The sequence below is a fragment of the Cylas formicarius genome, unplaced genomic scaffold, assembly GCF_029955315.1.
Source record: "Cylas formicarius isolate icCylForm1 unplaced genomic scaffold, icCylForm1.1 PGA_scaffold_6__28_contigs__length_40554024, whole genome shotgun sequence".
Taxonomy (NCBI): Eukaryota; Metazoa; Arthropoda; class Insecta; order Coleoptera; family Brentidae; genus Cylas; species Cylas formicarius.
In genome coordinates this window covers 19,766,999-19,839,087 of record NW_026844347.1, presented here as the reverse complement: position 1 = coordinate 19,839,087, position 72,089 = coordinate 19,766,999, and the positions used below count along the sequence as shown (strand labels likewise).

The 72,089-nt window shown below is 37.1% G+C and overlaps 1 protein-coding gene and 1 long non-coding RNA gene across 2 annotated transcripts; one reads left to right on the top strand and one right to left on the bottom strand.

Moving 5' to 3' along the window:
• Positions 1–22,994: 22,994 nt before the first annotated feature.
• On the bottom strand, positions 22,995–24,379 carry LOC132703397 (uncharacterized). Its single transcript, XR_009619072.1, has 3 exons — positions 24,290–24,379; positions 24,166–24,229; positions 22,995–24,108 (listed from the first exon to the last, which is right to left on the bottom strand). It is a non-coding gene; the product is annotated as an uncharacterized LOC132703397 (long non-coding RNA).
• Positions 24,380–24,749: 370 nt separating this feature from the next.
• LOC132703396 (uncharacterized) lies at positions 24,750–25,874 on the top strand. The gene is made up of 2 exons (XM_060672635.1): positions 24,750–24,888; positions 25,522–25,874. Exons 1-2 carry the CDS (start codon positions 24,843–24,845, stop codon positions 25,872–25,874), a joined length of 399 nt encoding a protein of 132 aa, XP_060528618.1. The 5' UTR covers positions 24,750–24,842.
• Positions 25,875–72,089: the final 46,215 nt, after the last annotated feature.

Sequence of the window (72,089 nt, the reverse complement as noted above, 5' to 3'; positions counted from 1 at the left end):
CTGAAGAAACAAAAAAACTCCCAATAAAGCTACCCAGAAGGGCTCTATACGACGTCGATTTAATATCTCTGGCGCGCAAATTAAAAATTCCTCACTTCAGGGGTGTTTTTATGCGAGATAGTTTACCCCGTCGAATCAGATCGCAAGAATGCGGAATCGTAAATTTGGATGTTCGTCGAAATAGAGGAACCCACTGGGTAGCATACAAAAAGAGGAAGGGAAACGATGTTGAGTATTTTGACAGTTTCGGTAACCTTAAACCACCCGCGGAACTTGTTAAATATTTCGGCAACAGCGCCAATATCTACTATAATCACGATAGATATCAAAAGTTTACGCAATACAATTGCGGTCATTTGTGTTTGCAATTTCTCTATAAAAAGGACTGAAATCGCGGACCTATAAGCAGTCAACATGTCGATCATATTTACGTTAAAAGGGAACACGTCGACATTATCCATCGACTTTGTCAATCCGCTGCAGTTGGATGAAGATGTAGAGTACGGTTTAGCGCTGATTGGATTCCACTCTTACAACAACATTCCCAACATAGATAAGGGTTCGAATAAATTTTACTACTTCGATGGTAACAATAAAGAAAACGTAATTGAAATTCCGACCGGGTCCTATGAAATTAGCGACATTGAAACCTACATTAACGAACATCTGCCAAAAAATAAGGAAGAGAAGAATACGATCCCAAAGTTAATAGAGGAGATATCAATCAAACCCAACAATAATACCATAAAGTGTGAAATCTACAGCCCCGTATACGGGGTAAACTTTAAACAACACTCGGACAGTATCGGAAAATTATTGGGGTTTTCACAGAAAATTTTGGAGCCCAATATTATGCATTCCTCAGATTTACCCGTGGATATAATAAAAGTGCGAACGATACATGTAGATAGTAACATAACGTCTGGAGCGTTCTACAACGACAGACCTTCGCACACAATTTACGAGTTTGCCTTGTCCGTCGATCCGGGGTACGCCATCGACGAAACTCCTAAATATCTAACGTACTTGCCAGTAAACAAACGACAAATCTACAACATTACCCTACAGGTTCTGGATCAAAACTTTGAGTTGGTTAATTTCCGAGGTGAAGAAATCATCATTAGATTGGAACTTAAAAAATTAACGTAATGTTGATTTTCAACTCAATCGGAGACGCTGGTGAATATAAAAAAGCGAACATCCAAACGGTAGGGTTAGTAACAAAACCGAGGCGTATCCGTAAAGGTCGTCTTACATTGAGCAACAAACAATTTCTCCGATCACTGGGCTACGATGTTATCGAATCAAATATTCGACATACACAGAAAGCCAAAATTTGATGAATCTATCCAGCGCGTGGAGACCCGCACCTATCATCCCTTTGTGAAATCTTTTTTGAACAACGACACCATTGAGATCACGATCAATCAAGGAGATGCCTGGCTGCTTATGTACGACGCTGCTATTTGCATTAAGGGATCGCTGAAACGTCTCACGGGAACCGACCAAGTGCAATTTGCAAACAATGCAGGAGCATTTTTTTTTGAAACTATATCGTACGAGCTGAATGGGAAAGAAGTGGATAGCGTGCGTGATCCGGGTATAGTTAGTACGATTAGAGGTTATCTATGTTACTCGAAAGATGACTCATCGCATCTAGATATTTCCGGCTGGAATTTCCCTGAAAATGCGATTCACGATACAGAAAATGGACATTTTAGCATGCGAATCCCGTTACGACACTTTTTAAACATATTTAATGATTATAATATGATAACTTGTGGAAAACAAACCATAAGATTGGTAAGAGCCAGACATGACAAAAATTGTATGATAATTAAACCAATGGGCGGTGTTGCGGCCAGTGCAATTAAAACAACGGCGGAATTAAAAATTGATAGTGTCGATCTTAGGGTCAAGCACATATTTCCAAACGACGAAATCAAATTGGCTCTGCTGAAATCGATTAGATTAGATCAACCCATATTGATACCCTATAGACGATGGGAACTTCATGAATATCCTGCCCTAACCGCGGGCTCTACCAAAGAAATTTGGTCTGTCAAGACGTGCGCGGCTATCGAAAGCCCCCGATACGTAATAGTCGCTTTTCAAACAAATCGCAAAGACAACGAAGCGAAAAATGCGACGCTTTTCGATCACGTCGACGTAACGGATATAAGATTAACACTAAACGGAGAATATTACCCTCACGAACGTTTACGATTAGATTTTGAAAAGAATGACTTCGTGGAAGCGCATCACAATTACACGGATTTCTACCCCAGTTATAAGGGATGTGAGGAAAAAACTGCGTTGCTTGACTATATGGCTTTCAAAAACTGCGCGATTTTCGTCATTGACTGTTCTCGAAGAAACGACAGTGTAAAATCCAGCACTGTCGACGTAAAGTTAGACATCGAAGCAAAAAAGGGATTTCCCGCGAATACACGTGCCTATTGCATCATCATTCACGATTGTATCGTGGAACAACTACCGCTCAGCGAGATTGTTCGAAATCTAACATAAATACCGCCGGAGGAACCTAATCTTAACCAGTCATATTAAAAATGCGCATCGTTGCGGTAGATATTCAAGGCTTCCAGTTAGAAGATGGATTTGTCGTTAAAGAAATGGCTGTCTACAATGGATGTCAAATTAGTCATTACGTTTTGAAACCGCCGCGTGAATATTGCACGTTGACCGGTGCAGAAAAAAGAACGGTACGCTGGCTCGAACAATATCATCACGGTCTCAAATACAGTTCTGGTTTTGTTCAATATTCCGACATTGATACGTTGATCGGACTACTGATAGAAAATGCTGACTTGATATACGTGAGAGGAAGATCAAAAATGGAATTTTTAATGTCGAAAATGGATCAGGAGGATGTCGCATGCAGAGTCATTAACGTGGAGAAATTCGATGATGATAATTGGTTGAATCCGCCGAAATTTCAACCGGATCACGCCCATTGCATGTTTCACTCCGGAGGAAGACTGCGCATGTGCGCGTTGAGAAATTCTGCCCTTTTATATAATTGGTTGTATTCAAGGATCCCTGTATGAAATAAAACTTTCTTTATTTAAATAAGACTTTTTATTTCAATCCAAAAAAATTAATAATACATTTACACGTAAAAATAAAGCACGCTAATGCTATGATATGAATACAAACTGCGAAACTGTAATCTATTGAAGTATAATTCTTTTTTCGTTCCATTTCTCGAGTAATATTCTGCGTCATCTCACGCAAAATAGCGACTAAAAGCGTTTGGTTCATCACTTCTCTTTGTTATTTTACCTATAAAAGATTAGCTAGGAACCGAATACATTTTAGTATTTTACTGACCTTGAACGAGATGAGAGTCTTGTTGCTATGCTACGCTGTCTTTACTACCTGTTCGGACGTGTCGACGATAGTCGCCGCGCTGCCCGAGGAAGGTGTGATTGAATATTTACAAAAATTCGGATTCCTTTCACCTAACGACAACGAATCTTTAACGCAGATCAATGCGTCGAGTTTGCAACGTGCCCTAATGGATTTTCAGGATTTCTATAATTTACCGGTGGATGGTACTCTTAATAACGAAACCGTCGAACTAATAAATAAACCCCGATGTGGTGTAATAGAAAATGCCTTCACGACTGTTTCGCGATGGCAGAAAACGGATTTAAATTGGTATATTCAAGTACCGCCCAGTCACTATCAAGAGTTAAAAGTGCTGGCAACCGAGGTTTTTAAAATATGGAGTGATTAATCAAATTTAAATTTTTTCTTAAATTACTCAGAGCCGGATATAATGATTTTGATGTCTGACAAATATACTACCCACAGACAAAGCATAAGATGTAAAGGGAACGAATCCTGTCCTTTTGCTTTTGACGGAAGGGGTAACATATTAGGACATGCATTTTTTCCAAATCAACAACAAGAGTGCGTGGAAGTTCATTTGGATAAATCCGAAGATTGGTACTACGGTTTAGAAGTGCCTGCGCCCGGAGGAAAAACGAGCTTGTTTACTGTGTTGTTCCACGAAATTGGACATACGTCGGGTTTGGCGCACAGTAACGATCGCAATGCCATTATGTACCCTTGGTATAGCTTAAATTCTAAGACATTGTCATACGACGATGTTGCAGGTCTTCAACGTTTATATGGTAAAAAAACCACAACCACCGCCCGCGTAACAACTCCGACCACAACAACATCAACTACCACTACTACCACAACTACGAAACCTCCGATAGGGAAAAACGAAACAAAAGTACCAGATTTGTGTCACTTAAATCCATCCATATTTTTGGTTACGTCTAACCATCATATGTATCTATTTTACGACAAATGGGTTTGGATAATAAGATTAGGTGATAAAGTCTACATGGAACCTAAAATGATATCAGATTATGTCCCTATTTACGCTCCTATTTCGCATATCTACCAGAGACCCAACGGACAACTTTTGGTAGTCACCGGTGATTCGTTTTATTTACTTCACTTCCCGAGTTTCACGGTAGTGGGCGACCGACAAAGCGTCCAGCGACTGGGTGTGCCTGCGGGTAAAACAGTGAACGCTATTTTTAATACGTATGGCGGTCGAACGTATATATTTTACGGTAAACGCTACTATGCAGAAATAGACGAGTGTTCTTTGAGTGCGAGTGAACACGGTTTTACTACGGAACTGTTTCCGGGTCTGCCCGACGATTTGTCGGGCGCGTTTCGATACACCAACGGACATTTGTATTTTTTCAAAGAGAAAACGTATTACGAATACAACGAATTTTTGAATAAATTAACGAGAGTCGGTGAAATAGACTTGAGTCTTGTCGCAATTAATTGTCCCACAGAGAGTGTCTTTAAACAAATTAGAGATTTGTTAAGAGAGTTATCGATCTTTCACAACAATGAATAAGAAGTTAGTTTTCTTCGACGATTTTAGAAGCTTGGATACCGATCAACTTGAATTGATTCCTGTGCAACATTTCTTGGAGCATGTGAGACCGCACGATTTGTTAAATATGTGGCATAAGTTACCAGTACGACATCGCAACAATTTTGAATTGCAAACTCATTTGCCCTGCTTTGTTCACTATAACAGACCGGACAGCAAAATGCATATCGACGGCCCGGCACCTCCCCAGAATAAATGTCATTATTGTTTGAGTGTTAAAGCAGTTACCGAGATCTAGGATAGATTCATTCGGGCTAGAAACATGGTTTTGTTAAGTGCTCACTTTGTTTTGTTGTCGGCTGTGGTACAAAACGTTTTCTATATACATAAACCTAAGGATGTGATTGTAGCGTTCGTTTGTTTCAAAAATCATAATAATCGGTGCATTTGGCCCGATACGTGGACGCGTATGCAACTCGCTCAGGTCAACGGAATCGACAAGCTACAAACTTTTAGCGTGACATTGTCGAATAACACTACCGCAGATAAGCCGTATTTAAATTACAAGGTACGTTTCGTTTACGCGAAGCGGAGCTACGAAGACCACGGCGAATGGCAAACGATCGCTATCAAGAATTCCAATAACACCAGCGGCGGCGTTAACGACAATTGCGGTAACGAATACAACATCTCGGCAGATCGAAAAACTATTTTAATCCCGCTATATGTAACTACGTGCGCTTGTTTGCTTCTTTTGGCAAAATGCTTATTCAAATTGACTAAATGTAAATATCTCTCTTAATTACACCGATAGTGGGGGGTTGTTGATATATAAGTACATTTGAATTTGATACCGAAGTCAGTCTGTTTGTCACAATGTGTAACAAAGTGGTCACTATCGATGAAAACACGATTTTCGAAATAAAGAATTCAGGTGTCCGTTTCATCTTCAAGAACAAGCACATAGATTTTCAAGTCCAGGATTTTTGGGATTTTTTGTTCTTTCTGGAGGACGAGGTGGGAGAAATCATGTTCTGGAACGACATAACAGTCTACATCGGGAGCAGTATCGAGGTGACCTATTCGAACGAAGAAGAGAGCTGTGAGTTGATACTGAAACGGGATCATGGCGACGAAATTATCCTCGACCGCGATGAAGTAGAAAATCTCATGGACCAGAAACACCGCTTGTACGAAGCATTACGTTGTCTACATATGAGCTAATAAATATTTACTATTGTATCTATAGTTTTTCTTTTATTAAACCGTGATTATTGAGACACTCTGTATAAGTCACTCGACTTGTTTACCGACGACCCGATCACCCGCGTCACCGCGCCACACCGTCTCCGCGCCGCACCGTCACCGCCCTCTACCGGGGGGGCCTACGACGGTCGGAGCGCGCGACATCTAGCAGCGACGGGCGGAACCGGGGCAAAACAGGACGCTACACAAGCTGGCGACACAAGCGCGCGACATCTAGCAGCGACGGGCGGAACCGGGGCAAAACAGGACGCTACACAAGCTGGGTGGGGGGCGGAGCGCACTCTGGTAGACAGGGGGGACACTAGGACGCCACGCGCGGGGGGCCCCCGCTGCGGGGGGGTTAGGAAATTGAGGTTATGTACGGTTTTTGTTGCTTATATCGGCACTATACATCTACTTGCTTGAAATATATATTTTTTAATTAACAGCTAAGCCCAGAAACTTTTCGCAAATATGGGGATTGACTACATAAATTTAAAAAAATATAATGGCCTTATATTTCAACGCATGGCACATCAACAGAAGTAGTTCTACTTTCAAACAGATTTAGCCCTGGTCTGTCGGTTAAGGCGTCTGAATAGAATTCAGATTCTCTATGGCAGCGTAAGTTCGAAACCTACCTACTGCAAACGGCCATTATTTTGCTTGAAACATATATTTTTTAATTAACAGCTAAGCCCAGAAACTTTTCGCAAATATGGGGATTGACTACATAAATTTAAAACAATATAATGGCCTTATATTTCAACGCATGGCACATCACCAGAAGTAGTTTGACTTTCAAACAGATTTAGCCTTGGTCTGTCGGTTAAGGCGTCTGACTAGAAATCAGATTTTCTATCAGCATAGGTTCGCTACTGCAAACGACCATTGCTTTGCTTGAAATATAATTTTCGTAAATAGCAGCTTATCCCAGAAAATTTTGTCAATTATGGGGATTGAGTTCATAAATTTAAAACAATATAATGCCCTTATATTTCAAATGGCACATCACCGGAAATAGTTCTACTTTCAAACAGATTTACCCCTGGTCTGTCGGTTAAGACGTCTGGCTAGAAATCAGATTCTCTATGGCAGCGTATGTTCGAAACCTACCTACTGCAAACGGCAATTGTTTTGCTTGAAATATATATTTTTTAATTAACAGCTCAGCCCAGAAACTTTTCTCAAATATGGGGATTGACAACATAAATTTAAAACAATATAATGGCCTTATATTTCAACGCATGACACATCACCAGAAATAGTTCGACTTTCAAACAGATTTAGCCTTGGTCTGTCGGTTAAGGCGTCTGACTAGAAATCAGATTCTCTATCAGCATAGGTTCGCTACTGCAAACGACCATTGTTTTGCGTGAAATATAATTTTCGTAAATAGCAGCTTATCCCAGAAAATTTTGTCAATTATGGGGATTGAGTTCTTAAATTTAAAACAATATAATGCCCTTATATTTCAAATGGCACATCACCAGAAGTAGTTCTACTTTCAAACAGATTTAGCCCTGGTCTGTCGGTTAAGGCGTCTGAATAGAATTCAGATTCTCTATGGCAGCGTAAGTTCGAAACCTAACTACTGCAAACGGCCATTATTTTGCTTGAAATATATATTTTTTAATTAACAGCTAAGCCCAGAAACTTTTTGCAAATATGGGGATTGACTACATAAATTAAAAAAAATATAATGGCCTTATATTTCAACGCATGGCACATCACCAGAAGTAGTTCTACTTTCAAACAGATTTAGCCCTGGTGTGTCGGTTAAGACGTCTGGCTAGAAATCAGATTCTCTATGGCAGCGTATGTTCGAAACCTACCTACTGCAAACGGCAATTGTTTTGCTTGAAATATATATTTTTTAATTAACAGCTAAGCCCAGAAACTTTTCGCAAATATGGGGATTGACTACATAAATTAAAAAAAAAAATAATGGCCTTATATTTCAACGCATGGCACAAGTAGATGTATAGTGCCGATATAAGCAACAGAAACCGTACATAACCTCAATTTCCTAACCCCCCCGCAGCGGGGGCCCCCCGCGCGTGGCGTCCTAGTGTCCCCCCTGTCTACCAGAGTGCGCTCCGCCCCCCACCCAGCTTGTGTAGCGTCCTGTTTTGCCCCGGTTCCGCCCGTCGCTGCTAGATGTCGCGCGCTTGTGTAGCGTCCTGTTTTGCCCCGGTTCCGCCCGTCGCTGCTAGATGTCGCGCGCTCCGACCGTCGTAGGCCCCCCCGGTAGAGGGCGGTGACGGTGCGGCACGGCGACGGTGTCGCGCGGTGACGCGGGTGATCGGGTCGTCGGTAAACAAGTCGAGTGACTTATACAGAGTGTCTCAATAATCACGGTTTAATAAAAGAAAAACTATAGATACAATAGTAAATATTTATTAGCTCATATGTAGACAACGTAATGCTTCGTACAAGCGGTGTTTCTGGTCCATGAGATTTTCTACTTCATCGCGGTCGAGGATAATTTCGTCGCCATGATCCCGTTTCAGTATCAACTCACAGCTCTCTTCTTCGTTCGAATAGGTCACCTCGATACTGCTCCCGATGTAGACTGTTATGTCGTTCCAGAACATGATTTCTCCCACCTCGTCCTCCAGAAAGAACAAAAAATCCCAAAAATCCTGGACTTGAAAATCTATGTGCTTGTTCTTGAAGATGAAACGGACACCTGAATTCTTTATTTCGAAAATCGTGTTTTCATCGATAGTGACCACTTTGTTACACATTGTGACAAACAGACTGACTTCGGTATCAAATTCAAATGTACTTATATATCAACAACCCCCCACTATCGGTGTAATTAAGAGAGATATTTACATTTAGTCAATTTGAATAAGCATTTTGCCAAAAGAAGCAAACAAGCGCACGTAGTTACATATAGCGGGATTAAAATAGTTTTTCGATCTGCCGAGATGTTGTATTCGTTACCGCAAATGTCGTTAACGCCGCCGCTGGTGTTATTGGAATTCTTGATAGCGATCGTTTGCCATTCGCCGTGGTCTTCGTAGCTCCGGTTCGCGAAAACGAAACGTACCTTGTAATTTAAATACGGCTTATCTGCGGTAGTGTTATTCGACAATGTCACGCTAAAAGTTTGTAGCTTGTCGATTCCGTTGACCTGAGCGAGTTGCATACGCGTCCACGTATCGGGCCAAATGCACCGATTATTATGATTTTTGAAACAAACGAACGCTTCAATCACATCCTTAGGTTTATGTATATAGAAAACGTTTTGTACCACAGCCGACAACAAAACAAAGTGAGCACTTAACAAAACCATGTTTCTAGCCCGAATGAATCTATCCTAGATCTCGGTAACTGCTTTTATAACACTCAAACAATAATGACATTTATTCTGGGGAGGTGCCGGGCCGTCGATATGCATTTTGCTGTCCGGTCTGTTATAGTGAACAAAGCAGGGCAAATGAGTTTGCAATTCAAAATTGTTGCGATGTCGTACTGGTAACTTATGCCACATATTTAACAAATCGTGCGGTCTCACATGCTCCAAGAAATGTTGCACAGGAATCAATTCAAGTTGATCGGTATCCAAGCTTCTAAAATCGTCGAAGAAAACTAACTTCTTATTCATTGTTGTGAAAGATCGATAACTTTCTTAACAAATCCCTAATTTGTTTAAAGACACTCTCTGTGGGACAATTAATTCCGACAAGACTCAAGTCTATTTCACCGACTCTCGTTAATTTATTCAAAAATTCGTTGTATTCGTAATACGTTTTCTCTTTGAAAAAATACAAATGTCCGTTGGTGTATCGAAACGCGCCCGACAAATCGTCGGGCAGACCCGGAAACAGTTCCGTAGTAAAACCGTGTTCACTCGCACTCAAAGAACACTCGTCTATTTCTGCATAGTAGCGTTTACCGTAAAATATATACGTTCGACCGCCATACGTATTAAAAATAGCGTTCACTGTTTTACCCGCAGGCACACCCAGTCGCTGGACGCTTTGTCGGTCGCCCACTACCGTGAAACTCGGGAAGTGAAGTAAATAAAACGAATCACCGGTGACTACCAAAAGTTGTCCGTTGGGTCTCTGGTAGATATGCGAAATAGGAGCGTAAATAGGGACATAATCTGATATCATTTTAGGTTCCATGTAGACTTTATCACCTAATCTTATTATCCAAACCCATTTGTCGTAAAATAGATACATATGATGGTTAGACGTAACCAAAAATATGGATGGATTTACGTGACACAAATCTGGTACTTTTGTTTCGTTTTTCCCTATCGGAGGTTTCGTAGTTGTGGTAGTAGTGGTAGTTGATGTTGTTGTGGTCGGAGTTGTTACGCGGGCGGTGGTTGTGGTTTTTTTACCATATAAACGTTGAAGACCTGCAACATCGTCGTATGACAATGTCTTAGAATTTAAGCTATACCAAGGGTACATAATGGCATTGCGATCGTTACTGTGCGCCAAACCCAACGTATGTCCAATTTCGTGGAACAACACAGTAAACAAGCTCGTTTTTCCTCCGGGCGCAGGCACTTCTAAACCGTAGTACCAATCTTCGGATTTATCCAAATGAACTTCCACGCACTCTTGTTGTTGATTTGGAAAAAATGCATGTCCTAATATGTTACCCCTTCCGTCAAAAGCAAAAGGACAGGATTCGTTCCCTTTACATCTTATGCTTTGTCTGTGGGTAGTATATTTGTCAGACATCAAAATCATTATATCCGGCTCTGAGTAATTTAAGAAAAAATTTTAAAAACCTCGGTTGCCAGCACTTTTAACTCTTGATAGTGACTGGGCGGTACTTGAATATACCAATTTAAATCCGTTTTCTGCCATCGCGAAACAGTCGTGAAGGCATTTTCTATTACACCACATCGGGGTTTATTTATTAGTTCGACGGTTTCGTTATTAAGAGTACCATCCACCGGTAAATTATAGAAATCCTGAAAATCCATTAGGGCACGTTGCAAACTCGACGCATTGATCTGCGTTAAAGATTCGTTGTCGTTAGGTGAAAGGAATCCGAATTTTTGTAAATATTCAATCACACCTTCCTCGGGCAGCGCGGCGACTATCGTCGACACGTCCGAACAGGTAGTAAAGACAGCGTAGCATAGCAACAAGACTCTCATCTCGTTCAAGGTCAGTAAAATACTAAAATGTATTCGGTTCCTAGCTAATCTTTTATAGGTAAAATAACAAAGAGAAGTGATGAACCAAACGCTTTTAGTCGCTATTTTGCGTGAGATGACGCAGAATATTACTCGAGAAATGGAACGAAAAAAGAATTATACTTCAATAGATTACAGTTTCGCAGTTTGTATTCATATCATAGCATTAGCGTGCTTTATTTTTACGTGTAAATGTATTATTAATTTTTTTGGATTGAAATAAAAAGTCTTATTTAAATAAAGAAAGTTTTATTTCATACAGGGATCCTTGAATACAACCAATTATATAAAAGGGCAGAATTTCTCAACGCGCACATGCGCAGTCTTCCTCCGGAGTGAAACATGCAATGGGCGTGATCCGGTTGAAATTTCGGCGGATTCAACCAATTATCATCATCGAATTTCTCCACGTTAATGACTCTGCATGCGACATCCTCCTGATCCATTTTCGACATTAAAAATTCCATTTTTGATCTTCCTCTCACGTATATCAAGTCAGCATTTTCTATCAGTAGTCCGATCAACGTATCAATGTCGGAATATTGAACAAAACCAGAACTGTATTTGAGACCGTGATGATATTGTTCGAGCCAGCGTACCGTTCTTTTTTCTGCACCGGTCAACGTGCAATATTCACGCGGCGGTTTCAAAACGTAATGACTAATTTGACATCCATTGTAGACAGCCATTTCTTTAACGACAAATCCATCTTCTAACTGGAAGCCTTGAATATCTACCGCAACGATGCGCATTTTTAATATGACTGGTTAAGATTAGGTTCCTCCGGCGGTATTTATGTTAGATTTCGAACAATCTCGCTGAGCGGTAGTTGTTCCACGATACAATCGTGAATGATGATGCAATAGGCACGTGTATTCGCGGGAAATCCCTTTTTTGCTTCGATGTCTAACTTTACGTCGACAGTGCTGGATTTTACACTGTCGTTTCTTCGAGAACAGTCAATGACGAAAATCGCGCAGTTTTTGAAAGCCATATAGTCAAGCAACGCAGTTTTTTCCTCACATCCCTTATAACTGGGGTAGAAATCCGTGTAATTGTGATGCGCTTCCACGAAGTCATTCTTTTCAAAATCTAATCGTAAACGTTCGTGAGGGTAATATTCTCCGTTTAGTGTTAATCTTATATCCGTTACGTCGACGTGATCGAAAAGCGTCGCATTTTTCGCTTCGTTGTCTTTGCGATTTGTTTGAAAAGCGACTATTACGTATCGGGGGCTTTCGATAGCCGCGCACGTCTTGACAGACCAAATTTCTTTGGTAGAGCCCGCGGTTAGGGCAGGATATTCATGAAGTTCCCATCGTCTATAGGGTATCAATATGGGTTGATCTAATCTAATCGATTTCAGCAGAGCCAATTTGATTTCGTCGTTTGGAAATATGTGCTTGACCCTAAGATCGACACTATCAATTTTTAATTCCGCCGTTGTTTTAATTGCACTGGCCGCAACACCGCCCATTGGTTTAATTATCATACAATTTTTGTCATGTCTGGCTCTTACCAATCTTATGGTTTGTTTTCCACAAGTTATCATATTATAATCATTAAATATGTTTAAAAAGTGTCGTAACGGGATTCGCATGCTAAAATGTCCATTTTCTGTATCGTGAATCGCATTTTCAGGGAAATTCCAGCCGGAAATATCTAGATGCGATGAGTCATCTTTCGAGTAACATAGATAACCTCTAATCGTACTAACTATACCCGGATCACGCACGCTATCCACTTCTTTCCCATTCAGCTCGTACGATATAGTTTCAAAAAAAAATGCTCCTGCATTGTTTACAAATTGCACTTGGTCGGTTCCCGTGAGACGTTTCAGCGATCCCTTAATGCAAATAGCAGCGTCGTACATAAGCAGCCAGGCATCTCCTTGATTGATCGTGATCTCAATGGTGTCGTTGTTCAAAAAAGATTTCACAAAGGGATGATAGGTGCGGGTCTCCACGCGCTGGATAGATTCATCAAATTTTGGCTTTCTGTGTATGTCGAATATTTGATTCGATAACATCGTAGCCCAGTGATCGGAGAAATTGTTTGTTGCTCAATGTAAGACGACCTTTACGGATACGCCTCGGTTTTGTTACTAACCCTACCGTTTGGATGTTCGCTTTTTTATATTCACCAGCGTCTCCGATTGAGTTGAAAATCAACATTACGTTAATTTTTTAAGTTCCAATCTAATGATGATTTCTTCACCTCGGAAATTAACCAACTCAAAGTTTTGATCCAGAACCTGTAGGGTAATGTTGTAGATTTGTCGTTTGTTTACTGGCAAGTACGTTAGATATTTAGGAGTTTCGTCGATGGCGTACCCCGGATCGACGGACAAGGCAAACTCGTAAATTGTGTGCGAAGGTCTGTCGTTGTAGAACGCTCCAGACGTTATGTTACTATCTACATGTATCGTTCGCACTTTTATTATATCCACGGGTAAATCTGAGGAATGCATAATATTGGGCTCCAAAATTTTCTGTGAAAACCCCAATAATTTTCCGATACTGTCCGAGTGTTGTTTAAAGTTTACCCCGTATACGGGGCTGTAGATTTCACACTTTATCGTATTATTGTTGGGTTTGATTGATATCTCCTCTATTAACTTTGGGATCGTATTCTTCTCTTCCTTATTTTTTGGCAGATGTTCGTTAATGTAGGTTTCAATGTCGCTAATTTCATAGGACCCGGTCGGAATTTCAATTACGTTTTCTTTATTGTTACCATCGAAGTAGTAAAATTTATTCGAACCCTTATCTATGTTGGGAATGTTGTTGTAAGAGTGGAATCCAATCAGCGCTAAACCGTACTCTACATCTTCATCCAACTGCAGCGGATTGACAAAGTCGATGGATAATGTCGACGTGTTCCCTTTTAACGTAAATATGATCGACATGTTGACTGCTTATAGGTCCGCGATTTCAGTCCTTTTTATAGAGAAATTGCAAACACAAATGACCGCAATTGTATTGCGTAAACTTTTGATATCTATCGTGATTATAGTAGATATTGGCGCTGTTGCCGAAATATTTAACAAGTTCCGCGGGTGGTTTAAGGTTACCGAAACTGTCAAAATACTCAACATCGTTTCCCTTCCTCTTTTTGTATGCTACCCAGTGGGTTCCTCTATTTCGACGAACATCCAAATTTACGATTCCGCATTCTTGCGATCTGATTCGACGGGGTAAACTATCTCGCATAAAAACACCCCTGAAGTGAGGAATTTTTAATTTGCGCGCCAGAGATATTAAATCGACGTCGTATAGAGCCCTTCTGGGTAGCTTTATTGGGAGTTTTTTTGTTTCTTCAGATAAAGACCGAATCCGCCGCGCGGACTCTTTTTCAAGAATAGACCCGATCCCTTTTTTCCAATCTCTTCCATAGCTCGGTTATGGCGGTTGTCCTCTTCGAGTTTCTTTCGTGCGTTTTTCGCATCGATGACAGTTTTAGCGATAGCAGCGGCTCCGCCCGAGAGCGAACCTAAAGCCCCTAGCGCTCCTAATAACGGTAAAAGTGGTAAAATACCGCCCGATTTTGATTCGAACGGTATAATTCTAGGTACCCTAATTTTTTTACGTCCTCCCGCTTTTCTTACAGCGGCTCTGCCAGCTCGAAGCGCTTCCAGTGCCGATCTTCTAAGCATTTTAGGGTTATCGATATGAAACAATTGTTTCTTCTTTAATGCATTGCGAACCTTTTTCACGACACCCTGTCGAAACGAAACAGAGGGACGCCGTTGTTGACCCATACCGAGCTTACGTTTAGTTTTCATAGTCGCGGTGACAAAGAATGCGGCAGCTTTTTCACCAAACTTTGCGTCTTTAGATTTTACTCGCTGCCACGCACGCGTTTCCAATTCTTTATCCGCTTTATGACGTTCGTCTAACGATTTGTTTTGCGAATAGGCAATGTCGTGTACCTTACACGCAGCGTCCAAAGGATTCACCCCGCTATCGCCTCGGTTCAAGCGTTTTTCCAATTTTGTACCGGGACCGCAAAACTGGTAACCCGGAATGTGTACTTCAAAAGGTAACTTGTTAATAAGCGTGTTAACGAGACCACTTCCGGACGCGAAGCATAACATACTAATTAAAGGAAATTGCTTGTGTCGTATATATATATACGAGGTGTCTCGAATAAACATTGTAGTCATGCGGGTGGTGCAGCAGAAACTCAAGCTCCCCATCGATAATTTAGATTTGGTTTGCGGAGATGGTTTCTTTAACAAAAGCAAACACGGTCAACTGCTACCCAATTCATTTAGGGCGGTGTTTTGCGGACCTAGCGGTTGCGGCAAAACCAACACCATGTTAGCGCTACTCTTTAACCCCAACGGGGCAAGTTTCGAAAATGTTTACGTCTACTCAAAGTCGTTGTATCAACCAAAATATCAACTGTTATCTCGCGTATTGAGCAATGTCAAAGGAGTTGGATATTATCCCTACAGTGAAAGAGACTCGATAATCGACCCTAGCGACGCGAAAGAGAATTCTCTGTTTATTTTCGACGACGTGGCGTGCGACAAGCAAGATAAAATTCGCGAGTATTTTTCGATGTGTCGACACAAGGCCATCGACGCTATTTATCTCTGTCAGACATACTCCAAGGTACCCAAGCAATTGATACGTGACAATTGCAATATTGTCGCGTTGTTTAAACAGGATGACATGAATTTACGTCACGTTTATGATGAACATGTCTCACCCGACGTTTCATACGACACGTTTAAACAAATTTGTTCCGAGTGCTGGAAAGAAAAGTACGGCTGTTTGATAATTGTCAAAGATTTCGACGTAAAAAACGGACGCTACCGCAAGGGTTTCGACAAATATATAAAAGTCGATATTTAATTGTCGATAGAAACAGTCATGAAGGCGACGTCCGCCGACATCGCCGACGCGGCGCTAAAAAAAAAAGTAAACGAGTTGTCTAGATCTATTCGAAAGAAGTATTTAACATTAAAATTGGGTAAGAGCGAAGAGGATGCGTCAATTCGGAAGCTTTTCAAACCCGTCAGCGAGCCGCTAGAACGTATAGCAAAAATAAAGCTATCACCGTCACCGGCAGAAATAAAAACTGAACGTCGAGGTGTCAAGCGGGAACACAAAAAGGAACCGAACGAAGAAACAAAAAATAAGGTTAACGTATCATTTTTGCCTATGGAAGAAATTCAGGAAACGCCGGATCCCAATAAGAGCGTTGAGATGCAAAATATCGATGAGGAGGAAGATGATGTGTTTGACACATCGAGCGTGGCCAACGCATCCCTTCAATCATACCTGGAACAATATCCAGAAATTTCCCATTCATATATTCAAAATTTATGGGTAAAATCGCCCGACACCGATATTGTTTACGGACCCGTTTACGACAAAATATCATCCAAATGGTTTCTCGGCAATAAATCGCTGGATTTTCATCAAGGATCTGGCGATATTATTGTAGACGGCGAGAGATATTCCGGTACCCGCGGCTTGTATAATTTGGTGTTTTTAAAAGATCCCATAGCATACACAAAAGACGATTTGGCACAATATAAAAAAATAATGGAGGCTACCCAGGTGCACAGGGACGCGATCGGACGTCTGAAAGGCGCATCGACTGTACCAAAATATACCAAGGTCATCCGACCCTTAATAAAATCTCAGTCGCGTTCGTACTCGTACAGCGGTCAAGGTTATAATATGCGTTATAATGACGCTCCTACTGAATATGTATACTGGGACGACGTCAATGAACTCGTAGAGCGTCTGAAATTACTAATCGCGTCGAAACACGCAGGCAACACGTCTCATGATAATGAAATAGTTTCAATCGTTGAAGAGCTAAAAGAATCAGGTTTTATACGTTAGTTTAACGATGAGTCTGGACAAGTTTGGACGTTCTAGCGCGCTGCGACGACCCTTCACTAATACTGTGATTAGAAGCGCCCTCGACTATATGCCAGACGGAAACGTCAATATGAACAATTTAAAAATTTGCAATGTCCAAACGCCTAGCGATGACGGTGACGTGGCTAACAAAAAATATGTGGATGAGACAAGTAATTTATTAAAAATTGCATTGAGAAAGATTATTGGACAGAAACTCGAAGCGTACACGAAAAGATTACAAATTGAAGACAAAACTAAATTCTCGCGTCTTGAAGAACAACTGAAAATGAGTAGCACTACACTCGAAAATGAAATTATGCAGTTTCGCGAAGTTTTCCACCAAAAGCTAAGCGAAATGAGCGCAAAGAAAGATTTGGAAAAGCACATGACAAAAGTCGCCGTTTTGTCACAGCAATTTCATGATATTGTAACCAAAATGGAGCGACTTACGAACGAAAATGAGAATATAATGAAGGTATTGAAACAAAGGGTTTTAAATCCTCCATCGCAACCGAACACACATTATGAATAAAGAGAAGGTACAACTGGTTCGAGAACTGCACAAGCCGGCACGCAGAAATTATGCTCGCCGCCGGACTATAATACGAGGGATGGATGACCTGTGGCAAGCGGATCTGGCCCAATTAGATCGCTACAGCAAACAAAACAGAAATTTTAAATTCGTGCTGGTTGTGATAGACTGTTTCTCAAAATATGTATGGTGTCGCCCGTTGAAAACCAAAACCGGGGTCGAAGTCGCCAAGGCGTTTTCCAAAATTCTCAAGGACGGACGGCACCCTCAAAACTTGCAAACGGATCTCGGTAAAGAATTTTACAACGACACGTTTCTGAAACTTGTGGATAAGCATAAAATTAACCACTATAGTACGTATAGCATAAAAAAGGCCTCAATTGTCGAACGGGTGATACGTACCCTCAAAGAGAAATTGTTTCGACATTTTTCTTTACGCGGGACGTACAAATGGATCGATGTGCTCGCCTCTATCGTTGGTGAATACAATAACACAAAACATAGAACGACGGGTACGAAACCCATCGATGTGAGTAAGAGCAACGAAAAGAGAATTTTGAAAACCGCGTATAGTAGCATAAAAATATTCGGTCCTCGTAAACTTAAAGTCGGCGACATCGTTAGAATCAGCAAAGTCAAGCACGTTTTCAACAAAGGTTATACACCGAATTGGACCACGGAATTGTTTAAAATTGTTAAAGTACGGGTTACTAACCCCGTAACGTATTTGCTTCAAGATATGCAGGGTAAACCCATAATGGGCGGATTTTATGAAGAAGAATTGCAGAAGACAGTTAACCCGGACTTATATCTCGTCGAAAAGGTGTTGCGCAGACGAGGCAATATGGTTCTCGTGCGCTGGTTGGGATTGGATAAGTCGCACGATTCGTGGGTAGACAACGTAGACGTTTTGAAATAAATTTAGTCTCGATTTAGAAGTTCTGACATAAATACGTGTATATGATGGCTCAAGAGAAAATTGTGACATCCAACGAATTGTATAATTTATTGGAAAATTTCGAGTTGCAATTTCCTTCATCAGAAGTGCTCCCGTCCAGCTTCGTTCCTGTAGAGCAACAAACCAAAATATCTGCGACCAAACGAAAACAAAGTGCGTCGGTCGTATCCCGCAAGAAGAAGAAGAAAACTACCACAAGTGAAGCGTTTGCAGCTCCAACGTCATCCGCTGATTGGCTCGAAGTGTTCACGGACGGTAGAGAAAAAAGTGTCATTTGTGAGGCATTCAATTTAAAAAGAAACTTGGCGTCTCAGTTGTCGGGATTAGAGTGCAATATCAACGAAATTGAAACACAAATTGCGCTTTTTAATACAGACTTGCAAGTGGCGCGGATGCAAGCTCAAGAGTGCAAAAGAAAACTAGAACAATTTAATAATTTAGCATTTAACGAAATTGTAAAATAGTAATAATGTATATAATAAATAAATTATACAATTACAAACTTCTGTGTAATTATTATGCGGTGTTGTGGTGGTGGTAAAAAAGAAAATAGCGTCTAAATATATACATGTTTATTCTTGTTGCAATACAATGGAATACAATCAATACATAAAAGTCTTATCTACAGTTACATATGTTATAATAAAACCACAGTATTAATAGTTCAATGGACTATCAGAAAAGCGTAACTTTTTTCCATATTTCCTCTCATCGTGAAGCATTAAATTACATTCATCTTCAGTTTCTACAGTGAACAAAACTTCTTCAAAGCAGCTTTGACACCAAAATTGTTTATCGTGATATACATCATTCAAATTATTTATATCCAGCTGTAAATGATAGTGATCCAATAAAAGTCTAAAATTTTTCTTTTTAAATTTTTTAACTACTTGAAATATAAAGTGACAAGATTTACAAACTAAAATTTCCGAATATTTTATCCTGTAATAACTGACCCATAAACAGTAAGCGGATTCTCCGTCAAAATCAATGGTTGGAGTTGCCAAAATGCTATTTCTGTAAGACGATCCAAATCTCTTATTCAACAGAATGAATTCTAAATTTAATAAAGAATTGCCATCAGACTGGAGCGCTAATTGTTTAAGGTACTTCCATCTATATTTCGAATAATATTTAAATATTAGTATCGTTAGTTTCCAAGGCAAAGGTGACTCAAGCAAAAAATCAGCACTACACCTAATATTTTCGCAAATTGTTATAATACAAAGGCTTTCTAATGTAAGTTGTTTGACCATAATCTGTAACAAAAATATATTAAAAAATAATTACGGCACTTTATAATGTCCCCACGGAAGCGTTTCATATGAATTCGGCAAAAGATAACGTTTATCGTCTAAAGGACTCAAGGCAACTTTTGTTTGTTCGATGCTAAATACATTGTGAGTGTATGAACGAATGGTTCGTTGAGTGGCGTACTTTTCCCTAAAATTTGTTAAGCATTCTACGTAGTCATCAAATGAAATTTTATTTTTTACAATATTGTACTGAATACCCTTTGACTTTTTAACTACCGAACCCGTTAAAATTTTGAAAGTATACATTTTCGACCTTAACCCCGCATAATGACTAATGATGGTGCCATTAGTCTCATCCTTCATCAACCCCAAAACCTTTTTGTTGATTTGCGGTATATTATAGGGATTGTCATTAGGATAATCAGACGTGTCAAATTTTGTTAAATCGGCCTTAATAACGCTTTCATATGCGTCATAACATTTGATATTATAAATGAAACTGTCCGTATCCATGTATTGAATTTTACATTTTTCGGGACCCAAATTTGGAAGCATGTAATTATAATGAAACTCGTACATGGTCGTTTTCGACAAATCCAATATGGACATTCCAATATAAAGTGGCTTATTAAAGCAAAGTTCCGATTTTTTTAATTCTATAAGCAACAAATTGTTATCAAGTATGGTTCTACTGTGAAATCTAGGACTAGAAATTAAATTTTTCGCACCGTAGCGACCATCCCACGCTTTAACAAATTTAACAATACGATGCTTGCGAATGTTTTCCATTGTTTTACCGTAAGCGGCATTATTAAACAATTTGTATAAATTTATACCAAATTTTGTCTTTGCTTGGGTTCTTAATTTATTATTATGATCGATATAACATTTCAACCAACGAGATTGGTTAAATTTTAATATTTTGTGAATTTTCTTTAGTACGAGACCGTTTTTGAGAGCCTGTTTTAAATTGCGATAGTGTATGACGTATTTTTCTTTATTATACAAAGTAGTCATTAGTTTTGGTAACTTTGAATTGGGGGGCACTCGATGTTCGGCACAAAATGGAAAATCTCTATGTGTGTCATGTAATTTCTGCGGGTATTCCAGGTCTACCTCTAGGATATATCCTTGGGAAGATTCATCTGGAATGTTCATGACATTAAATGAATCAATCTCTTGATGAGACATCCAGTCGAATCCTCCGTAAGGAAGAGGCTCGCACATGGCCTTGCCATAGAGGTTATTGACGTCAAAGTACATGATATAGGAATCATCCCTGGATGAATCGTAGTTGGGCATATATTTATTGTTGGCCTCCGCATATCTACCAACACACACCGAAATTCCACCTCGTATAGCCCGCTCGATAAACATAATTTGGTCAATGTCGCGCAAAAGTTCTAAACGACATTTTGTGAATCTAAGCATGCAATCCCATGTATACCCGGGCATACTGAAATACCACGCCGGATCCAAAACGTGTGTTGCCATACAAGTTTTTCGAAAATTTTCGAATATATCTGCCAGAAGAATAACGTCGGTTTTTAAATACAAATCTGAATACTCGCCTAAATTTTTTATTTCAAACGACTGCCAAACACTTTGTGCGTGGGAATATTTTTCTTCACTAATATTGCTTTCACTTAATTTATTATAGAATTCTTCAATCGGGGGTAAAGTTGTTTCATTTAATTTGTCTATATGGTCGATGTAATCGTAACAAAAAATACCTTTTTGCGACAGTAAATTTAATTTTGATTCGTCGAGATCGGAAAATTCTTTTCTTAAAATATATAGTTCATTTTTATCCATACTGGAAACTAAATTATCCAGAGATGCTCCCAAAAATCTAAACGAATCTATAAATCTAAATTTTATGTTATAATCAGGTTCGAAATATGTAAAAGAGATGTATTTTTCCTTATTAACCGGAACTATGGATACATAGCTTTTTTTTGCTAAAACCGGAAGCAGGAAGTGGCTATCGTATCCAGAAAGGTTCTGGAATACTACGGGCACTACAAATATTTTTTTAAAATTTAAATTACAAGCCTGATGGGCAAAACCTCTAAATTTACCAGTAAAATGATCATGGTCACGAACAATAACATCTTCTTTTAAAAAAGGTTTTTCACAAATATGACAATGACTCGACCTTTGATCTAGACTAATTTCACTATCCATTGGTATAATATCCTTAAATTTTGAACGAACAAATTTTGATAAATTAGATATTTCCTCCACGAACCAATCAATACAATCTAGACCACGATAACTTTTGAAAAATGATATTGAATCATCATAAGAACATTTAAAGTAATATGCAGCACTGTAAGCTTCGTGCTTTTGGTATTTCGAGGTTTTATCTGAAATTTTCAAATTTACTTTTCTCAATTGACTCTCAAAATCGGCGTAAATTACAAACGGAGTCCTTTGTTTATATATATGGTTTCGAAATTCAACGTAATCATATTTGGGAAAAGACACTTTATACTCATTGAAACTGGAACATATTGTTTCGTGGTCATGTAGACGAGTTTCGTTATTGAAATAATTCAAACACCTATCGCAAATGTATTTCTTGTGATTATATTTACTGAGCTGTGAGGAAACTAATCGAGACAAATTTTTAATGTAACAATAGTGATATTTTATTTCTTCATAATCATTATCTTGCGGATCAGGATCAAAATCATTAACTTTTGGATAATATTTATTTTGTATTAACAACAAATTTGAATGTTTTTCGCGTTTTTCTTTTGTTAATCGTGCAGGTAACACGGAATAAAAACTAGTTTTTTCATTTTTATTAAGCTCTAAGATATAAACATTGATGGAAATATCATTGTCTTTTTCAAATTTGCTTATTTTATTCATTTCCATAGGTGTTTGTAAATTTTCAGTTTTCAAAACACTTTTGTAGTATGGATATGAAGAGGGTAAATACTGACGAAAACGTGCTGGAAAGAGTCCGCATACAACTGACCAATAAAAACACGCTTGATCGTCATTTCTAATGTTAATACAAGCCCTTTTATTCGCAATTTCTTTAGGCAACTCAACGAAGGATGACCCGTTACCCATTTCAAATTTATTAATGTTAATCTCTAAATAAATAATATTATTTAAAGCCCACCCGGAATCACGTTCCTGAAACTCTGACATTTGATTTAAAATTTTATCTTGCACATTTTCAACAAACCAATCATTCAATTCTGTTCCTAAATCAACTACAGCATTTCCGGTACTCAGATATTTAACATCAACTTCGCCTTGGACATCATTTTTTGCCTTAATAAATTCACCGCAAAATGTGGTATTTACTTTCAGCAATAAAAATTTCTTTAAAATTTGACTAATTTTTTGTTGAAATATTGGACGAGAATCGTTTAAAAATTGAATTAAATCTTTATGAAGTAAATTAATTATGACACCAGTCTGAACTCTTCCCTGGAAACACGACGCTACCGATTCCCATACAACCATTTCATTTGTGTTTGTCTCGCGGCTACTACTTTGTAATCCCAATCCAAAATGCTTATGTTGATAATTAAGAATAATTTTTCTAATAGCTTTCAGATGTTGAATTGTAGTTTGTAATTTTCTTTTTAACCCAATAGATAAATCCTTTTCGTTAGAAACGATTTGGTTGCAAGATTCAATATTTTTATTTAGTCTCCTAAGCCACACATCACTATCTCTAAGAGTGAACTTGTCGGAAATATGCTTTTTTAATTTTTGTAAGGTTAAAATTAAGATTTGCGCTCTATGAATGATCTGCTTTACGCGCATCGTGGTTTATTAAATATATAACAGTAAATAAGACTTACCCTGTATAATATGTTGATTAATTTTGAATTATTTTGAATTTCTTTAAAGAGTTGGGCTTTCCAATATCTTTGGATCCCTCGTAGACCAGTTTGTACTGCCCCGACGCAAAGTGTTCTAGTCTCGGACGGAAAGCTTCTGTCACGCGAGTAGGAAGAAATACTACGGAATTTTCTAATTGCAGCAACACGGAATTGCCAAATTTTGTATTAACAATTTTGGCTCTAGTAATTTTAAACGGAACGCCTATCGGCAATTCATGCAGTTTGACAATCGGCTGCTCAAAATCACCTTCTGCAAGACAGGTTTGATTCAGTTGACTTAAGTCCATCTATAAATTATTATTAATTATTTTATCTCAAAATAAAAAAAATAAAAAAAAACTTACGCTTAAGATTGCTGCTATTCTATTTGCGGTTACGGGTTGAGAGTACTAAGATGATCTTTAGGAACTTTATAAAATAATAACAAATGTTAAAGAATTAAAATAAGACAATAAAAAAGGTACTTACTGCTTTTTTGTACGAACACCAAACTACTAAGTTAGCTTCCACGTTGCACGAATAATACCAAAAACAACTACTGACAAAACAGAGAAAAATGAGATGTATTTATACGGTGCGATAATACTTTCTAAAAGTTAACAAACGAAGACACCTCCACATGCGTTGCAACAAATTTTTCCCATTACGTTAATCCCACGGAGCAAATATAAAGGGGGCAATTAATTATTATTCTCAACAAGCAAAACAACTCGACATTTAGACTCGGCGCGTTTTGAAATTCCACATCCCATACGGAGATTGTAAAAAATGAAAGCAAGTTGGCCTTGATCTTTTGCGGCAACATACGTTCGTCCAACGTCCGAAGCGGTTGCGTTCCCGTGTGAAAGCGTGTTGACCTTGAGACTCCTACCTGCACGGTTGTCTGGCGACAACATCGCGTCTATTCAAATCGGCGTTGGTGCTTGTGGGTAGAAGACCTTTTCGACTTTTAATTCAACCATGGAAGGGAGTGCATGTGTATAAATACGTTGCATGTGTATTATAGACTATATTCAGTGCAATGAATACAGAAGTGCGATGTCCATTTCCCTACGACCCTACAACTGGTAAGTTTTATATTTTAATTACCTTTATACAGTGCGCGTCTTTTCTTGTGGGTTTCAGTTTGGGTTATCACTTTTTTGGTTAGTTTCTACCTGTTTTTAAAATATGATACTCATCTTTTTTACGTTGCATAATAACCGATTTAAATTGAGTGTTTTTAATAGCTTTTAAATGACAGTGAATGGAAAAGGGAATTTTGGCTTTTAAAAAATAAACAATTTTTAAATTTGTTTCAAAAATGTTTTATTTTTTGTACTAAAAAATTGCAGTTTGCCTTTTTGACAATAATAATCGAATTAAATTGAGCGTTTTTAATATCTTTTAAATGACAGTGAATAGGGAATTTTGGCTTTTAAAAAATAAACAATTTTTAAAATTACTGAAAGTTTTGTTTCAAAAATGTGCGTTTTATGGGGAAAACGCGAAATATATACATATTTTTGTTTATTTTTTGTACTAAAAAATTGCAGTTTGCCCTTTTGACAGTGAATTGAAACGTGAATTTTGGTATGCGCGTATAACTTAAAAAACAATTTTTAAAATTATTTGATAACCCCCCTTTTTGGAAGTTTTGTTTAAAAAAAAAATGTGTGTTTTATAGGAAACGCTACATATCATACTTTGTTTTGTTCTAGAAAAAATCGCGGTTTGTCCGTATGACAAGTCGCATATTATGTTGGCGCATCGCTTAGGGCGTCACATATTCAAATCACACAAAGAGTACCGGGGGTTAGAATTCCCGGTACGACATGAAACGACAAGGGAACATCACCAGCAGCAGGAGCAACCCGGTGGATCAAAAGAAACAAAGGAGCAGCAGGAGTACCCGGGTGGGTGGTCGACGGAGTGGGACGGCGAGGAGTGCACTTCGTATTTAGATTTCCTCCGGGAACGGGAAGAAGAACAACGCAAGGAACAGGAACAATGGGATGGTCGACTGAATCGACATAAAAAGAAGAAGAAACTCCTCGCCAGACCAATTTTATAAATAAAATAAAATAAAATGTATTAAAATTCAAGTTTATTTAATTATCCTCCCGATCCACCGCGTCACCGCGCCGCACCGTCACCGCCCTCTACCGGGGGGGCCTACGACGGTCGGAGCGCGCGACATCTAGCAGCGACGGGCGGAACCGGGGCAAAACAGGACGCTACACAAGCTGGCGACACAAGCGCGCGACATCTAGCAGCGACGGGCGGAACCGGGGCAAAACAGGACGCTACACAAGCTGGGTGGGGGGCGGAGCGCACTCTGGTAGACAGGGGGGACACTAGGACGCCACGCGCGGGGGGCCCCCGCTGCGGGGGGGTTAGGAAATTGAGGTTATGTACGGTTTCTGTTGCTTATATCGGCACTATACATCTACTGGCACATCACCAGAAATAGTTCGACTTTCAAACAGATTTAGCCTTGGTCTGTCGGTTAAGGCGTCTGACTAGAAATCAGATTCTCTATCAGCATAGGTTCGCTACTGCAAACGACCATTGTTTTGCTTGAAATATAATTTTCGTAAATAGCAGCTTATCCCAGAAAATTTTGTCAATTATGGGGATTGAGTTCTTAAATTTAAAACAATATAATGCCCTTATATTTCAAATGGCACATCACCAGAAGTAGATCTACTTTCAAAGAGATTTAGCCCTGGTCTGTAGGTTAAGGCGTCTGACTAGAAATCAGATTCTCCATCAGCATAGGTTCGCTACTGCAAAGGACCATTGTTTTGCTTTAAATATAATTTTCGTAAATAGCAGCTTATCCCAGAAAATTTTGTCAATTATGGGGATTGAGTTCATAAATTTAAAACAATATAATGCCCTTATATTTCAAAAATTCACATCACCGGAAATAGTTCTACTTTCAAACAGATTTAGCCCTGGTCTGTCGGTTAAGGCGTCTGACTAGAAATCAGATTCTCTATGGCAGCGTATGTTCGAAACCTACCTACTGCAAACGGCCATTGTTTTGCTTGAAATATATATTTTTTAATTAACAGCTCAGCCCAGAAACTTTTCTCAAATATGGGGATTGACTACATAAATTTAAAAAAATATAATTGCCTTATATTTAAACGCATGGCACATCACCAGAGATAGTTCGACTTTCAAACAGATTTAGCCTTGGTCTGTCGGTTAAGGCGTCTGACTAGAAATCAGATTCTCTGTCAGCATAGGTTCGGTACTGCAAACGACTATTGTTTTGCTTGAAATATAATTTTCGTAAATAGCAGCTTATCCCAGAAAATTTTGTCAATTATGGGGATTGAGTTCATAAATTTAAAACAATATAATGCCCTTATATTTCAAATGGCACATCACCGGAAATAGTTCTACTTTCAAACAGATTTAGCCCTGGTCTGAAGGTTAAGGCGTCTGACTAGAAATCAGATTCTCCATGGCAGCGTAGGTTCAAAACCTACCTGCTGCAAACGACCATTTGTTTTGCTTGAAATATAATTTTTGTAATTAGCAGCTCAGTCCAGAAAATTTTTTCAATTATGAGGATTGAGTGCATACATTTAAAACAATATAATGCCATTTTATTTCAAATTGCACATCACCAGAAGTAGTTCCACTTTCAAACAGATTTAGTCCTGGTCTGTCGATTAAGGCGTCTGACTAGAAATCAGATTCTAAAGGGCAGCGTAGGTCCGAAACCTACCTACTGCAAACGAAAATTGTTTTGGTTGAAATATATATTTTTTAATTAAAAGCTCAGCCCAGAAATTTTTCTCAAATATGGGGATTGAGTACATAAATTTATAAACATATAATGGCGTTATATTTCAACGCCTGGCACATCACCAGAAATAGTTCGACTTTCAAACATATTTAGCTTTGGTCGGTCGGTTAAGGCGTCTGACTAGAAATCAGATTCTCTATGGCAGCTTAGGTTCGAAACCTACCTACTGCAAACGAAAATTGTTTTGCTTGAAATATATATTTTTTAATTAAAACCTCAGCCAGGAAAATTTTGTCAATTATGGGGATTGAGTGCATAAATTTATAAGAATGTAATGCCCTTATATTTCAAATGGCACATCACCAGAAATAGTTCTACTTTCAAACAGAATTAGCCCTGGTCTGCCGGTTAAGGCGTCTGACTAGAAATCAGATTCTATGTGGCAGCGTAGGTTCGAAACCTACCTGCTGCAAACGACCATTGTTTTGCTTGAAATATAATTTTTGTAATTAGCAGCTCAGCCAAGAAAATTTTGTCAATTATGGGGATTGAGTTCATAAATTTAAAACAATATAATGCCCTTATATTTCAAATGGCACATCAGCGGAAATCGTTCCACTTTCAAACAGATTTAGTCCTGGTCTATCGCTTAAGGCATCTGACTAGAAATCAGATTCTCCATGGCAGCGTAGGTTCAAAACCTACCTGCTGCAAACGACCATTTGTTTTGCTTGAAATATAATTTTTGTAATTAGCAGCTCAGTCCAGAAAATTTTGTCAATTATGAGGATTGAGTGCATACATTTAAAACAATATAATGCCATTTTATTTCAAATTGCACATCACCAGAAATAGTTCCACTTTCAAACAGATTTAGTCCTAGTCTGTCGATTAAGGCGTCTGACTAGAAATCAGATTCTAAAGGGCAGCGTAGGTCCGAAACCTACCTACTGCAAACGAAAATTGTTTTTCTTGAAATATATATTTTTTAATTAAAAGCTCAGCCCAGAAATTTTTCTCAAATATGGGGATTGAGTGCATAAATTTATAAACATATAATGGCGTTATATTTCAACGCATGGCACATCACCAGAAATAGTTCTACTTTCAAACAGATTTAGCCCTGGTCTGTCGGCTAAGGCATCTGACCAGAAATCAGATTCTCCATGGCAGCGATGGTTCGAAACCTACCTACTGCAAACGGCAATTGTTTTGCTTGAAATATATATTTTTTAATTAACAGCTCAGCCCAGAAACTTTTCTCAAATATGGGGATTGACTACATAAATTAAAAAAAATATAATGGCCTTTCATTTCAACGCATGGCACATCACCAGAAATAGTTCGACTTTCAAACAGATTTAGCCCTGGTCTGTCGGTTAAGGCGTCTGACTAAAAATCAGATTCTCTGTGGCAGTGTAGGTTCGAAATCTACCTGCTGCAAACGACTATTGTTTTGCTTGAAATATAATTTTTGTAATTAGCAGCTCAGCCAAGAAAATTTTGTCAATTATGGGGACTGAGTGCATAAATTTAAAACAATATAATGCCCTTATATTTCAAATGGCACATCACCAGAAATAGTTCTACTTTCAAACAGATTTAGCACTGGTCTGTCGGTTAAGGCGTCTGAATAGAATTCAGATTCTCTATGGCAGCGTAAGTTCGAAACCTACCTACTGCAAACGGCCATTATTTTGCTTGAAATATATATTTTTTAATTAACAGCTAAGCCCAGAAACTTTTCGCAAATATGGGGATTGACTACATAAATTAAAAAAAATATAATGGCCTTATATTTCAACGCATGGCACATCACTAGAAATAGTTCGACTTTCAAACAGATTTAGCCCTGGTCTGTCGGTTAAGGCGTCTGACTAGAAATCAGATTCTCTGTGGCAGTGTAGGTTCGAAATCTAAATGCTGCACACGACCATTGTTTTGCTTGAAATATATATTTTTTAATTAAAACCTCAGCCAAGAAAATTTTGTCAATTATGGGGATTGAGTGCATAAATTTGTAAGAATGTAATGCCTTTATATTTCAAATGGCACATCACCAGAAATAGTTCTACTTTCAAACAGATTTAGCCCTGGTCTGTCGGCTAAGGCATCTGACCAGAAATCAGATTCTCCATGGCAACGTAGGTTCGAAACCTACCTACTGCAAACGGCAATTGTTTTGCTTGAAACATATATTTTTTAACTAACAGCTCAGCCCAGAAACTTTTCTCAAATATGGGGATTGACTACATAAATTAAAAAAAATATAATGGCCTTTTATTTCAACGCATGGCACATCACCAGAAATAGTTCGACTTTCAAACAGATTTAGCCCTGGTCTGTCCGTTACGGCGTCTGACTAGAAATCAGATTCTCTGTGGCAGTGTAGGTTCGAAATCTACCTGCTGCAAACGACCATTGTTTTGCTTGAAATATAATTTTTGTAATTAGCAGCTCAGCCAAGAAAATTTTGTCAATTATGGGGACTGAGTGCATAAATTTAAAACAATATAATGCCCTTATATTTCAAATGGCACATCACCAGAAATAGTTCTACTTTCAAACAGATTTAGCCCTTGTCTGTCGGTTAAGGCGTCTGAATAGAATTCAGATTCTCTATGGCAGCGTAAGTTCGAAACCTACCTACTGCAAACGGCCATTATTTTGCTTGAAATATATATTTTTTAATTAACAGCTAAGCCCAGAAACTTTTCGCAAATATGGGGATTGACTACATAAATTAAAAAAAATATAATGGCCTTATATTTCAACGCATGGCACATCACTAGAAATAGTTCGACTTTCAAACAGATTTAGCCCTGGTCTGTCGGTTAAGGCGTCTGACTAGAAATCAGATTCTCTGTGGCAGTGTAGGTTCGAAATCTACCTGCTGCAAACGACCATTGTTTTGCTTGAAATATAATTTTTGTAATTAGCTGCTCAGCCAAGAAAATTTTGTCAATTATGGGGATTGAGTGCATAAATTTAAAACAATATAATGCCCTTATATTTCAAATGGCACATCACCAGAAGTAGTTCTACTTTCAAACAGATTTAGCCCTGGTCTGTCGGTTAAGGCGTCTGAATAGAAATCAGATTCTCTATGGCAGCGTATGTTCGAAACCTACCTACTGCAAACGGCCATTATTTTGCTTGAAATATATATTTTTTAATTAACAGCTAAGCCCAGAAACTTTTCGCAAATATGGGGATTGACTACATAAATTAAAAAAAATATAATGGCCTTATATTTCAACGCATGGCACATCACCAGAAATAGTTCGACTTTCAAACAGATTTAGCCCTGGTCTGTCGGTTAAGGCGTCTGACTAAAAATCAGATTCTCTGTGGCAGTGTAGGTTCGAAATCTACCTGCTGCAAACGACTATTGTTTTGCTTGAAATATAATTTTTGTAATTAGCAGCTCAGCCAAGAAAATTTTGTCAATTATGGGGACTGAGTGCATAAATTTAAAACAATATAATGCCCTTATATTTCAAATGGCACATCACCAGAAATAGTTCTACTTTCAAACAGATTTAGCACTGGTCTGTCGGTTAAGGCGTCTGAATAGAATTCAGATTCTCTATGGCAGCGTAATTTCGAAACCTACCTACTGCAAACGGCCATTATTTTGCTTGAAATATATATTTTTTAATTAACAGCTAAGCCCAGAAACTTTTCGCAAATATGGGGATTGACTACATAAATTAAATAAAATATAATGGCCTTATATTTCAACGCATTGCACATCACCAGAAGTAGTTCTACTTTCAAACAGATTTAGCCCTGGTCTGTCGGTTAAGGCGTCTGAATAGAATTCAGATTCTCTATGGCAGCGTAAGTTCGAAACCTACCTACTGCAAACGGCCATTATTTTGCTTGAAATATATATTTTTTAATTAACAGCTAAGCCCAGAAACTTTTCGCAAATATGGGGATTGACTACATAAATTAAAAAAAATATAATGGCCTTATATTTCAACGCATGGCACATCACCAGAAGTAGTTCTACTTTCAAACAGATTTAGTCCTGGTCTGTCGGTTAAGGCGTCTGACTAGAAATCAGATTCTCTATGGCAGCGTATGTTCGTAACCTACTTACTGCAAACGGCAATTGTTTTGCTTGAAATATATATTTTTTAATTAACAGCTCAGCCCAGAAACTTTTCTCAAATATGGGGATTGACAACATAAATTTAAAACAATATAATGGCCTTATATTTCAGCGCATGACACATCACCAGAAATAGTTCGACTTTCAAACAGATTTAGCCTTGGTCTGTCGGTTAAGGCGTCTGACTAGAAATCAGATTCTCTATCAGCATAGGTTCGCTACTGCAAACGACCATTGTTTTGCTTGAAATATAATTTTCGTAAATAGCAGCTTATCCCAGAAAATTTTGTCAATTATGGGGATTGAGTTCTTAAATTTAAAACAATATAATGCCCTTATATTTCAAATGGCACATCACCAGAAATAGTTCTACTTTCAAACAGATTTAGCCCTGGTCTGTCTTTTAAGGCGTCTGAATAGAATTCAGATTCTCTATGGCAGCGTAAGTTCGAAACCTACCTACTACAAACGGCCATTATTTTGCCTGAAATATGTATTTTTTAATTAACAGCTAATCCCAGAAACTTTTCGCAAATATGGGGATTGACTACATAAATTAAAAAAAAAAATAATGGCCTTATATTTCAACGCATGGCACATCACCAGAAATGGTTCGACTTTCAAACAGATTTAGCCCTGGTCTGTCGGTTAAGGCGTCTGACTAGAAATCAGATTCTCTGTGGCAGTGTAGGTTCGAAATCTGCCTGCTGCAAACGACCATTGTTTTGCTTGAAATATAATTTTTGTAATTAGCTGCTCAGCCAAGAAAATTTTGTCAATTATGGGGATTGAGTGCATAAATTTAAAACAATATAATGCCCTTATATTTCAAATGGCACATCACCAGAAGTAGTTCTACTTTCAAACAGATTTAGCCCTGGTCTGTCGGTTAAGGCGTCTGACTAGAAATCAGATTCTCTATGGCAGCGTAGGTTCGAAACCTACCTACTGCAAACGAAAATTGTTTTGCTTGAAATATATATTTTTTAATTAAAACCTCAGCCAAGAAAATTTTGTCAATTATGGGGATTGAGTGCATAAATTTATAAGAATGTAATGCCTTTATATTTCAAATGGCACATCACCAGAAATAGTTCTACTTTCAAACAGATTTAGCCCTGGTCTGTCGGCTAAGGCATCTGACCAGAAATCAGATTCTCCATGGCAACGTAGGTTCGAAACCTACCTACTGCAAACGGCAATTGTTTTGCTTGAAATATATATTTTTTAATTAACAGCTCAGCCCAGAAACTTTTCTCAAATATGGGGATTGACTACATAAATTAAAAAAAATATAATGGCCTTTTATTTCAACGCATGGCACATCACCAGAAATAGTTCGACTTTCAAACAGATTTAGCCCTGGTCTGTCGGTTAAGGCGTCTGACTAGAAATCAGATTCTCTGTGGCAGTGTAGGTTCGAAATCTACCTGCTGCAAACGACCATTGTTTTGCTTGAAATATAATTTTTGTAATTAGCAGCTCAGCCAAGAAAATTTTGTCAATTATGGGGACTGAGTGCATAAATTTAAAACAATATAATGCCCTTATATTTCAAATGGCACATCACCAGAAATAGTTCTACTTTCAAACAGACTTAGCCCTTGTCTGTCGGTTAAGGCGTCTGAATAGAATTCAGATTCTCTATGGCAGCGTAAGTTCGAAACCTACCTACTGCAAACGGCCATTATTTTGCTTGAAATATATATTTTTTAATTAACAGCTAAGCCCAGAAACTTTTCGCAAATATGGGGATTGACTACATAAATTAAAAAAAATATAATGGCCTTATATTTCAACGCATGGCACATCACTAGAAATAGTACGACTTTCAAACAGATTTAGCCCTGGTCTGTCGGTTAAGGCGACTGACTAGAAATCAGATTCTCTGTGGCAGTGTAGGTTCGAAATCTACCTGCTGCAAACGACCATTGTTTTGCTTGAAATATAATTTTTGTAATTAGCTGCTCAGCCAAGAAAATTTTGTCAATTATGGGGATTGAGTGCATAAATTTAAAACAATATAATGCCCTTATATTTCAAATGGCACATCACCAGAAGTAGTTCTACTTTCAAACAGATTTAGCCCTGGTCTGTCGGTTAAGGCGTCTGAATAGAAATCAGATTCTCTATGGCAGCGTATGTTCGAAACCTACCTACTGCAAACGGCCATTATTTTGCTTGAAATATATATTTTTTAATTAACAGCTAAGCCCAGAAACTTTTCGCAAATATGGGGATTGACTACATAAATTAAAAAAAATATAATGGCCTTATATTTCAACGCATGGCACATCACCAGAAATAGTTCGACTTTCAAACAGATTTAGCCCTGGTCTGTCGGTTAAGGCGTCTGACTAAAAATCAGATTCTCTGTGGCAGTATAGGTTCGAAATCTACCTGCTGCAAACGACTATTGTTTTGCTTGAAATATAATTTTTGTAATTAGCAGCTCAGCCAAGAAAATTTTGTCAATTATGGGGACTGAGTGCATAAATTTAAAACAATATAATGCCCTTATATTTCAAATGGCACATCACCAGAAATAGTTCTACTTTCAAACAGATTTAGCACTGGTCTGTCGGTTAAGGCGTCTGAATAGAATTCAGATTCTCTATGGCAGCGTAAGTTCGAAACCTACCTACTGCAAACGGCCATTATTTTGCTTGAAATATATATTTTTTAATTAACAGCTAAGCCCAGAAACTTTTCGCAAATATGGGGATTGACTACATAAATTAAATAAAATATAATGGCCTTATATTTAAACGCATGGCACATCACCAGAAGTAGTTCTACTTTCAAACAGATTTAGCCCTGGTCTGTCGGTTAAGGCGTCTGAATAGAATTCAGATTCTCTATGGCAGCGTAAGTTCGAAACCTACCTACTGCAAACGGCCATTATTTTGCTTGAAATATATATTTTTTAATTAACAGCTAAGCCCAGAAACTTTTCGCATATATGGGGATTGACTACATAAATTAAAAAAAATATAATGGCCTTATATTTCAACGCATGGCACATCACCAGAAGTAGTTCTACTTTCAAACAGATTTAGTCCTGGTCTGTCGGTTAAGGCGTCTGACTAGAAATCAGATTCTCTATGGCAGCGTATGTTCGTAACCTACTTACTGCAAACGGCAATTGTTTTGCTTGAAATATATATTTTTTAATTAACAGCTCAGCCCAGAAACTTTTCTCAAATATGGGGATTGACAACATAAATTTAAAACAATATAGTGGCCTTATATTTCAACGCATGACACATCACCAGAAATAGTTCGACTTTCAAACAGATTTAGCCTTGGTCTGTCGGTTAAGGCGTCTGACTAGAAATCAGATTCTCTATCAGCATAGGTTCGCTACTGCAAACGACCATTGTTTTGCTTGAAATATAATTTTCGCAAAATAGCAGCTTATCCCAGAAAATTTTGTCAATTATGGGGATTGAGTTCTTAAATTTAAAACAATATAATGCCCTTATATTTCAAATGGCACATCACCAGATATAGTTCTACTTTCAAACAGATTTAGCCCTGGTCTGTCGGTTAAGGCGTCTGAATAGAATTCAGATTCTCTATGGCAGCGTAAGTTCGAAACCTACCTACTACAAACGGCCATTATTTTGCCTGAAATATATATTTTTTAATTAACAGCTAAGCCCAGAAACTTTTCGCAAATATGGGGATTGACTACATAAATTAAAAAAAAAAATAATGGCCTTATATTTCAACGCATGGCACATCACCAGAAATAGTTCGACTTTCAAACAGATTTAGCCCTGGTCTGTCGGTTAAGGCGTCTGACTAGAAATCAGATTCTCTGTGGCAGTGTAGATTCGAAATCTATCTGCTGCAAACCACCATTGTTTTGCTTGTAATATAATTTTTGTAATTAGCAGCTCAGCCCAGAAAATTTTGTCAATTATGGGGATTGAGTGCATAAATTTAAAACAATATTATGCCCTTATATTTCAAATGGCACATCACCAGAAGTAGTTCTACTTTCAAACAGATTTAGCCCTGGTCTGTCGGTTAAGGCGTCTGACTAGAAATCAGATTCTCTATGGCAGCGTATGTTCGAAACCTACCTACTGCAAACGGCCATTGTTTTGCTTGAAATATATATTTTTTAATTAACAGCTCAGCCCAGAAACTTTTCTCAAATATGGCGATTGACTACATAAATTTAAAACAATACAATGGCCTTATATTTCAACGCATGGCACATCACCAGAAATAGTTCGACTTTCAAACAGATTTAGCCTTGGTCAGTCGGTTAAGGCGTCTGACTAGAAATCAGATTCTCTGTCAGCATAGGTTCGGTACTGTAAACGACTATTGTTTTGCTTGAAATATAATTTTCGTAAATAGCAGCTTATCCCAGAAAATTTTGTCAATTATGGGGATTGAGTTCATAAATTTAAAACAATATAATGCCCTTATATTTCAAATGGCACATCACCGGAAATAGTTCTACTGTCAAACAGATTTAGCCCTGGTCTGAATGTTAAGGCGTCTGACTAGAAATCAGATTCTCTATGGCAGCGTAAGTTCGAAACCTACCTACTGCAAACGGCCATTATTTTGCTTGAAATACATATTTTTTAATTAACAGCTAAGCCCAGAAACTTTTCGCAAATATGGGGATTGACTACATAAATTAAAAAAAATATAATGGCCATATATTTCAACGCATGGCACATCACCAGAAATAGTTCGACTTTCAAACAGATTTAGCCCTGGTCTGTCGGTTAAGGCGTCTGACTAAAAATCAGATTCTCTGTGGCAGTATAGGTTCGAAATCTACCTGCTGCAAACGACTATTGTTTTGCTTGAAATATAATTTTTGTAATTAGCAGCTCAGCCAAGAAAATTTTGTCAATTATGGGGATTGAGTGCATAAATTTAAAGCAATATAATGCCCTTATATTTCAAATGGCACATCACCAGAAGTAGTTCTACTTTCAAACAGATTTAGCCCTGGTCTGTCGGTTAAGGCGTCTGAATAGAAATCAGATTCTCTATGGCAGCGTATGTTCGAAACCTACCTACTGCAAACGGCCATTACTTTGCTTGAAATATATATTTTTTAATTAACAGCTAAGCCCAGAAACTTTTCGCAAATATGGGGATTGACTACATAAATTAAAAAAAATATAATGGCCTTATATTTCAACGCATGGCACATCACCAGAAATAGTTCGACTTTCAAACAGATTTAGCCCTGGTCTGTCGGTTAAGGCGTCTGACTAAAAATCAGATTCTCTGTGGCAGTATAGGTTCGAAATCTACCTGCTGCAAACGACTATTGTTTTGCTTGAAATATAATTTTTGTAATTAGCAGCTCAGCCAAGAAAATTTTGTCAATTATGGGGACTGAGTGCATAAATTTAAAACAATATAATGCCCTTATATTTCAAATGGCACATCACCAGAAATAGTTCTACTTTCAAACAGATTTAGCACTGGTCTGTCGGTTAAGGCGTCTGAATAGAATTCAGATTCTCTATGGCAGCGTAAGTTCGAAACCTACCTACTGCAAACGGCCATTATTTTGCTTGAAATATATATTTTTTAATTAACAGCTAAGCCCAGAAACTTTTCGCAAATATGGGGATTGACTACATAAATTAAATAAAATATAATGGCCTTATATTTAAACGCATGGCACATCACCAGAAGTAGTTCTACTTTCAAACAGATTTAGCCCTGGTCTGTCGGTTAAGGCGTCTGAATAGAATTCAGATTCTCTATGGCAGCGTAAGTTCGAAACCTACCTACTGCAAACGGCCATTATTTTGCTTGAAATATATATTTTTTAATTAACAGCTAAGCCCAGAAACTTTTCGCATATATGGGGATTGACTACATAAATTAAAAAAAATATAATGGCCTTATATTTCAACGCATGGCACATCACCAGAAGTAGTTCTACTTTCAAACAGATTTAGTCCTGGTCTGTCGGTTAAGGCGTCTGACTAGAAATCAGATTCTCTATGGCAGCGTATGTTCGTAACCTACTTACTGCAAACGGCAATTGTTTTGCTTGAAATATATATTTTTTAATTAACAGCTCAGCCCAGAAACTTTTCTCAAATATGGGGATTGACAACATAAATTTAAAACAATATAGTGGCCTTATATTTCAACGCATGACACATCACCAGAAATAGTTCGACTTTCAAACAGATTTAGCCTTGGTCTGTCGGTTAAGGCGTCTGACTAGAAATCAGATTCTCTATCAGCATAGGTTCGCTACTGCAAACGACCATTGTTTTGCTTGAAATATAATTTTCGTAAATAGCAGCTTATCCCAGAAAATTTTGTCAATTATGGGGATTGAGTTCTTAAATTTAAAACAATATAATGCCCTTATATTTCAAATGGCACATCACCAGAAATAGTTCTACTTTCAAACAGATTTAGCCCTGGTCTGTCGGTTAAGGCGTCTGAATGGAATTCAGATTCTCTATGGCAGCGTAAGTTCGAAACCTACCTACTACAAACGGCCATTATTTTGCCTGAAATATATATTTTTTAATTAACAGCTAAGCCCAGAAACTTTTCGCAAATATGGGGATTGACTACATAAATTAAAAAAAAAAAATAATGGCCTTATATTTCAACGCATGGCACATCACCAGAAATAGTTCGACTTTCAAACAGATTTAGCCCTGGTCTGTCGGTTAAGGCGTCTGACTAGAAATCAGATTCTCTGTGGCAGTGTAGATTCGAAATCTATCTGCTGCAAACCACCATTGTTTTGCTTGTAATATAATTTTTGTAATTAGCAGCTCAGCCCAGAAAATTTTGTCAATTATGGGGATTGAGTGCATAAATTTAAAACAATATAATGCCCTTATATTTCAAATGGCACATCACCAGAATTAGTTCTACTTTCAAACAGATTTAGCCCTGGTCTGTCGGTTAAGGCGTCTGACTAGAAATCAGATTCTCTATGGCAGCGTATGTTCGAAACCTACCTACTGCAAACGGCCATTGTTTTGCTTGAAATATATATTTTTTAATTAACAGCTCAGCCCAGAAACTTTTCTCAAATATGGCGATTGACTACATAAATTTAAAACAATACAATGGCCTTATATTTCAACGCATGGCACATCACCAGAAATAGTTCGACTTTCAAACAGATTTAGCCTTGGTCAGTCGGTTAAGGCGTCTGACTAGAAATCAGATTTCCTGTCAGCATAGGTTCGGTACTGTAAACGACTATTGTTTTGCTTGAAATATAATTTTCGTAAATAGCAGCTTATCCCAGAAAATTTTGTCAATTATGGGGATTGAGTTCATAAATTTAAAGCAATATAATGCCCTTATATTTCAAATGGCACATCACCGGAAATAGTTCTACTGTCAAACAGATTTAGCCCTGGTCTGAATGTTAAGGCGTCTGACTAGAAATCAGATTCTTTATGGCAGCGTAAGTTCGAAACCTGCCTACTGCAAACGGCCATTATTTTGCTTGAAATACATATTTTTTAATTAACAGCTAAGCTCAGAAACTTTTCGCAAATATGGGGATTGACTACATAAATTAAAAAAAATATAATGGCCTTATATTTCAACGCATGGCACATCACCAGAAATAGTTCGACTTTCAAACAGATTTAGCCCTGGTCTGTCGGTTAAGGCGTCTGACTAAAAATCAGATTCTCTGTGGCAGTGTAGGTTCGAAATCTACCTGCTGCAAACGACTATTGTTTTGCTTGAAATATAATTTTTGTAATTAGCAGCTCAGCCAAGAAAATTTTGTCAATTATGGGGACTGAGTGCATAAATTTAAAACAATATAATGCCCTTATATTTCAAATGGCACATCACCAGAAATAGTTCTACTTTCAAACAGATTTAGCACTGGTCTGTCGGTTAAGGCGTCTGAATAGAATTCAGATTCTCTATGGCAGCGTAAGTTCGAAACCTACCTACTGCAAACGGCCATTATTTAGCTTGAAATATATATTTTTTAATTAACAGCTAAGCCCAGAAACTTTTGGCAAATATGGGGATTGACTACATAAATTAAATAAAATATAATGGCCTTATATTTCAACGCATGGCACATCACCAGAAGTAGTTCTACTTTCAAACAGATTTAGCCCTGGTCTGTCGGTTAAGGCGTCTGAATAGAATTCAGATTCTCTATGGCAGCGTAAGTTCGAAACCTACCTACTGCAAACGGCCATTATTTTGCTTGAAATATATATTTTTTAATTAACAACTAAGCCCAGAAACTTTTCGCAAATATGGGGATTGACTACATAAATTAAATAAAATATAATGGCCTTATATTTAAACGCATGGCACATCACCAGAAATAGTTCTACTTTCAAACAGATTTAGCACTGGTCTGTCGGTTAAGGCGTCTGAATAGAATTCAGATTCTCTATGGCAGCGTAAGTTCGAAACCTACCTACTGCAAACGGCCATTATTTAGCTTGAAATATATATTTTTTAATTAACAGCTAAGCCCAGAAACTTTTGGCAAATATGGGGATTGACTACATAAATTAAATAAAATATAATGGCCTTATATTTCAACGCATGGCACATCACCAGAAGTAGTTCTACTTTCAAACAGATTTAGCCCTGGTCTGTCGGTTAAGGCGTCTGAATAGAATTCAGATTCTCTATGGCAGCGTAAGTTCGAAACCTACCTACTGCAAACGGCCATTATTTTGCTTGAAATATATATTTTTTAATTAACAACTAAGCCCAGAAACTTTTCGCAAATATGGGGATTGACTACATAAATTAAAAAAAATATAATGGCGTTATATTTCAACGCATGGCACATCACCAGAAATAGTTCGACTTTCAAACAGATTTAGCCCTGGTCTGTCGGTTAAGGCGTCTGACTAAAAATCAGATTCTCTGTGGCGGTGTAGGTTCGAAATCTACCTGCTGCAAACGACCATTGTTTTGCTTGAAATATAATTTTTGTTATTAGCAGCTCAGCCAAGAAAATTTTGTCAATTATGGGGACTGAGTGCATAAATTTAAAACAATATAATGCCCTTATATTTCAAATGGCACATCACCAGAAATAGTTCTACTTTCAAACAGATTTAGCCCTGGTCTGTCGGTTAAGGCGTCTGAATAGAATTCAGATTCTCTATGGCAGCGTAAGTTCGAAACCTACCTACTGCAAACGGCCATTATTTTGCTTGAAACATATATTTTTTAATTAACAGCTAGGCCCAGAAACTTTTCGCAAATATGGGGATTGACTACATAAATTTAAAACAATATAATGGCCTTATATTTCAACGCATGGCACATCACCAGAAGTAGTTTGACTTTCAAACAGATTTAGCCTTGGTCTGTCGGTTAAGGCGTCTGACTAGAAATCAGATTGTCTATCAGCATAGGTTCGCTACTGCAAACGACCATTGCTTTGCTTGAAATATAATTTTCGTAAATAGCAGCTTATCCCAGAAAATTTTGTCAATTATGGGGATTGAGTTCATAAATTTAAAACAATATAATGCCCTTATATTTCAAATGGCACATCACCGGAAATAGTTCTACTTTCAAACAGATTTACCCCTGGTCTCTCAGTTAAGGCGTCTGACTAGAAATCAGATTCTCTGTGGCAGTGTAGGTTCGAAATCTACCTGCTGCAAACGACCATTGTTTTGCTTGAAATATATGTTTTTTAATTAACAGCTAAGCCCAGAAACTTTTCGCAAATATGGGGATTGACTACATAAATTAAAAAAAATATAATGGCCTTATATTTCAACGCATGGCACATCACCAGAAATAGTTCGACTTTCAAACAGATTTAGCCCTGGTCTGTCGGTTAAGGCGTCTGACTAAAAATCAGATTCTCTGTGGCAGTGTAGGTTCGAAATCTACCTGCTGCAAACGACTATTGTTTTGTTTGAAATATAATTTTTGTAATTAGCAGCTCAGCCAAGAAAATTTTGTCAATTATGGGGACTGAGTGCATAAATTTAAAACAATATAATGCCCTTATATTTCAAATGGCACATCACCAGAAATAGTTCTACTTTCAAACAGATTTAGCACTGGTCTGTCGGTTAAGGCGTCTGAATAGAATTCAGATTCTCTATGGCAGCGTAAGTTCGAAACCTACCTACTGCAAACGGCCATTATTTTGCTTGAAATATATATTTTTTAATTAACAGCTAAGCCCAGAAACTTTTGGCAAATATGGGGATTGACTACATAAATTAAATAAAATATAATGGCCTTATATTTCAACGCATGGCACATCACCAGAAGTAGTTCTACTTTCAAACAGATTTAGCCCTGGTCTGTCGGTTAAGGCGTCTGAATAGAATTCAGATTCTCTATGGCAGCGTAAATTCGAAACCTACCTACTGCAAACGGCCATTATTTTGCTTGAAATATATATTTTTTAATTAACAACTAAGCCCAGAAACTTTTCGCAAATATGGGGATTGACTACATAAATTAAAAAAAATATAATGGCCTTATATTTCAACGCATGGCACATCACCAGAAGTAGTTCTACTTTCAAACAGATTTAGTCCTGGTCTGTCGGTTAAGGCGTCTGACTAGAAATCAGATTCTCTATGGCAGCGTATGTTCGTAACCTACTTACTGCAAACGGCAATTGTTTTGCTTGAAATATATATTTTTTAATTAACAGCTCAGCCCAGAAACTTTTCTCAAATATGGGGATTGACAACATAAATTTAAAACAATATAATGGCCTTATATTTCAACGCATGACACATCACCAGAAATAGTTCGACTTTCAAACAGATTTAGCCTTGGTCTGTCGGTTAAGGCGTCTGACTAGAAATCAGATTCTCTATCAGCATAGGTTCGCTACTGCAAACGACCATTGTTTTGCTTGAAATATAATTTTCGTAAATAGCAGCTTATCCCAGAAAATTTTGTCAATTATGGGGATTGAGTTCTTAAATTTAAAACAATATAATTCCCTTATATTTCAAATGGCACATCACCAGAAATAGTTCTACTTTCAAACAGATTTAGCCCTGGTCTGTCGGTTAAGGCGTCTGACTAGAAATCAGATTCTCTATGGCAGCGTATGTTCGTAACCTACTTACTGCAAACGGCAATTGTTTTGCTTGAAATATATATTTTTAAAATTAACAGCTAAGCCCAGAAACTTTTCGCAAATATGGGGATTGACTACATAAATTAAAAAAAAAATAATGGCGTTATATTTCAACGCATGGCACATCACCAGAAATAGTTCGACTTTCAAACAGATTTAGCCCTGGTCTGTCGGTTAAGGCGTCTGACTAGAAATCAGATTCTCTGTGGCAGTGCAGATTCGAAATCTATCTGCTGCAAACCACCATTGTTTTGCTTGTAATATAATTTTTGTAATTAGCAGCTCAGCCCAGAAAATTTTGTCAATTATGGGGATTGAGTGCATAAATTTAAAACAATATAATGCCCTTATATTTCAAATGGCACATCACCAGAAGTAGTTCTACTTTCAAACAGATTTAGCCCTGGTCTGTCGGTTAAGGCGTCTGACTAGAAATCAGATTCTCTATGGCAGCGTATGTTCGAAACCTACCTACTGCAAACGGCCATTGTTTTGCTTGAAATATATATTTTTTAATTAACAGCTCAGCCCAGAAACTTTTCTCAAATATGGCGATTGACTACATAAATTTAAAACAATACAATGGCCTTATATTTCAACGCATGGCACATCACCAGAAATAGTTCGACTTTCAAACAGATTTAGCCTTGGTCTCTCGGTTAAGGCGTCTGACTAGAAATCAGATTCTCCATCAGCATAGGTTCGCTACTGCAAAGGACCATTGTTTTGCTTTAAATATAATTTTCGTAAATAGCAGCTTATCCCAGAAAATTTTGTCAATTATGGGGATTGAGTTCATAAATTTAAAACAATATAATGCCCTTATATTTCAAAAATTCACATCACCGGAAATAGTTCTACTTTCAAACAGATTTAGCCCTGGTCTGTCGGTTAAGGCGTCTGACTAGAAATCAGATTCTCTATGGCAGCGTATGTTCGAAACCTACCTACTGCAAACGGCCATTGTTTTGCTTGAAATATATATTTTTTAATTAACAGCTCAGCCCAGAAACTTTTCGCAAATATGGGGATTGACTACATAAATTAAAAAAAATATAATGGCCTTATATTTCAACGCATGGCACATCACCAGAAATAGTTCGACTTTCAAACAGATTTAGCCCTGGTCTGTCGGTTAAGGCGTCTGACTAAAAATCAGATTCTCTGTGGCAGTATAGGTTCGAAATCTACCTGCTGCAAACGACTATTGTTTTGCTTGAAATATAATTTTTGTAATTAGCAGCTCAGCCAAGAAAATTTTGTCAATTATGGGGACTGAGTGCATAAATTTAAAACAATATAATGCCCTTATATTTCAAATGGCACATCACCAGAAATAGTTCTACTTTCAAACAGATTTAGCACTGGTCTGTCGGTTAAGGCGTCTGAATAGAATTCAGATTCTCTATGGCAGCGTAAGTTCGAAACCTACCTACTGCAAACGGCCATTATTTTGCTTGAAATATATATTTTTTAATTAACAGCTAAGCCCAGAAACTTTTCGCAAATATGGGGATTGACTACATAAATTAAATAAAATATAATGGCCTTATATTTAAACGCATGGCACATCACCAGAAGTAGTTCTACTTTCAAACAGATTTAGCCCTGGTCTGTCGGTTAAGGCGTCTGAATAGAATTCAGATTCTCTATGGCAGCGTAAGTTCGAAACCTACCTACTGCAAACGGCCATTATTTTGCTTGAAATATATATTTTTTAATTAACAGCTAAGCCCAGAAACTTTTCGCATATATGGGGATTGACTACATAAATTAAAAAAAATATAATGGCCTTATATTTCAACGCATGGCACATCACCAGAAGTAGTTCTACTTTCAAACAGATTTAGTCCTGGTCTGTCGGTTAAGGCGTCTGACTAGAAATCAGATTCTCTATGGCAGCGTATGTTCGTAACCTACTTACTGCAAACGGCAATTGTTTTGCTTGAAATATATATTTTTTAATTAACAGCTCAGCCCAGAAACTTTTCTCAAATATGGGGATTGACAACATAAATTTAAAACAATATAGTGGCCTTATATTTCAACGCATGACACATCACCAGAAATAGTTCGACTTTCAAACAGATTTAGCCTTGGTCTGTCGGTTAAGGCGTCTGACTAGAAATCAGATTCTCTATCAGCATAGGTTCGCTACTGCAAACGACCATTGTTTTGCTTGAAATATAATTTTCGTAAATAGCAGCTTATCCCAGAAAATTTTGTCAATTATGGGGATTGAGTTCTTAAATTTAAAACAATATAATGCCCTTATATTTCAAATGGCACATCACCAGAAATAGTTCTACTTTCAAACAGATTTAGCCCTGGTCTGTCGGTTAAGGCGTCTGAATGGAATTCAGATTCTCTATGGCAGCGTAAGTTCGAAACCTACCTACTACAAACGGCCATTATTTTGCCTGAAATATATATTTTTTAATTAACAGCTAAGCCCAGAAACTTTTCGCAAATATGGGGATTGACTACATAAATTAAAAAAAAAAAATAATGGCCTTATATTTCAACGCATGGCACATCACCAGAAATAGTTCGACTTTCAAACAGATTTAGCCCTGGTCTGTCGGTTAAGGCGTCTGACTAGAAATCAGATTCTCTGTGGCAGTGTAGATTCGAAATCTATCTGCTGCAAACCACCATTGTTTTGCTTGTAATATAATTTTTGTAATTAGCAGCTCAGCCCAGAAAATTTTGTCAATTATGGGGATTGAGTGCATAAATTTAAAACAATATAATGCCCTTATATTTCAAATGGCACATCACCAGAATTAGTTCTACTTTCAAACAGATTTAGCCCTGGTCTGTCGGTTAAGGCGTCTGACTAGAAATCAGATTCTCTATGGCAGCGTATGTTCGAAACCTACCTACTGCAAACGGCCATTGTTTTGCTTGAAATATATATTTTTTAATTAACAGCTCAGCCCAGAAACTTTTCTCAAATATGGCGATTGACTACATAAATTTAAAACAATACAATGGCCTTATATTTCAACGCATGGCACATCACCAGAAATAGTTCGACTTTCAAACAGATTTAGCCTTGGTCAGTCGGTTAAGGCGTCTGACTAGAAATCAGATTTCCTGTCAGCATAGGTTCGGTACTGTAAACGACTATTGTTTTGCTTGAAATATAATTTTCGTAAATAGCAGCTTATCCCAGAAAATTTTGTCAATTATGGGGATTGAGTTCATAAATTTAAAGCAATATAATGCCCTTATATTTCAAATGGCACATCACCGGAAATAGTTCTACTGTCAAACAGATTTAGCCCTGGTCTGAATGTTAAGGCGTCTGACTAGAAATCAGATTCTTTATGGCAGCGTAAGTTCGAAACCTGCCTACTGCAAACGGCCATTATTTTGCTTGAAATACATATTTTTTAATTAACAGCTAAGCTCAGAAACTTTTCGCAAATATGGGGATTGACTACATAAATTAAAAAAAATATAATGGCCTTATATTTCAACGCATGGCACATCACCAGAAATAGTTCGACTTTCAAACAGATTTAGCCCTGGTCTGTCGGTTAAGGCGTCTGACTAAAAATCAGATTCTCTGTGGCAGTGTAGGTTCGAAATCTACCTGCTGCAAACGACTATTGTTTTGCTTGAAATATAATTTTTGTAATTAGCAGCTCAGCCAAGAAAATTTTGTCAATTATGGGGACTGAGTGCATAAATTTAAAACAATATAATGCCCTTATATTTCAAATGGCACATCACCAGAAATAGTTCTACTTTCAAACAGATTTAGCACTGGTCTGTCGGTTAAGGCGTCTGAATAGAATTCAGATTCTCTATGGCAGCGTAAGTTCGAAACCTACCTACTGCAAACGGCCATTATTTAGCTTGAAATATATATTTTTTAATTAACAGCTAAGCCCAGAAACTTTTGGCAAATATGGGGATTGACTACATAAATTAAATAAAATATAATGGCCTTATATTTCAACGCATGGCACATCACCAGAAGTAGTTCTACTTTCAAACAGATTTAGCCCTGGTCTGTCGGTTAAGGCGTCTGAATAGAATTCAGATTCTCTATGGCAGCGTAAGTTCGAAACCTACCTACTGCAAACGGCCATTATTTTGCTTGAAATATATATTTTTTAATTAACAACTAAGCCCAGAAACTTTTCGCAAATATGGGGATTGACTACATAAATTAAATAAAATATAATGGCCTTATATTTAAACGCATGGCACATCACCAGAAATAGTTCTACTTTCAAACAGATTTAGCACTGGTCTGTCGGTTAAGGCGTCTGAATAGAATTCAGATTCTCTATGGCAGCGTAAGTTCGAAACCTACCTACTGCAAACGGCCATTATTTAGCTTGAAATATATATTTTTTAATTAACAGCTAAGCCCAGAAACTTTTGGCAAATATGGGGATTGACTACATAAATTAAATAAAATATAATGGCCTTATATTTCAACGCATGGCACATCACCAGAAGTAGTTCTACTTTCAAACAGATTTAGCCCTGGTCTGTCGGTTAAGGCGTCTGAATAGAATTCAGATTCTCTATGGCAGCGTAAGTTCGAAACCTACCTACTGCAAACGGCCATTATTTTGCTTGAAATATATATTTTTTAATTAACAACTAAGCCCAGAAACTTTTCGCAAATATGGGGATTGACTACATAAATTAAAAAAAATATAATGGCGTTATATTTCAACGCATGGCACATCACCAGAAATAGTTCGACTTTCAAACAGATTTAGCCCTGGTCTGTCGGTTAAGGCGTCTGACTAAAAATCAGATTCTCTGTGGCGGTGTAGGTTCGAAATCTACCTGCTGCAAACGACCATTGTTTTGCTTGAAATATAATTTTTGTTATTAGCAGCTCAGCCAAGAAAATTTTGTCAATTATGGGGACTGAGTGCATAAATTTAAAACAATATAATGCCCTTATATTTCAAATGGCACATCACCAGAAATAGTTCTACTTTCAAACAGATTTAGCCCTGGTCTGTCGGTTAAGGCGTCTGAATAGAATTCAGATTCTCTATGGCAGCGTAAGTTCGAAACCTACCTACTGCAAACGGCCATTATTTTGCTTGAAACATATATTTTTTAATTAACAGCTAGGCCCAGAAACTTTTCGCAAATATGGGGATTGACTACATAAATTTAAAACAATATAATGGCCTTATATTTCAACGCATGGCACATCACCAGAAGTAGTTTGACTTTCAAACAGATTTAGCCTTGGTCTGTCGGTTAAGGCGTCTGACTAGAAATCAGATTGTCTATCAGCATAGGTTCGCTACTGCAAACGACCATTGCTTTGCTTGAAATATAATTTTCGTAAATAGCAGCTTATCCCAGAAAATTTTGTCAATTATGGGGATTGAGTTCATAAATTTAAAACAATATAATGCCCTTATATTTCAAATGGCACATCACCGGAAATAGTTCTACTTTCAAACAGATTTACCCCTGGTCTCTCAGTTAAGGCGTCTGACTAGAAATCAGATTCTCTGTGGCAGTGTAGGTTCGAAATCTACCTGCTGCAAACGACCATTGTTTTGCTTGAAATATATGTTTTTTAATTAACAGCTAAGCCCAGAAACTTTTCGCAAATATGGGGATTGACTACATAAATTAAAAAAAATATAATGGCCTTATATTTCAACGCATGGCACATCACCAGAAATAGTTCGACTTTCAAACAGATTTAGCCCTGGTCTGTCGGTTAAGGCGTCTGACTAAAAATCAGATTCTCTGTGGCAGTGTAGGTTCGAAATCTACCTGCTGCAAACGACTATTGTTTTGTTTGAAATATAATTTTTGTAATTAGCAGCTCAGCCAAGAAAATTTTGTCAATTATGGGGACTGAGTGCATAAATTTAAAACAATATAATGCCCTTATATTTCAAATGGCACATCACCAGAAATAGTTCTACTTTCAAACAGATTTAGCACTGGTCTGTCGGTTAAGGCGTCTGAATAGAATTCAGATTCTCTATGGCAGCGTAAGTTCGAAACCTACCTACTGCAAACGGCCATTATTTTGCTTGAAATATATATTTTTTAATTAACAGCTAAGCCCAGAAACTTTTGGCAAATATGGGGATTGACTACATAAATTAAATAAAATATAATGGCCTTATATTTCAACGCATGGCACATCACCAGAAGTAGTTCTACTTTCAAACAGATTTAGCCCTGGTCTGTCGGTTAAGGCGTCTGAATAGAATTCAGATTCTCTATGGCAGCGTAAATTCGAAACCTACCTACTGCAAACGGCCATTATTTTGCTTGAAATATATATTTTTTAATTAACAACTAAGCCCAGAAACTTTTCGCAAATATGGGGATTGACTACATAAATTAAAAAAAATATAATGGCCTTATATTTCAACGCATGGCACATCACCAGAAGTAGTTCTACTTTCAAACAGATTTAGTCCTGGTCTGTCGGTTAAGGCGTCTGACTAGAAATCAGATTCTCTATGGCAGCGTATGTTCGTAACCTACTTACTGCAAACGGCAATTGTTTTGCTTGAAATATATATTTTTTAATTAACAGCTCAGCCCAGAAACTTTTCTCAAATATGGGGATTGACAACATAAATTTAAAACAATATAATGGCCTTATATTTCAACGCATGACACATCACCAGAAATAGTTCGACTTTCAAACAGATTTAGCCTTGGTCTGTCGGTTAAGGCGTCTGACTAGAAATCAGATTCTCTATCAGCATAGGTTCGCTACTGCAAACGACCATTGTTTTGCTTGAAATATAATTTTCGTAAATAGCAGCTTATCCCAGAAAATTTTGTCAATTATGGGGATTGAGTTCTTAAATTTAAAACAATATAATTCCCTTATATTTCAAATGGCACATCACCAGAAATAGTTCTACTTTCAAACAGATTTAGCCCTGGTCTGTCGGTTAAGGCGTCTGACTAGAAATCAGATTCTCTATGGCAGCGTATGTTCGTAACCTACTTACTGCAAACGGCAATTGTTTTGCTTGAAATATATATTTTTAAAATTAACAGCTAAGCCCAGAAACTTTTCGCAAATATGGGGATTGACTACATAAATTAAAAAAAAAATAATGGCGTTATATTTCAACGCATGGCACATCACCAGAAATAGTTCGACTTTCAAACAGATTTAGCCCTGGTCTGTCGGTTAAGGCGTCTGACTAGAAATCAGATTCTCTGTGGCAGTGTAGATTCGAAATCTATCTGCTGCAAACCACCATTGTTTTGCTTGTAATATAATTTTTGTAATTAGCAGCTCAGCCCAGAAAATTTTGTCAATTATGGGGATTGAGTGCATAAATTTAAAACAATATAATGCCCTTATATTTCAAATGGCACATCACCAGAAGTAGTTCTACTTTCAAACAGATTTAGCCCTGGTCTGTCGGTTAAGGCGTCTGACTAGAAATCAGATTCTCTATGGCAGCGTATGTTCGAAACCTACCTACTGCAAACGGCCATTGTTTTGCTTGAAATATATATTTTTTAATTAACAGCTCAGCCCAGAAACTTTTCTCAAATATGGCGATTGACTACATAAATTTAAAACAATACAATGGCCTTATATTTCAACGCATGGCACATCACCAGAAATAGTTCGACTTTCAAACAGATTTAGCCTTGGTCTCTCGGTTAAGGCGTCTGACTAGAAATCAGATTCTCCATCAGCATAGGTTCGCTACTGCAAAGGACCATTGTTTTGCTTTAAATATAATTTTCGTAAATAGCAGCTTATCCCAGAAAATTTTGTCAATTATGGGGATTGAGTTCATAAATTTAAAACAATATAATGCCCTTATATTTCAAAAATTCACATCACCGGAAATAGTTCTACTTTCAAACAGATTTAGCCCTGGTCTGTCGGTTAAGGCGTCTGACTAGAAATCAGATTCTCTATGGCAGCGTATGTTCGAAACCTACCTACTGCAAACGGCCATTGTTTTGCTTGAAATATATATTTTTTAATTAACAGCTCAGCCCAGAAACTTTTCTCAAATATGGGGATTGACTACATAAATTTAAAAAAATATAATTGCCTTATATTTAAACGCATGGCACATCACCAGAAATAGTTCGACTTTCAAACAGATTTAGCCTTGGTCTGTCGGTTAAGGCGTCTGACTAGAAATCAGATTCTCTGTCAGCATAGGTTCGGTACTGTAAACGACTATTGTTTTGCTTGAAATATAATTTTCGTAAATAGCAGCTTATCCCAGAAAATTTTGTCAATTATGGGGATTGAGTTCATAAATTTAAAACAATTTAATGCCCTTATATTTCAAATGGCACATCACCGGAAATATGGGGATTGACTACATAAATTAAAAAAAAAATATTGGCCTTATATTTCAAAGCATGGCACATCACCAGAAATAGTTCGACTTTCAAACAGATTTAGCCCTGGTCTGTCGGTTAAGGCGTCTGACTAGAAATCAGATTCTCTGTGGCAGTGTAGATTCGAAATCTATCTGCTGCAAACCACCATTGTTTTGCTTGTAATATAATTTTTGTAATTAGCAGCTCAGCCCAGAAAATTTTGTCAATTATGGGGATTGAGTGCATAAATTTAAAACAATATAATGCCCTTATATTTCAAATGGCACATCACCAGAAGTAGTTCTACTTTCAAACAGATTTAGCCCTGGTCTGTCGGTTAAGGCGTCTGACTAGAAATCAGATTCTCTATGGCAGCGTATGTTCGAAACCTACCTACTGCAAACGGCCATTGTTTTGCTTGAAATATATATTTTTTAATTAACAGCTCAGCCCAGAAACTTTTCTCAAATATGGCGATTGACTACATAAATTTAAAACAATACAATGGCCTTATATTTCAACGCATGGCACATCACCAGAAATAGTTCGACTTTCCAACAGATTTAGCCTTGGTCTCTCGGTTAAGGCGTCTGACTAGAAATCAGATTCTCCATCAGCATAGGTTCGCTACTGCAAAGGACCATTGTTTTGCTTTAAATATAATTTTCGTAAATAGCAGCTTATCCCAGAAAATTTTGTCAATTATGGGGATTGAGTTCATAAATTTAAAACAATATAATGCCCTGATATTTCAAAAATTCACATCACCGGAAATAGTCCTACTTTCAAACAGATTTAGCCTTGGTCTGTCGGTTAAGGCGTCTGACTAGAAATCAGATTCTCTATGGCAGCGTATGTTCGAAACCTACCTACTGCAAACGGCCATTGTTTTGCTTGAAATATATATTTTTTAATTAACAGCTCAGCCCAGAAACTTTTCTCAAATACATAAATTTAAAAAAATATAATTGCCTTATATTTAAACGCATGGCACATCACCAGAAATAGTTCGACTTTCAAACAGATTTAGCCTTGGTCTGTCGGTTAAGGCGTCTGACTAGAAATCAGATTCTCTGTCAGCATAGGTTCGGTACTGTAAACGACTATTGTTTTGCTTGAAATATAATTTTCGTAAATAGCAGCTTATCCCAGAAAATTTTGTCAATTATGGGGATTGAGTTCATAAATTTAAAACAATATAATGCCCTTATATTTCAAATGGCACATCACCGGAAATAGTTCTACTTTCAAACAGATTTAGCCCTGGTCTGAAGGTTAAGGCGTCTGACTAGAAATCAGATTCTCTATGGCAGCGTAAGTTCGAAACCTACCTACTGCAAACGGCCATTATTTTGCTTGAAATACATATTTTTTAATTAACAGCTAAGCCCAGAAACTTTTCGCAAATATGGGGATTGACTACATAAATTAAAAAAAATATAATGGCCTTATATTTCAACGCATGGCACATCACCAGAAATAGTTCGACTTTCAAACAGATTTAGCCCTCGCCTGTCGGTTAAGGCGTCTGACTGGAAATCAGATTCTCCATGGCAGCGTAGGTCCGAAACCTACCTACTGCAAACGAAAATTGTTTTGCTTGAAATATATATTTTTTAATTAAAAGCTCAGCCCAGAAATTTTTCTCAAATATGGGGATTGAGTACATAAATTTATAAACATATAATGGCGTTATATTTCAACGCATGGCATATCACCAGAAATAGTTCGACTTTCAAACATATTTAGCTTTGGTCGGTCGGTTAAGGCGTCTGACTAGAAATCAGATTCTCTATGGCAGCGTAGGTTCGAAACCTACCTACTGCAAACGAAAATTGTTTTGCTTGAAATATATATTTTTTAATTAAAACCTCAGCCAAGAAAATTTTGTCAATTATGGGGATTGAGTGTATAAATTTATAAGAATGTAATGCCCTTATATTTCAAATGGCACATCACCAGAAATAGTTCTACTTTCAAACAGATTTAGCCCTGGTCTGTCGGCTAAGGCATCTGACCAGAAATCAGATTCTCCATGGCAGCGTAGGTTCGAAACCTACCTACTGCAAACGGCAATTGTTTTGCTTGAAATATATATTTTTTAATTAACAGCTCAGCCCAGAAACTTTTCTCAAATATGGGGATTGAATACATAAATTAAAAAAAAATAATGGCCTTTTATTTCAACGCATGGCACATCACCAGAAATAGTTCGACTTTCAAACAGATTTAGCCCTGGTCTGTTGGATAAGGCGTCTGAATAGAAATCAGATTCTCTGTGGCAGCGTAGGTTCGAAATCTACCTGCTGCAAACGAACATCGTTTTGCTTGAAATATATATTTTTTAATTAACAGCTAAGCCGAGAAACTTTTCGCAAATATGGGGATTGACTACATAAATTAAAAAAAATATAATGGCCTTATATTTCAACGCATGGCACATCACCAGAAATAGTTCGACTTTCAAACAGATTTAGCCCTGGTCTGTCGGTAAAGGCGTCTGACTAGAAATCAGATTCTCTGTGGCAGCGTAGGTTCGAAACCTACCTGCTGCAAACGACCATTGTTTTGCTTGAAATATATATTTTTTAATTAACAGCTAAGCCCAGAAACTTTTCGCAAATATGGGGATTGACTACATAAATTAAAAAAAATATAATGGCCTTATATTTCAACGCATGGCACATCACCAGAAATAGTTCGATTTTCAAACAGATTTAGCCCTGGTCTGTCGGTTAAGGCGTCTGACTAGAAATCAGATTCTCTGTGGCGGTGTAGGTTCGAAATCTACCTGCTGCAAACGACCATTGTTTTGCTTGAAATATAATTTTTGTTATTAGCAGCTCAGCCAAGAAAATTTTGTCAATTATGGGGACTGAGTGCATAAATTTAAAACAATATAATGCCCTTATATTTCAAATGGCACATCACCAGAAATAGTTCTACTTTCAAACAGATTTAGCCCTGGTCTGTCGGTTAAGGCGTCTGAATAGAATTCAGATTCTCTATGGCAGCGTAAGTTCGAAACCTACCTACTGCAAACGGCCATTATTTTGCTTGAAACATATATTTTTTAATTAACAGCTAGGCCCAGAAACTTTTCGCAAATATGGGGATTGACTACATAAATTTAAAACAATATAATGGCCTTATATTTAAACGCATGGCACATCACCAGAAGTAGTTTGACTTTCAAACAGATTTAGATTTGGTCTGTCGGTTAAGGCGTCTGACTAGAAATCAGATTCTCTATCAGCATAGGTTCGCTACTGCAAACGACCATTGCTTTGCTTGAAATATAATTTTCGTAAATAGCAGCTTATCCCAGAAAATGTTGTCAATTATGGGGATTGAGTTCATAAATTTAAAACAATATAATGCCCTTATATTTCAAATGGCACATCACCGGAAATAGTTCTACTTTCAAACAGATTTACCCGTGGTCTCTCGGTTAAGGCGTCTGAATAGAATTCAGATTCTCTATGGCAGCGTAAGTTCGAAACCTACCTACTGCAAACGTCCATTATTTTGCTTGAAATATATATTTTTTAATTAACAGCTAAGCCCAGAAACTTTTCGCAAATATGGGGATTGACTACATAAATTAAAAAAAATATAATGGCCTTATATTTCAACGCATGGCACATCACCAGAAATAGTTCGACTTTCAAACAGATTTAGCCCTGGTCTGTCGGTAAAGGCGTCTGAATAGAATTCAGATTCTCTATGGCAGCGTAAGTTCGAAACCTACCTACTGCAAACGGCCATTATTTTGCTTGAAACATATATTTTTTAATTAACAGCTAGGCCCAGAAACTTTTCGCATATATGGGGATTGACTACATAAATTTAAAACAATATAATGGCCTTATATTTCAACGCATGGCACATCACCAGAAGTAGTTTGACTTTCAAACAGATTTAGCCTTGGTCTGTCGGTTAAGGCGTCTGACTAGAAATCAGATTCTCTATCAGCATAGGTTCGCTACTGCAAACGACCATTGCTTTGCTTGAAATATAATTTTCGTAAATAGCAGCTTATCCCAGAAAATTTTGTCAATTATGGGGATTGAGTTCATAAATTTAAAACAATATAATGCCCTTATATTTCAAATGGCACATCACCAGAAATAGTTCTACTTTCAAACAGATTTAGCCCTGGTCTGTCGGTTAAGGCGTCTGAATAGAATTCAGATTCTCTATGGCAGCGTAAGTTCGAAACCTACCTACTGCAAACGGCCATTATTTTGCTTGAAACATATATTTTTTAATTAACAGCTAGGCCCAGAAACTTTTCGCAAATATGGGGATTGACTACATAAATTTAAAACAATATAATGGCCTTATATTTCAACGCATGGCACATCACCAGAAGTAGTTTGACTTTCAAACAGATTTAGCCTTGGTCTGTCGGTTAAGGCGTCTGACTAGAAATCAGATTCTCTATCAGCATAGGTTCGCTACTGCAAACGACCATTGCTTTGCTTGAAATATAATTTTCGTAAATAGCAGCTTATCCCAGAAAATTTTGTCAATTATGGGGATTGAGTTCATAAATTTAAAACAATATAATGCCCTTATATTTAAAATGGCACATCACCGGAAATAGTTCTACTTTCAAACAGATTTACCCGTGGTCTCTCGGTTAAGGCGTCTGACTAGAAATCAGATTCTCTGTGGCAGTGTAGGTTCGAAATCTACCTGCTGCAAACGACCATTGTTTTGCTTGAAATATAATTGTTGTAATTAGCAGCTCAGCCAAGAAAATTTTGTCAATTATGAGGACTGAGTGCATAAATTTAAAACAATATAATGCCCTTATATTTCAAATGGCACATCACCAGAAATAGTTCTACTTTCAAACAGATTTAGCCCTGGTCTGTCGGTTAAGGCGTCTGACTAGAAATCAGATTCTCTATGGCAGCGTATGTTCGTAACCTACTTACTGCAAACGGCAATTGTTTTGCTTGAAATATATATTTTTAAAATTAACAGCTAAGCCCAGAAACTTTTCGCAAATATGGGGATTGACTACATAAATTAAAAAAAAAAATAATGGCCTTATATTTCAACGCATGGCACATCACCAGAAATAGTTCGACTTTCAAACAGATTTAGCCCTGGTCTGTCGGTTAAGGCGTCTGACTAGAAATCAGATTCTCTGTGGCAGTGTAGGTTCGAAATCTACCTGCTGCAAACGACCATTGTTTTGCTTGAAATATAATTGTTGTAATTAGCAGCTCAGCCAAGAAAATTTTGTCAATTATGAGGACTGAGTGCATAAATTTAAAACAATATAATGCCCTTATATTTCAAATGGCACATCACCAGAAATAGTTCTACTTTCAAACAGATTTAGCCCTGGTCTGTCGGTTAAGGCGTCTGACTAGAAATCAGATTCTCTATGGCAGCGTATGTTCGTAACCTACTTACTGCAAACGGCAATTGTTTTGCTTGAAATATATATTTTTAAAATTAACAGCTAAGCCCAGAAACTTTTCGCAAATATGGGGATTGACTACATAAATTAAAAAAAAAAATAATGGCCTTATATTTCAACGCATGGCACATCACCAGAAATAGTTCGACTTTCAAACAGATTTAGCCCTGGTCTGTCGGTTAAGGCGACTGACTAGAAATCAGATTCTCTGTGGCAGTGTAGGTTCGAAATCTACCTGCTGCAAACGACCATTGTTTTGCTTGAAATATAATTTTTGTAATTAGCTGCTCAGCCAAGAAAATTTTGTCAATTATGGGGATTGAGTGCATAAATTTAAAACAATATAATGCCCTTATATTTCAAATGGCACATCACCAGAAGTAGTTCTACTTTCAAACAGATTTAGCCCTGGTCTGTCGGTTAAGGCGTCTGAATAGAAATCAGATTCTCTATGGCAGCGTATGTTCGAAACCTACCTACTGCAAACGGCCATTATTTTGCTTGAAATATATATTTTTTAATTAACAGCTAAGCCCAGAAACTTTTCGCAAATATGGGGATTGACTACATAAATTAAAAAAAATATAATGGCCTTATATTTCAACGCATGGCACATCACCAGAAATAGTTCGACTTTCAAACAGATTTAGCCCTGGTCTGTCGGTTAAGGCGTCTGACTAAAAATCAGATTCTCTGTGGCAGTATAGGTTCGAAATCTACCTGCTGCAAACGACTATTGTTTTGCTTGAAATATAATTTTTGTAATTAGCAGCTCAGCCAAGAAAATTTTGTCAATTATGGGGACTGAGTGCATAAATTTAAAACAATATAATGCCCTTATATTTCAAATGGCACATCACCAGAAATAGTTCTACTTTCAAACAGATTTAGCACTGGTCTGTCGGTTAAGGCGTCTGAATAGAATTCAGATTCTCTATGGCAGCGTAAGTTCGAAACCTACCTACTGCAAACGGCCATTATTTTGCTTGAAATATATATTTTTTAATTAACAGCTAAGCCCAGAAACTTTTCGCAAATATGGGGATTGACTACATAAATTAAATAAAATATAATGGCCTTATATTTAAACGCATGGCACATCACCAGAAGTAGTTCTACTTTCAAACAGATTTAGCCCTGGTCTGTCGGTTAAGGCGTCTGAATAGAATTCAGATTCTCTATGGCAGCGTAAGTTCGAAACCTACCTACTGCAAACGGCCATTATTTTGCTTGAAATATATATTTTTTAATTAACAGCTAAGCCCAGAAACTTTTCGCATATATGGGGATTGACTACATAAATTAAAAAAAATATAATGGCCTTATATTTCAACGCATGGCACATCACCAGAAGTAGTTCTACTTTCAAACAGATTTAGTCCTGGTCTGTCGGTTAAGGCGTCTGACTAGAAATCAGATTCTCTATGGCAGCGTATGTTCGTAACCTACTTACTGCAAACGGCAATTGTTTTGCTTGAAATATATATTTTTTAATTAACAGCTCAGCCCAGAAACTTTTCTCAAATATGGGGATTGACAACATAAATTTAAAACAATATAGTGGCCTTATATTTCAACGCATGACACATCACCAGAAATAGTTCGACTTTCAAACAGATTTAGCCTTGGTCTGTCGGTTAAGGCGTCTGACTAGAAATCAGATTCTCTATCAGCATAGGTTCGCTACTGCAAACGACCATTGTTTTGCTTGAAATATAATTTTCGCAAAATAGCAGCTTATCCCAGAAAATTTTGTCAATTATGGGGATTGAGTTCTTAAATTTAAAACAATATAATGCCCTTATATTTCAAATGGCACATCACCAGATATAGTTCTACTTTCAAACAGATTTAGCCCTGGTCTGTCGGTTAAGGCGTCTGAATAGAATTCAGATTCTCTATGGCAGCGTAAGTTCGAAACCTACCTACTACAAACGGCCATTATTTTGCCTGAAATATATATTTTTTAATTAACAGCTAAGCCCAGAAACTTTTCGCAAATATGGGGATTGACTACATAAATTAAAAAAAAAAATAATGGCCTTATATTTCAACGCATGGCACATCACCAGAAATAGTTCGACTTTCAAACAGATTTAGCCCTGGTCTGTCGGTTAAGGCGTCTGACTAGAAATCAGATTCTCTGTGGCAGTGTAGATTCGAAATCTATCTGCTGCAAACCACCATTGTTTTGCTTGTAATATAATTTTTGTAATTAGCAGCTCAGCCCAGAAAATTTTGTCAATTATGGGGATTGAGTGCATAAATTTAAAACAATATAATGCCCTTATATTTCAAATGGCACATCACCAGAAGTAGTTCTACTTTCAAACAGATTTAGCCCTGGTCTGTCGGTTAAGGCGTCTGACTAGAAATCAGATTCTCTATGGCAGCGTATGTTCGAAACCTACCTACTGCAAACGGCCATTGTTTTGCTTGAAATATATATTTTTTAATTAACAGCTCAGCCCAGAAACTTTTCTCAAATATGGCGATTGACTACATAAATTTAAAACAATACAATGGCCTTATATTTCAACGCATGGCACATCACCAGAAATAGTTCGACTTTCAAACAGATTTAGCCTTGGTCAGTCGGTTAAGGCGTCTGACTAGAAATCAGATTCTCTGTCAGCATAGGTTCGGTACTGTAAACGACTATTGTTTTGCTTGAAATATAATTTTCGTAAATAGCAGCTTATCCCAGAAAATTTTGTCAATTATGGGGATTGAGTTCATAAATTTAAAACAATATAATGCCCTTATATTTCAAATGGCACATCACCGGAAATAGTTCTACTGTCAAACAGATTTAGCCCTGGTCTGAATGTTAAGGCGTCTGACTAGAAATCAGATTCTCTATGGCAGCGTAAGTTCGAAACCTACCTACTGCAAACGGCCATTATTTTGCTTGAAATACATATTTTTTAATTAACAGCTAAGCCCAGAAACTTTTCGCAAATATGGGGATTGACTACATAAATTAAAAAAAATATAATGGCCATATATTTCAACGCATGGCACATCACCAGAAATAGTTCGACTTTCAAACAGATTTAGCCCTGGTCTGTCGGTTAAGGCGTCTGACTAAAAATCAGATTCTCTGTGGCAGTATAGGTTCGAAATCTACCTGCTGCAAACGACTATTGTTTTGCTTGAAATATAATTTTTGTAATTAGCAGCTCAGCCAAGAAAATTTTGTCAATTATGGGGATTGAGTGCATAAATTTAAAGCAATATAATGCCCTTATATTTCAAATGGCACATCACCAGAAGTAGTTCTACTTTCAAACAGATTTAGCCCTGGTCTGTCGGTTAAGGCGTCTGAATAGAAATCAGATTCTCTATGGCAGCGTATGTTCGAAACCTACCTACTGCAAACGGCCATTACTTTGCTTGAAATATATATTTTTTAATTAACAGCTAAGCCCAGAAACTTTTCGCAAATATGGGGATTGACTACATAAATTAAAAAAAATATAATGGCCTTATATTTCAACGCATGGCACATCACCAGAAATAGTTCGACTTTCAAACAGATTTAGCCCTGGTCTGTCGGTTAAGGCGTCTGACTAAAAATCAGATTCTCTGTGGCAGTATAGGTTCGAAATCTACCTGCTGCAAACGACTATTGTTTTGCTTGAAATATAATTTTTGTAATTAGCAGCTCAGCCAAGAAAATTTTGTCAATTATGGGGACTGAGTGCATAAATTTAAAACAATATAATGCCCTTATATTTCAAATGGCACATCACCAGAAATAGTTCTACTTTCAAACAGATTTAGCACTGGTCTGTCGGTTAAGGCGTCTGAATAGAATTCAGATTCTCTATGGCAGCGTAAGTTCGAAACCTACCTACTGCAAACGGCCATTATTTTGCTTGAAATATATATTTTTTAATTAACAGCTAAGCCCAGAAACTTTTCGCAAATATGGGGATTGACTACATAAATTAAATAAAATATAATGGCCTTATATTTAAACGCATGGCACATCACCAGAAGTAGTTCTACTTTCAAACAGATTTAGCCCTGGTCTGTCGGTTAAGGCGTCTGAATAGAATTCAGATTCTCTATGGCAGCGTAAGTTCGAAACCTACCTACTGCAAACGGCCATTATTTTGCTTGAAATATATATTTTTTAATTAACAGCTAAGCCCAGAAACTTTTCGCATATATGGGGATTGGACTACATAAATTAAAAAAAATATAATGGCCTTATATTTCAACGCATGGCACATCACCAGAAGTAGTTCTACTTTCAAACAGATTTAGTCCTGGTCTGTCGGTTAAGGCGTCTGACTAGAAATCAGATTCTCTATGGCAGCGTATGTTCGTAACCTACTTACTGCAAACGGCAATTGTTTTGCTTGAAATATATATTTTTTAATTAACAGCTCAGCCCAGAAACTTTTCTCAAATATGGGGATTGACAACATAAATTTAAAACAATATAGTGGCCTTATATTTCAACGCATGACACATCACCAGAAATAGTTCGACTTTCAAACAGATTTAGCCTTGGTCTGTCGGTTAAGGCGTCTGACTAGAAATCAGATTCTCTATCAGCATAGGTTCGCTACTGCAAACGACCATTGTTTTGCTTGAAATATAATTTTCGTAAATAGCAGCTTATCCCAGAAAATTTTGTCAATTATGGGGATTGAGTTCTTAAATTTAAAACAATATAATGCCCTTATATTTCAAATGGCACATCACCAGAAATAGTTCTACTTTCAAACAGATTTAGCCCTGGTCTGTCGGTTAAGGCGTCTGAATAGAATTCAGATTCTCTATGGCAGCGTAAGTTCGAAACCTACCTACTACAAACGGCCATTATTTTGCCTGAAATATATATTTTTTAATTAACAGCTAAGCCCAGAAACTTTTCGCAAATATGGGGATTGACTACATAAATTAAAAAAAAAAAATAATGGCCTTATATTTCAACGCATGGCACATCACCAGAAATAGTTCGACTTTCAAACAGATTTAGCCCTGGTCTGTCGGTTAAGGCGTCTGACTAGAAATCAGATTCTCTGTGGCAGTGTAGATTCGAAATCTATCTGCTGCAAACCACCATTGTTTTGCTTGTAATATAATTTTTGTAATTAGCAGCTCAGCCCAGAAAATTTTGTCAATTATGGGGATTGAGTGCATAAATTTAAAACAATATAATGCCCTTATATTTCAAATGGCACATCACCAGAATTAGTTCTACTTTCAAACAGATTTAGCCCTGGTCTGTCGGTTAAGGCGTTTGACTAGAAATCAGATTCTCTATGGCAGCGTATGTTCGAAACCTACCTACTGCAAACGGCCATTGTTTTGCTTGAAATATATATTTTTTAATTAACAGCTCAGCCCAGAAACTTTTCTCAAATATGGCGATTGACTACATAAATTTAAAACAATACAATGGCCTTATATTTCAACGCATGGCACATCACCAGAAATAGTTCGACTTTCAAACAGATTTAGCCTTGGTCAGTCGGTTAAGGCGTCTGACTAGAAATCAGATTTCCTGTCAGCATAGGTTCGGTACTGTAAACGACTATTGTTTTGCTTGAAATATAATTTTCGTAAATAGCAGCTTATCCCAGAAAATTTTGTCAATTATGGGGATTGAGTTCATAAATTTAAAACAATATAATGCCCTTATATTTCAAATGGCACATCACCGGAAATAGTTCTACTGTCAAACAGATTTAGCCCTGGTCTGAATGTTAAGGCGTCTGACTAGAAATCAGATTCTTTATGGCAGCGTAAGTTCGAAACCTGCCTACTGCAAACGGCCATTATTTTGCTTGAAATACATATTTTTTAATTAACAGCTAAGCTCAGAAACTTTTCGCAAATATGGGGATTGACTACATAAATTAAAAAAAATATAATGGCCTTATATTTCAACGCATGGCACATCACCAGAAATAGTTCGACTTTCAAACAGATTTAGCCCTGGTCTGTCGGTTAAGGCGTCTGACTAAAAATCAGATTCTCTGTGGCAGTGTAGGTTCGAAATCTACCTGCTGCAAACGACTATTGTTTTGCTTGAAATATAATTTTTGTAATTAGCAGCTCAGCCAAGAAAATTTTGTCAATTATGGGGACTGAGTGCATAAATTTAAAACAATATAATGCCCTTATATTTCAAATGGCACATCAGCAGAAATAGTTCTACTTTCAAACAGATTTAGCACTGGTCTGTCGGTTAAGGCGTCTGAATAGAATTCAGATTCTCTATGGCAGCGTAAGTTCGAAACCTACCTACTGCAAACGGCCATTATTTAGCTTGAAATATATATTTTTTAATTAACAGCTAAGCCCAGAAACTTTTGGCAAATATGGGGATTGACTACATAAATTAAATAAAATATAATGGCCTTATATTTCAACGCATGGCACATCACCAGAAGTAGTTCTACTTTCAAACAGATTTAGCCCTGGTCTGTCGGTTAAGGCGTCTGAATAGAATTCAGATTCTCTATGGCAGCGTAAGTTCGAAACCTACCTACTGCAAACGGCCATTATTTTGCTTGAAATATATATTTTTTAATTAACAACTAAGCCCAGAAACTTTTCGCAAATATGGGGATTGACTACATAAATTAAAAAAAATATAATGGCGTTATATTTCAACGCATGGCACATCACCAGAAATAGTTCGACTTTCAAACAGATTTAGCCCTGGTCTGTCGGTTAAGGCGTCTGACTAAAAATCAGATTCTCTGTGGCGGTGTAGGTTCGAAATCTACCTGCTGCAAACGACCATTGTTTTGCTTGAAATATAATTTTTGTTATTAGCAGCTCAGCCAAGAAAATTTTGTCAATTATGGGGACTGAGTGCATAAATTTAAAACAATATAATGCCCTTATATTTCAAATGGCACATCACCAGAAATAGTTCTACTTTCAAACAGATTTAGCCCTGGTCTGTCGGTTAAGGCGTCTGAATAGAATTCAGATTCTCTATGGCAGCGTAAGTTCGAAACCTACCTACTGCAAACGGCCATTATTTTGCTTGAAACATATATTTTTTAATTAACAGCTAGGCCCAGAAACTTTTCGCAAATATGGGGATTGACTACATAAATTTAAAACAATATAATGGCCTTATATTTCAACGCATGGCACATCACCAGAAGTAGTTTGACTTTCAAACAGATTTAGCCTTGGTCTGTCGGTTAAGGCGTCTGACTAGAAATCAGATTGTCTATCAGCATAGGTTCGCTACTGCAAACGACCATTGCTTTGCTTGAAATATAATTTTCGTAAATAGCAGCTTATCCCAGAAAATTTTGTCAATTATGGGGATTGAGTTCATAAATTTAAAACAATATAATGCCCTTATATTTCAAATGGCACATCACCGGAAATAGTTCTACTTTCAAACAGATTTACCCCTGGTCTCTCAGTTAAGGCGTCTGACTAGAAATCAGATTCTCTGTGGCAGTGTAGGTTCGAAATCTACCTGCTGCAAACGACCATTGTTTTGCTTGAAATATATGTTTTTTAATTAACAGCTAAGCCCAGAAACTTTTCGCAAATATGGGGATTGACTACATAAATTAAAAAAAATATAATGGCCTTATATTTCAACGCATGGCACATCACCAGAAATAGTTCGACTTTCAAACAGATTTAGCCCTGGTCTGTCGGTTAAGGCGTCTGACTAAAAATCAGATTCTCTGTGGCAGTGTAGGTTCGAAATCTACCTGCTGCAAACGACTATTGTTTTGTTTGAAATATAATTTTTGTAATTAGCAGCTCAGCCAAGAAAATTTTGTCAATTATGGGGACTGAGTGCATAAATTTAAAACAATATAATGCCCTTATATTTCAAATGGCACATCACCAGAAATAGTTCTACTTTCAAACAGATTTAGCACTGGTCTGTCGGTTAAGGCGTCTGAATAGAATTCAGATTCTCTATGGCAGCGTAAGTTCGAAACCTACCTACTGCAAACGGCCATTATTTTGCTTGAAATATATATTTTTTAATTAACAGCTAAGCCCAGAAACTTTTGGCAAATATGGGGATTGACTACATAAATTAAATAAAATATAATGGCCTTATATTTCAACGCATGGCACATCACCAGAAGTAGTTCTACTTTCAAACAGATTTAGCCCTGGTCTGTCGGTTAAGGCGTCTGAATAGAATTCAGATTCTCTATGGCAGCGTAAATTCGAAACCTACCTACTGCAAACGGCCATTATTTTGCTTGAAATATATATTTTTTAATTAACAACTAAGCCCAGAAACTTTTCGCAAATATGGGGATTGACTACATAAATTAAAAAAAATATAATGGCCTTATATTTCAACGCATGGCACATCACCAGAAGTAGTTCTACTTTCAAACAGATTTAGTCCTGGTCTGTCGGTTAAGGCGTCTGACTAGAAATCAGATTCTCTATGGCAGCGTATGTTCGTAACCTACTTACTGCAAACGGCAATTGTTTTGCTTGAAATATATATTTTTTAATTAACAGCTCAGCCCAGAAACTTTTCTCAAATATGGGGATTGACAACATAAATTTAAAACAATATAATGGCCTTATATTTCAACGCATGACACATCACCAGAAATAGTTCGACTTTCAAACAGATTTAGCCTTGGTCTGTCGGTTAAGGCGTCTGACTAGAAATCAGATTCTCTATCAGCATAGGTTCGCTACTGCAAACGACCATTGTTTTGCTTGAAATATAATTTTCGTAAATAGCAGCTTATCCCAGAAAATTTTGTCAATTATGGGGATTGAGTTCTTAAATTTAAAACAATATAATTCCCTTATATTTCAAATGGCACATCACCAGAAATAGTTCTACTTTCAAACAGATTTAGCCCTGGTCTGTCGGTTAAGGCGTCTGACTAGAAATCAGATTCTCTATGGCAGCGTATGTTCGTAACCTACTTACTGCAAACGGCAATTGTTTTGCTTGAAATATATATTTTTAAAATTAACAGCTAAGCCCAGAAACTTTTCGCAAATATGGGGATTGACTACATAAATTAAAAAAAAAATAATGGCGTTATATTTCAACGCATGGCACATCACCAGAAATAGTTCGACTTTCAAACAGATTTAGCCCTGGTCTGTCGGTTAAGGCGTCTGACTAGAAATCAGATTCTCTGTGGCAGTGTAGATTCGAAATCTATCTGCTGCAAACCACCATTGTTTTGCTTGTAATATAATTTTTGTAATTAGCAGCTCAGCCCAGAAAATTTTGTCAATTATGGGGATTGAGTGCATAAATTTAAAACAATATAATGCCCTTATATTTCAAATGGCACATCACCAGAAGTAGTTCTACTTTCAAACAGATTTAGCCCTGGTCTGTCGGTTAAGGCGTCTGACTAGAAATCAGATTCTCTATGGCAGCGTATGTTCGAAACCTACCTACTGCAAACGGCCATTGTTTTGCTTGAAATATATATTTTTTAATTAACAGCTCAGCCCAGAAACTTTTCTCAAATATGGCGATTGACTACATAAATTTAAAACAATACAATGGCCTTATATTTCAACGCATGGCACATCACCAGAAATAGTTCGACTTTCAAACAGATTTAGCCTTGGTCTCTCGGTTAAGGCGTCTGACTAGAAATCAGATTCTCCATCAGCATAGGTTCGCTACTGCAAAGGACCATTGTTTTGCTTTAAATATAATTTTCGTAAATAGCAGCTTATCCCAGAAAATTTTGTCAATTATGGGGATTGAGTTCATAAATTTAAAACAATATAATGCCCTTATATTTCAAAAATTCACATCACCGGAAATAGTTCTACTTTCAAACAGATTTAGCCCTGGTCTGTCGGTTAAGGCGTCTGACTAGAAATCAGATTCTCTATGGCAGCGTATGTTCGAAACCTACCTACTGCAAACGGCCATTGTTTTGCTTGAAATATATATTTTTTAATTAACAGCTCAGCCCAGAAACTTTTCTCAAATATGGGGATTGACTACATAAATTTAAAAAAATATAATTGCCTTATATTTAAACGCATGGCACATCACCAGAAATAGTTCGACTTTCAAACAGATTTAGCCTTGGTCTGTCGGTTAAGGCGTCTGACTAGAAATCAGATTCTCTGTCAGCATAGGTTCGGTACTGTAAACGACTATTGTTTTGCTTGAAATATAATTTTCGTAAATAGCAGCTTATCCCAGAAAATTTTGTCAATTATGGGGATTGAGTTCATAAATTTAAAACAATTTAATGCCCTTATATTTCAAATGGCACATCACCGGAAATATGGGGATTGACTACATAAATTAAAAAAAAAATATTGGCCTTATATTTCAAAGCATGGCACATCACCAGAAATAGTTCGACTTTCAAACAGATTTAGCCCTGGTCTGTCGGTTAAGGCGTCTGACTAGAAATCAGATTCTCTGTGGCAGTGTAGATTCGAAATCTATCTGCTGCAAACCACCATTGTTTTGCTTGTAATATAATTTTTGTAATTAGCAGCTCAGCCCAGAAAATTTTGTCAATTATGGGGATTGAGTGCATAAATTTAAAACAATATAATGCCCTTATATTTCAAATGGCACATCACCAGAAGTAGTTCTACTTTCAAACAGATTTAGCCCTGGTCTGTCGGTTAAGGCGTCTGACTAGAAATCAGATTCTCTATGGCAGCGTATGTTCGAAACCTACCTACTGCAAACGGCCATTGTTTTGCTTGAAATATATATTTTTTAATTAACAGCTCAGCCCAGAAACTTTTCTCAAATATGGCGATTGACTACATAAATTTAAAACAATACAATGGCCTTATATTTCAACGCATGGCACATCACCAGAAATAGTTCGACTTTCAAACAGATTTAGCCTTGGTCTCTCGGTTAAGGCGTCTGACTAGAAATCAGATTCTCCATCAGCATAGGTTCGCTACTGCAAAGGACCATTGTTTTGCTTTAAATATAATTTTCGTAAATAGCAGCTTATCCCAGAAAATTTTGTCAATTATGGGGATTGAGTTCATAAATTTAAAACAATATAATGCCCTGATATTTCAAAAATTCACATCACCGGAAATAGTCCTACTTTCAAACAGATTTAGCCTTGGTCTGTCGGTTAAGGCGTCTGACTAGAAATCAGATTCTCTATGGCAGCGTATGTTCGAAACCTACCTACTGCAAACGGCCATTGTTTTGCTTGAAATATATATTTTTTAATTAACAGCTCAGCCCAGAAACTTTTCTCAAATACATAAATTTAAAAAAATATAATTGCCTTATATTTAAACGCATGGCACATCACCAGAAATAGTTCGACTTTCAAACAGATTTAGCCTTGGTCTGTCGGTTAAGGCGTCTGACTAGAAATCAGATTCTCTGTCAGCATAGGTTCGGTACTGTAAACGACTATTGTTTTGCTTGAAATATAATTTTCGTAAATAGCAGCTTATCCCAGAAAATTTTGTCAATTATGGGGATTGAGTTCATAAATTTAAAACAATATAATGCCCTTATATTTCAAATGGCACATCACCGGAAATAGTTCTACTTTCAAACAGATTTAGCCCTGGTCTGAAGGTTAAGGCGTCTGACTAGAAATCAGATTCTCTATGGCAGCGTAAGTTCGAAACCTACCTACTGCAAACGGCCATTATTTTGCTTGAAATACATATTTTTTAATTAACAGCTAAGCCCAGAAACTTTTCGCAAATATGGGGATTGACTACATAAATTAAAAAAAATATAATGGCCTTATATTTCAACGCATGGCACATCACCAGAAATAGTTCGACTTTCAAACAGATTTAGCCCTCGCCTGTCGGTTAAGGCGTCTGACTGGAAATCAGATTCTCCATGGCAGCGTAGGTTCAAAACCTACCTGCTGCAAACGACAATTTGTTTTGCTTGAAATATAATTTTTGTAATTAGCAGCTCAGTCCAGAAAATTTTGTCAATTATGAGGATTGAGTGCATACATTTAAAGCAATATAATGCATTTTATTTCAAATTGCACATCAGCAGAAATAGTTCCACTTTCAAACAGATTTAGTCCTGGTCTGTCGATTAAGACGTCTGACTAGAAATCAGATTCTAAAGGGCAGCGTAGGTCCGAAACCTACCTACTGCAAACGAAAATTGTTTTGCTTGAAATATATATTTTTTAATTAAAAGCTCAGCCCAGAAATTTTTCTCAAATATGGGGATTGAGTACATAAATTTATAAACATATAATGGCGTTATATTTCAACGCATGGCATATCACCAGAAATAGTTCGACTTTCAAACATATTTAGCTTTGGTCGGTCGGTTAAGGCGTCTGACTAGAAATCAGATTCTCTATGGCAGCGTAGGTTCGAAACCTACCTACTGCAAACGAAAATTGTTTTGCTTGAAATATATATTTTTTAATTAAAACCTCAGCCAAGAAAATTTTGTCAATTATGGGGATTGAGTGTATAAATTTATAAGAATGTAATGCCCTTATATTTCAAATGGCACATCACCAGAAATAGTTCTACTTTCAAACAGATTTAGCCCTGGTCTGTCGGCTAAGGCATCTGACCAGAAATCAGATTCTCCATGGCAGCGTAGGTTCGAAACCTACCTACTGCAAACGGCAATTGTTTTGCTTGAAATATATATTTTTTAATTAACAGCTCAGCCCAGAAACTTTTCTCAAATATGGGGATTGAATACATAAATTAAAAAAAAATAATGGCCTTTTATTTCAACGCATGGCACATCACCAGAAATAGTTCGACTTTCAAACAGATTTAGCCCTGGTCTGTTGGATAAGGCGTCTGAATAGAAATCAGATTCTCTGTGGCAGCGTAGGTTCGAAATCTACCTGCTGCAAACGAACATCGTTTTGCTTGAAATATATATTTTTTAATTAACAGCTAAGCCGAGAAACTTTTCGCAAATATGGGGATTGACTACATAAATTAAAAAAAATATAATGGCCTTATATTTCAACGCATGGCACATCACCAGAAATAGTTCGACTTTCAAACAGATTTAGCCCTGGTCTGTCGGTAAAGGCGTCTGACTAGAAATCAGATTCTCTGTGGCAGCGTAGGTTCGAAACCTACCTGCTGCAAACGACCATTGTTTTGCTTGAAATATATATTTTTTAATTAACAGCTAAGCCCAGAAACTTTTCGCAAATATGGGGATTGACTACATAAATTAAAAAAAATATAATGGCCTTATATTTCAACGCATGGCACATCACCAGAAATAGTTCGATTTTCAAACAGATTTAGCCCTGGTCTGTCGGTTAAGGCGTCTGACTAGAAATCAGATTCTCTGTGGCGGTGTAGGTTCGAAATCTACCTGCTGCAAACGACCATTGTTTTGCTTGAAATATAATTTTTGTTATTAGCAGCTCAGCCAAGAAAATTTTGTCAATTATGGGGACTGAGTGCATAAATTTAAAACAATATAATGCCCTTATATTTCAAATGGCACATCACCAGAAATAGTTCTACTTTCAAACAGATTTAGCCCTGGTCTGTCGGTTAAGGCGTCTGAATAGAATTCAGATTCTCTATGGCAGCGTAAGTTCGAAACCTACCTACTGCAAACGGCCATTATTTTGCTTGAAACATATATTTTTTAATTAACAGCTAGGCCCAGAAACTTTTCGCAAATATGGGGATTGACTACATAAATTTAAAACAATATAATGGCCTTATATTTCAACGCATGGCACATCACCAGAAGTAGTTTGACTTTCAAACAGATTTAGCCTTGGTCTGTCGGTTAAGGCGTCTGACTAGAAATCAGATTCTCTATCAGCATAGGTTCGCTACTGCAAACGACCATTGCTTTGCTTGAAATATAATTTTCGTAAATAGCAGCTTATCCCAGAAAATGTTGTCAATTATGGGGATTGAGTTCATAAATTTAAAACAATATAATGCCCTTATATTTCAAATGGCACATCACCGGAAATAGTTCTACTTTCAAACAGATTTACCCGTGGTCTCTCGGTTAAGGCGTCTGAATAGAATTCAGATTCTCTATGGCAGCGTAAGTTCGAAACCTACCTACTGCAAACGTCCATTATTTTGCTTGAAATATATATTTTTTAATTAACAGCTAAGCCCAGAAACTTTTCGCAAATATGGGGATTGACTACATAAATTAAAAAAAATATAATGGCCTTATATTTCAACGCATGGCACATCACCAGAAATAGTTCGACTTTCAAACAGATTTAGCCCTGGTCTGTCGGTTAAGGCGTCTGAATAGAATTCAGATTCTCTATGGCAGCGTAAGTTCGAAACCTACCTACTGCAAACGGCCATTATTTTGCTTGAAACATATATTTTTTAATTAACAGCTAGGCCCAGAAACTTTTCGCATATATGGGGATTGACTACATAAATTTAAAACAATATAATGGCCTTATATTTCAACGCATGGCACATCACCAGAAGTAGTTTGACTTTCAAACAGATTTAGCCTTGGTCTGTCGGTTAAGGCGTCTGACTAGAAATCAGATTCTCTATCAGCATAGGTTCGCTACTGCAAACGACCATTGCTTTGCTTGAAATATAATTTTCGTAAATAGCAGCTTATCCCAGAAAATTTTGTCAATTATGGGGATTGAGTTCATAAATTTAAAACAATATAATGCCCTTATATTTCAAATGGCACATCACCAGAAATAGTTCTACTTTCAAACAGATTTAGCCCTGGTCTGTCGGTTAAGGCGTCTGAATAGAATTCAGATTCTCTATGGCAGCGTAAGTTCGAAACCTACCTACTGCAAACGGCCATTATTTTGCTTGAAACATATATTTTTTAATTAACAGCTAGGCCCAGAAACTTTTCGCAAATATGGGGATTGACTACATAAATTTAAAACAATATAATGGCCTTATATTTCAACGCATGGCACATCACCAGAAGTAGTTTGACTTTCAAACAGATTTAGCCTTGGTCTGTCGGTTAAGGCGTCTGACTAGAAATCAGATTCTCTATCAGCATAGGTTCGCTACTGCAAACGACCATTGCTTTGCTTGAAATATAATTTTCGTAAATAGCAGCTTATCCCAGAAAATTTTGTCAATTATGGGGATTGAGTTCATAAATTTAAAACAATATAATGCCCTTATATTTAAAATGGCACATCACCGGAAATAGTTCTACTTTCAAACAGATTTACCCGTGGTCTCTCGGTTAAGGCGTCTGACTAGAAATCAGATTCTCTGTGGCAGTGTAGGTTCGAAATCTACCTGCTGCAAACGACCATTGTTTTGCTTGAAATATAATTGTTGTAATTAGCAGCTCAGCCAAGAAAATTTTGTCAATTATGAGGACTGAGTGCATAAATTTAAAACAATATAATGCCCTTATATTTCAAATGGCACATCACCAGAAATAGTTCTACTTTCAAACAGATTTAGCCCTGGTCTGTCGGTTAAGGCGTCTGACTAGAAATCAGATTCTCTATGGCAGCGTATGTTCGTAACCTACTTACTGCAAACGGCAATTGTTTTGCTTGAAATATATATTTTTAAAATTAACAGCTAAGCCCA

Excerpts from the sequence above, each read along its gene's own strand:
- LOC132703396 (XM_060672635.1), top strand. The coding sequence starts at position 24,843 with ATGAATACAGAAGTGCGATGTCCATTTCCCTACGACCCTACAACTG. Across the intron at positions 24,889-25,521 it reads TCCCTACGACCCTACAACTG|AAAAAATCGCGGTTTGTCCG; the intron begins GTAAGTTTTATA and ends GTTTTGTTCTAG.